The sequence below is a fragment of the Bubalus bubalis genome, chromosome 22 (genome assembly GCF_019923935.1).
Source record: "Bubalus bubalis isolate 160015118507 breed Murrah chromosome 22, NDDB_SH_1, whole genome shotgun sequence".
Lineage (NCBI taxonomy): Eukaryota > Metazoa > Chordata > Mammalia > Artiodactyla > Bovidae > Bubalus > Bubalus bubalis.
The window spans coordinates 60,673,845-60,745,155 of NC_059178.1; the positions used below are offsets into that span (position 1 = coordinate 60,673,845).

General features: G+C 51.4%; 2 long non-coding RNA genes across 2 annotated transcripts; both read right to left on the reverse strand.

Moving 5' to 3' along the window:
* Positions 1 to 27,952: 27,952 nt before the first annotated feature.
* LOC123331212 lies at positions 27,953 to 29,261 on the reverse strand. The gene is made up of 3 exons (XR_006547739.2): positions 29,078 to 29,261; positions 28,613 to 28,728; positions 27,953 to 28,506 (listed from the first exon to the last, which is right to left on the reverse strand). It is a non-coding gene; the product is annotated as an uncharacterized LOC123331212 (long non-coding RNA).
* A 9,626-nt stretch (positions 29,262 to 38,887) lies between these two features.
* On the reverse strand, positions 38,888 to 44,700 carry LOC123331241. The gene is made up of 3 exons (XR_006547787.2): positions 44,538 to 44,700; positions 39,389 to 39,481; positions 38,888 to 38,950 (listed from the first exon to the last, which is right to left on the reverse strand). It is a non-coding gene; the product is annotated as an uncharacterized LOC123331241 (long non-coding RNA).
* Positions 44,701 to 71,311: the final 26,611 nt, after the last annotated feature.

The window sequence follows — 71,311 nt, forward strand, 5'->3', positions numbered from 1 at the left end:
CAAAGAGTCAAACACAACTTAGTGGCTGAACAACAATGAGAAGGAGTCTGGTGAATCGTGTTGCTGGGGCAGAGATAGACATATTTACTATCATTTCCATTGAAATGCACCAGCTTCTACTTGTGGATTTTGCAGCAGCAAGAATGAAAAGGAAACTGGTCTTTATCTTCCATTTTCACCTTGGCCAAACTCTACACTGAGCAGAAAGTCAGCAAGACTGGAAAGGACCTACCCAGGACTGAGCCTGGTGCTCTGTGGGTCCTGTCCACTTTAAGAGGTGTTATTACTTGCCAAGTACAGAGCTGAGACTCCAAATGGTTAAATAGCAATGTTCTGGGCCATAATCAAAATGAAAACTAGATCTTTAATCAAAACATCTGAAACCACCTTGACCAGCTTGTCGCCGGTGCCTCCACCATCCCCAGGACAGACCCACTTCACCTGCCTTAGCAAACAGCCTGTCCAGTCTATGTTCCAGCTTTGGTTCTCAGGTCCTACAAGGCACTGCCCTTGATTGGCATGTTGGTTGACCCAGCAGCTCTGAGACAGTCAGGAGGGCAGGAGGTGTGGTTCTGCCGGATTGAGGTGGACGTGGAGACAGGACCTTCCAGAAGCAGTCCCTGAATTTTCTGCTCCCATCTCCTCTGGTCAAGGTGACCTCTACCAGCCCTGTCCTCTGACAGTGCCTCGTGCCGGCACTGGGCAGCCAGGGCTGCAGGCTCCAGAGGCCTGGTCCAGGCAGGTCCAGATGTGTCCTGTACAACAAAGAGATTTCTTTATAGCAAGAATGTCCCCTGTACAGGCCAAGAGCCTCCCAGGCCCACTTATGACCTGGCTTACCCCTCCGTTGTCATGGGCACCCAGAAAGGGTACAACAGAGCCAAGGCCCCCAGTGCCCGCACTTCTGGGGAATGTGTCAGTGAAGGTGGGGGTAGATGAGCTCAAGACAGGCCAGCGGAGGCTGAAAAGACCACCAGTGCAAAGCAAAGATGCCCATCTCCACAAAGCATGTTCCTTAGTGCATGATTTAGAGACACGGTTAGCAGTGGGAGGAGGCGGTGAGAGTCTGTCCTGAAGAAGCGTGGTCCTGGGCACACAGGTGCTGCTTCTGAGGCCAGTGTGGTCAGGCGAGCCCGCAGACCAGTCCTGCCCCAGGGCTCTGCACAACAGACCTCCCGGGGTCTGCAAGACCGTGGTCAGTGACCAGATTCTCCCCAGGGACGGCAGACTGCCTGGGATGGCCCAGGGGCAGCCTGGGGCTGCAGGACACACCCACGGGCTGGCACCCTGGCCTCCTTTTGGCACCCTAGCACTCGGCAGAAATGCCCCAGCCACTGGCGTCCCCCTGCAGAGATGCGCTGGTGAGTGCAAGAGCCACAGCCTCTTGTACACATGGACCATAATTAAGGGGAAGGGGAAATACCCCTCTGCAACTAGGCACTGGTCACATCTCACCCTTCACTGGTGCAGCAAGGGTGTTCCCTGTAGAGCAAGGATGTTCCCTGTAGAGCAAGGATACTCCCTGTACATCAAGGGTATTCCCTGTACAGCAAGGGTGTTCCCTGTAAGGCAAGGGTGTTCCCCGTAGAGCAAGGTTGCTCCCCATATAGCAAGGATGTTCCCTGTACAGCAAGGATGTTCCCTGTACAGCAAGGGTGTTCCCTATAGAGCAACGGTGTTCCCTGTGAAGCAAGGGTGTTCCCCGTACAGCAAGGGTGTTCCCCGTACAGCAGGGGTGTTTCCTGCAGAGCAAGGGTGTTCCCCATAGAGCATGGGTGTTCCCCGTACAGCAAGGGTGTTCCCCATGGAGCAAGGGTGTTCCCCATACAGCAAGGGTATTCCCCATAGAGCAAGGGTGTTTCCTGTGCAGCAAGGCTGTTTCCTGTGAAGCAAGGGTGTTCCCCGTAGATCAAGGGTGTTCCCCATAGAGCAAGGGTGTTCCCCATAGAGCAAGGGTGTTCTCTGTACAGCAGGGGTGTTCCCTATACATCAAGGATGTTCCCTGTGTAGCAAGGGTGCTCCCCATACAGCAAGGGTGTTCCCTGTAGAGCAAGGGTGTTTCCTGTACAGCAAGGGTGTTCCCTGTGCAGCAAGGATGCTCCCTGTACATCAAGGGTGTTCCCTGTACATCAAGGGTGTTCCCTGTAGAGCAAGGGTGTTCCCTGTGCAGCAAGGGTGTTCCCCATACAGCAAGGGTGCTCCCCGTAGAGCAAGGGTATTCCCCGTAGAGCAAGAGTGTTTTCTGTACAGCAAGGATGTTCCATGTAGAGCAGGGTGTTCCCTGTAGAACAAGAGTGTTCCTTATTCAGCAACGCTGTTCCCTGTACAGCAAGGGTGTTCCCTGTACATCAAGGGTGTTCCTTGTACATCAAGGGTGTTCCCTGTAGAGCAAGGATGTTCCCTGTAGAGCAAGGATACTCCCTGTACAACAAGGGTATTCCCTGTACAGCAAGGGTGTTCCCTGTAAGGCAAGGGTGTTCCCCGTAGAGCAAGGTTGCTCCCCATACAGCAAGGATGTTCCCTGTACAGCAAGGATGTTCCCTGTACAGCAAGGGTGTTCTCTGTACAGCAAGGGTATTCCCTGTAGATCAAGGGTATCCCTGTACAGCAAGGATGTTCCCTATACATCAAGGGTGTTCCCTATAGAGCAACGGTGTTCCCTGTGAAGCAAGGGTGTTCCCCGTACAGCAAGGGTGTTCCCCGTACAGCAGGGGTGTTTCCTGCAGAGCAAGGGTGCTCCCCGTAGAGCATGGGTGTTCCCCGTACAGCATGGGTGTTCCCTGTACAGCAAGGGTGTTCCCCATGGAGCAAGGGTGTTCCCCATAGAGCATGTGTGTTTCCCGTAGAGCAAGGGTGTTCCCCATACAGCAAGGGTATTCCCCATAGAGCAAGGGTGTTTCCTGTACAGCAAGGGTGTTCCCTGTACAGCAAGGGTGTTTCCTGTGCAGCAAGGCTGTTTCCTGTGAAGCAAGGGTGTTCCCCGTAGATCAAGGGTGTTCCCCATAGAGCAAGGGTGTTCCCCATAGAGCAAGGGTGTTCTCTGTACAGCAGGGGTGTTCCCTATACATCAAGGATGTTCCCTGTGTAGCAAGGGTGCTCCCCATACAGCAAGGGTGTTCCCTGTAGAGCAAGGGTGTTTCCTGTACAGCAAGGGTGTTCCCTGTGCAGCAAGGATGCTCCCTGTACATCAAGGGTGTTCCCTGTACATCAAGGGTGTTCCCTGTAGAGCAAGGGTGTTCCCTGTGCAGCAAGGGTGTTCCCCATTCAGCAAGGGTGTTCCCCATACAGCAAGGGTGCTCCCCATAGAGCAAGGGTGTTCCCCATAGTGCAAGAGTGTTTCCTGTACAGCAAGGATGTTCCATGTAGAGCAGGGTGTTCCCTGTAGAACAAGAGTGTTCCTTATTCAGCAAGGCTGTTCCCCGTACAGCAAGGGTGTTCCCCGTACAGCAAGGATGTTCCCTGTACAGCAAGAGTGTTCCCTGTACATAAAGGCTGTTCCCTGTACAAAAAGCCTATTCCCTGTGCAGCAAGGATGTTCCCTGTGCAGCAAGCACGCTCCACGTACCACAAGGAAGCTTCCAGGAGCAGAGCTCTGCTTTGCCAGTCCCTGGATGTTAGCTGCTGGGGGTCTTCTGCATGAGCTCCCTTTCTCTGGGGTTTCTGACACGGTTAATCTCTGCTTTAGTTGCTAGGGCTACAGTAGCAGACTATTACACGCGGTGACTTCTATTCTCTCCCAGTTCAGAGGCCAGAGTCTCGTCCGCGTGCTGGCGGGGTGGCCCCCTGTCCGTGCCCTCTGCCCTCCGCTGCTCCGATGCCTGCGGGATGCCCCGTGGTCCCAGCCCTCCGGGTCCACAGCATGGGTATGTGTACTGTCTCTTCCCGCATCTGCGTCTCTAGGTGCAAGCATCTCTTTTCGGTCAGGACACAGTCATGCCAGACTAGGGCCCGTCCTCTGCAAACACCCCATTTCCAAACAAGATCATGTTCACAAGTCCTGGGTTACAACTTCAACACGTGCGTTTAGGGGGACACCACCACAGCTGGCGGACGCAAGACCCTGATCTCAGAGAACAGAGTCACGTGCGAGGGATTTCCACTCCAGATACACTCGGAGGGGAGGTGTTAAAGGGTCACCAGGCCTGGGGGGCATCCTGTCTGCCTTTGAGGCGCCAGCACTTGGAGGGGCAGCAGACCCCCACCACAAGCCAGTCCACTGGCCCCACAGCAGCTTCGTGACCGCCGCCTGGAGGCGGCAAAGCACCCAGAGGAACACTGAGACACCCCGAGCCAGCCCCATGCTCTGAGAGAGGCGGTGGGTCGCAGACGCAGGAAGGCGGCGTTCCCTTCCCGACACTGCTCTGCTATTTATCGCATTCCAGTGTAAAAAGTCAGAAGAACCTGTGAATAAAGAAAGGGACCTTCCTTGGGGAGCTGCTCCTCTTTCACTCTTTTTCCCCTACCTGCTCCTCCAGATTTCACACCGTCCTGACCCTTTCATCACCAGCGTGGGTTCAGGGCAACTCTGCAGCCTTGAGCAGCACAGAGCAGGTGGGGAGGCGGCTCCTGAGGGCCCAGCACAGCGGCCGGCGGTCAGCCCTGCCCAGGGCCCATCACAGGTCCCCGAGTCCACCACAGGGTCCCATGGGCACCAGACGGGTACCACCGCTCCCCGCGGGAGACCCTGAACGACAGAGGGGATGGGACGCAGGGCCGCCACGTGCGCTCTGAACGGGCCCAGCACCTGCGAACTAGGAGGTGCCATTCGGAAGCAGCCTCAGAACCTCAGCGCAGCCCTGGAGAAAGCAATCTGGGGCCGCGGCGGGTCCAGCCCCTGAAAGGCGAGGCCTCCCTTCTTGCCCACTTGGCGCAGCCCCGGGCCAGCCAGGAAGACTCACCAGCCTCAGCTGGGGCCTGTGCCTGTATTAGCAATTCACTGTCAACCGGTAGAGAGTTTGCCAAAGAATAATAGATGCTTTACATTTTATGCATAACTAGTTCTGAGACCAGGGCTATAAAAGTTTTCTATTAACATGTAAGCACTAAGACAAGTTTTTTTTTTAACTTGATAAATATACATAACTCCTTTACAATGGGGCTCTTGTATTGCTAATGGGGACCCTTAATGGAGAGTTATATTTCCAGGATTATATCTTTATTCAGTTGCAAATGATTTTTGAGGGGGGGAGTTTTAATACTCTGCTCCCTCTATGAATAATAGTATCATTTGAATGCAGGGGACACCTGGTCCCGCGAGGAGGACAGTGGGGGCCCTACACGGACCTGGCAGGGCTGCCAACTCTGCGTTTTCCCAGCCTCCCCTATCCGCTCCATTCAGCATCTAATTTCATTCTCCCTCAGCAAAATGCTAGACACTTGTAACTTTATTCTCCCTCTGCAAAAACTTGCTCTCTTGTAAGGAAAAAATGCTGGAAAAAAAATTTTTTCTCTTATCAATCTCTTCTTATATGGAGTCTCGTAATTTGAAGGCTGGCTAAAGTTTCAGGAAAAACCTTCCAATTAAATACTGTAAAAAGATAAAATAACAGTGGCCTTGCCGCTGCCCACTGGCTTTATTGAAGCGCTCTTTTGTTGATTTATTGTACATTAGCCACTGAGCCGTGCAAAGAACATTACGTTTCAGAAAGAGCTATTCGTATGCGGCCTGCATCCACTCCAAAAACAATCAGGCCTGTATTGCGTTTTGCAAATTTATACCAGGATGTTGGTTTAGAGTGTTTCCCTGAAAAGTTTTTCAAGTAAGTGTCTGCTTTCATGGGGGAGAGTGATTGAGGCACACAAACAAACCTTTGTTTCAAAACTCACAGATGTATGGCCGGGGCTGGGCTTTGTTTTCTCTTTAAGAAGTATTCTCAGATTTTTGTTTTGAGCACAACACAGGATTGTACCAAAAAAAATCAGCTTGAGGATGAATGTCTTGTATAATCTTTGGCTTTCCCAGATTTTCCCAGGGTTAATTTTTCTACTCCAAACTTTGCCTGTTGGGTTGGTTTGGGTGAGTTTTGGGGTTTGTTTGTTTGTTTTTTAAATTCGGGCCCACAGTGAAAAGGAATCTGGCTGCTTCAACTCCTAATGGCTTCAGGAAACTTCATTTCAATGCTATCTGGGGGTCAGCAAGCTCCATCAGTACCCACCAGTTGGGGTCCCGGTCTGCCTCTCGCTCGCCTGCCTGAGGACCGCCATCCAGGACATCCATGAGCCCCAGGCCAGGATGTTCTGGGGGCAGCACTGGGGTGGAAGGGGGACGGGGGGCAAACTGTTTATACTCCAAGCCAGGCATCCTTGGGAGCGTGAAAACAATTCCTCCTCCCCAAGAGATGAGGTGTCTTTGCATTCCACGTGGTCACAGTTTCAACTAAAAAGCACTTGTGCACAGGCGTGTGAAGAGTGAGCAGTTAGGAGAAGAGCCTCGTGGGGGCGAAGCCAGGAGTGGGAGGCCCGCCCGTGAAGAGTGAGCAGTTAGGAGAAGAGCCTCATGGGGGCGAAGCCAGGAGTGGGAGGCCCGCCCGTGGCCCGCTGCCCAAGGTCATCCGCGGAGCAGGGAGCTGTCTGGTGGCCAGGCGCTGGCACCGGCGGCAGCCTCCCCGGGCGGCCAAGGCTCAAGTCTGCATCCAGAGACCGGTCGGGCGTCCATCCCCACACAGGTCGGGGCAGCAGGACAAGCCTGCGAAGGAGCAAGGTTCTTGTCCAACCACAGCGCCCCAGAGCCTGCAGCCCACATGGGAGCCTCACTTGGAGAGGTTGTGGAGCCCCCCAGCGCCCACCTGGAACACAGTGGCCTCCCGCAGTGTCAGTGTGGCTGGGGGGCCGCTGTGGGTGAAGGGCAGATGCCAGACACCCAGCAAGGGCGTGAGTGTAGGTGCGACTGGCTGAGCGGAGTCACAGCTGAGTTGAGGTTGGTCATTGTCCAGTTTCGTTACAAATTAGTGACCACTGATCATGCCCTTTTCATACTCATGTTTTATTTAATTATTTTTATTTTCTCCGACTCTCAGAGCAGCCATACAAGTCTCATTTTCAACATGAGGAAGTTGAGACTCAAGGGCACTTAAATAATTTGCCCAAGGTGTTCCAGCTGGTATTCAAATCCAGGTTCTTCCAGGTGCAAATTCAACTCCTGTCCACAGTGTGATCTCCTCTGAGCTTCCCAACTCAAAGTAGGTGCGGAGACATTCTCATTCCTCAGATGAAGGATATGTTGGCTCATTTGTGGACTCTCTTCCTTTACTTCACCCCATCCCCCCCAGAAAATGGTTTAATTGGCTCCTCACTCTCACTGGAGCTGGCTAATCCTGGTGTGCCATCAGCCCGAGCCTCTGCTCTCATCGTTTAAAGACCACGACTGAGTCAGGCTGTGCCAAATGGTGCTGTGGTGTGAACAGTCACCGCCGCTTCATGATCCCAAGACTTCATCTCCCTCAAGTAGCAAAAATGTCCTGTTCTCCTGGGATGTTAAATCACGCCTCGAAGTGGGGTGTTGGGTTAGTCTCTCAAGGGAAGAGACGCAGACGGGCGGATGAGACAGGGAGCCAACAGGTACAAGGTGGACCACCAGGTAAAACCCGCAGTCAGAGACCTGGAGGGGGTGAGCCTGGGGCCTGCAAGCTGACAGAGGCCGCGGCGTGCAGTTGCTCCAAAGGAGAACATTCCTGCATCTCAGGTGTGGGGCTGCCAACGCCCGCCTCCCCACCTCCAGCTGCACCAAAAAGCAATGCTCCGAGCTCACTGATGGCAGGGCAGCGAGACCCGTGAGTCTGAGAGGAAACACCTGGAATTATGAATGGAACCTCAGAATAGTCAAGGGCCCCAGGAAACCTTTGCAAAGTTAAAGGAAGTTCCCCTTCCCAGGTAAGGGGCTCATTCAGGGGTCTTCTGTGGCGCTTACATTCCAGAATCCCCTTCAGGACCGACAGACCCGCGTGCAGACGCCCTGTCACGTCACCTGCCCTTCAAGTCCCGCCAGGTTCACTGGGACACCCGCCTGCCTGATCATCAGTCACCGACAGTTTGGGACCTGGTGCACAAAGCATCCGTCAGCGCTTAAAGCACTTACTGTCTCAGATCTGAGACTCGTGGCTTACTATCTTTCTCTTCAGGAAACTCACATTCTTTGTGGCATGTTAAAAAAAAATAGATTTTGTACTGCTGCATTTTGTAGTATGGGGGTTGGGAGTTTTGTTTTCGAAACCCCAAATCTCACCACCACTTCCGAGTCTCAGAAACCCCAGGACACTCCTAACACCTTCTGAGGATAAGAAAGACACAAGGTGACCCAAGACGGTGGAGACGTGAGGGAACACAAGTCTGACTCCTCCCTCAAGTTCACACTCAAGAATTCTGGCATTGCCCTTGGGAGATACCATGCCAGACATAATTTTCTAAGCTAACTGGTACTATTTCCAACACGAAAGCAAGATGTTTCTTATCAACTGAAAGTCAGTTTTCCAGCCACAAGCCATGTAATGAAAACCTCTTTTGAGCCCAGGTAAAAGTTGGGGCAGATATCTGGGAGCACAGAAACCCATAATTGCTAGCTTATTTGTCCTTTTCAAGGAGGAAGCCAGGACCTGCTCTCAATCATCACTCAGCACCTTTGCTGACCGCTGCCCCAGAGCCAAGTGGCACACAGAACACGCTGGCTAGCAGCCCCGGTCACACAGGCCGGTCCCGGTGCCAGGGGGGCCCTCGAGACGGCCATGCTCGTCCGCCCCTCCCTCACGCCAGATCCCTCCCCCCGAAGGTCCGGTCCTGGTTCGCACCCCCTCCGCCTTCCCAAGCTAACACTTCGCCAGCCTTGCCAGCGAATCGCCAAACACGGAAAGGGCAGAGGACGCCACGAGCTGCAGGCGACCCCCGCGCCTTGTCCCTGGCCCCTGCAGACCTGGGTTTCAAGCCAGCAGGAGAGATGCGGCCCTCCGGTCAGCTCGGCCTGTCCTTCTCAGCCCCGCTCGGCTCTCACCACCCCATCCGGCACCACGGCAGCAACCACTGAGAAAGCAGCCGCCCCAGTCCCCGTGCGTGAACGTCCTGTGCGTGGTCCTGATGCCACGTCCAGCCGGTTCTGCCTGGGTCCACATGCCCAAGGGCCAGCTTTCTCTCCGGCAGCTGCTCTGGTCGGACAGTCAACGCAACGCAGCCATCTGCCCAGAGCCAGGACAAGGACAGCATCGCACAGGGACCCTGTGGCCTTGCGGGGTCCCCTGTGCTGGGTGATGGATGGCTGGTGGGCGCCCGGCCAAGTGGTGTGCTTCCAGACTGGAGAGTGTCGTGCGGGGCTGTCAGCGTCCTACCCCGAATTACTGGCTTCTGTCCTGATGCGTGTGCTTTAGCCAACTTGAATCTTGGAAAATTATTTTTATTCAGGTGACATCTGTGATAAAGAGCCCATCAATAAAAATTTTCTGCCTGAGAAATGTGCTCAGTCCACTCACCAGAACACGAAAACCAGGCTTGCTGATGCTGGCCTGGAAGGTTGAGGAGGGGGAATGTCGTGGAACACAGAAGCAGCCCGTTTCTCGCCCACAATCCACGCCCAGGGCCCCTGGCCCGGAGCCTGTGCGGCTCTGTAGGGGATGGCCAGCCATGGTTCCAGGTCCACCAAGGAAGTGATCCTTGGCCCCCACAGTGAACCCCATCGGGCTGTCACCCTTGACCACATGTCCCAGGAGTGAGGTCCCAGCAGCAGAAGGAGCAGCCGGGTCAGTCTGTGCCCCGGGGGAAGACCAGGGGACTCTTGAGGGCCCTTCAAGCCCAGTGACTGAGTTCTAGAAAGAAGCAGAGGGTGAGAGTGCTCCATCTCACTCCAAGGACCACCGTGCCTCAGCACCCCTCACCTCCCGGCCCACCTGCCCCCCTGCTGGCTCGGGGGCCCCCAAACAAGCTAACCTCCTGCCTGGAACCTCCCAGAGCCCTGTGGACCACCACCCCCGACCCCACACGCCACCGCCCCCCAGCCAGCCACTCGTGTCTCTCCTGCTCGTCACCACAGTCCTGTCGCGGGTACCCTGGTCTGGTCGCTCACAGACTCTCCTCCCTGCGGGAAAACAAGCTCAAGAAGGTCAGACACACTGTGTTTGCCGCTGAATCCTCCACATCCAGGACCGGGGCCCTCAGAGGAGCTCAGCAAGCCTCTGTCTGGAGGATAGTTTTAGTACCCCACAGCTGTCAAGATGAATGTACGCCAGGGCGATGGATGGAGGAGGGGGGAGTCGGAGGTCTCGCAGGTGTGGCCCCGCAGAAGCCAGCGTGGAGCTGGGTTACAGAGGAAAGCTTGTGAGAAGAGCACGCTACCTGCAGGCCCCATGGCAAAGGCCGTCCTCCTCTGCCACCTGTACAGTGATAGGAACTCATGGTAGGCGGCAGTGAGGTAAATATACATGCCACAAAGTCTAAAGTTAATATCAAAATAAACAAAAATAAAGTTATAGGTAATTAGCTAAAAGGGAGAGAAATTTATTAAAAATTATCTGTGTGATCCAAAGGAACTGAGAAAGAAAGAGGCCAAGAACCAACGAGAGCTGGGCATTGAATTACAGACTTCAAGTCCTGTGGCATGTGGATTACATCTCTGATGAAAGGGTTAGTCTCTCAGTTGTTTCTGACTCTCTGCAACCCCATGGACTGTAGCCCACTAGGCTCCTCTGTGCATTGAACTCAACAGGCAAGAATACTGGAGTGGGCAGCCATTCCCTTCTCCAGGGGATCTTCCCCACTCAGGGAGTGAACCTGGGTCTCCTGCATTGCAGACAGATTCTTTACCTTCTGAGCCACCAGGGAAGCCCACATCTCTGAGGCTGTTCTTAAAAGTAAAAAAAAAAAAAAAAAAAAGGAGTGGGATGAAAAGTGGTGACTGGTCTCAGGACACATGCTCTAGGTCAGAGGGAAAAATGTGTGCTCTGGTCTCTCCAACCAGAGGGAAGGAAAGGAAGCTTCAGGTCAGATGGGTGAAGCGCCTGTGACCGGCCTGTCCAGGCCATGCAGGGGTGAAGGTTGCTGAGGAGAGAGCCCTCAGGGTCCACCTTCCTGTAGTTGCTCTGTGGACAGAAGTCACACTCGAGCCTGAACAGCACAGGTCGGCTTACACATAGATTTTTTTCAATATTGTTGTTGTTCAGTGGCTAAGGCATGTCTGACTCTTTGCGACCCCATGGACCGCAGCATTCCAGGCTTCCCTGTCCTTCACCATCTCCCGGAATTTGCTCAAACTCATGTCCATTGAGTTGGTGATGCCATCCAACCATTTCATCCTCTGTCGCCTCCTGCCCTCAATCTTTCCCAGCATCAGGGTCTTCTCCAGTGCATCCAGCTCTTCGCATCAGGTGGCCTGATACTATATTTTCTCAAAATAGTAACTGTTTTACCCTTTATGGATCTTTAAACTAAGTGTGGGGAAACGCTTGTGTTTGATTAGAGACCATGACAGGAAGGATCAGAAAAGGAGGGTGGGCCCTGCATCCCCGGGGGCTGCTTCAGCTCCTGCCCCGGCGAGTCCTTCACTGTTTTGGAGGCAGAGAGAGCAGTAGGTGAATTTTCTACAATGTAGAGGCAGCACCCAAACCCCTGCATTATTCAAGGGCCAACTATCTTTTGCTCTACTTTTTATATATCAAAAAAGGGATTTTTCCCATTTTCTACAACCTCATAGTACCTGGCTTGTACTATTCCATGCTTCTAAAATGTGGTCTTTGCTAACGTTTAATGGGCACAGCTCCTGCGTCTCCCTGGCTGAGGATGCGGCCAAGGTAAGAACAGGAAAGCTCCCCACCTGTGAGTCTTCGCAGGTGATGTTTGATCTGATCTGTTCCAGCCTCACAGCAACGTCCCCATGCACTGTGCAGGCCCCAGCCCTGGATTATCACACTCTCTGCTGGTGCAGACACAAGAGCAGAACTTCAGCGTGTCCAGCACCCAGGCAGGTGATCCCCAGGAGGGGAAGCTGAGCGTGGGCACCGCCTCCTCTCACTGTGGGGACTACCCTCCCCACACCCTCTTTCTCCACCCAGCCTAATTCTTGCTTGGGCTGCCTTTGAGCTCCACTAGCCCACAGAATGATGTTTTTAACACAGAACCAGATTTGCCGTGAGCCCCAGGCCCCCAGGGCGGGACGTTCCCAGGAAGCCAGCCGCACCTTTCCTGTGGGCAATGTGCCCCATCCAGCCTCTCGGGTACCTGGTTCAGTGGCTGACCTGTCATCTTCGTGGTTATCAAGTTGCAGCCAGAGAAGTCAGCCCTGGAAGCGAATCTGTTCTCCATTGATGAGATCTCTGCACGGGGAGATGCTAGATAGGATACACATAATACCACCATGGTGCCCCAAAGAATCGCCAGGAAACTGAGCTTTTTCTCAGATGAAAATCCCTCCTGAGTCTACAGGACAGCCCACGGCCCCCTCAAAGGCTGCTGTCTCTCGTGCGTTCCCCTCCCCAGCCAGCGGCTCCTCATGCTACCACATCCACTGCAGTGCCCTCTCCACACCCCAAAAACCCAGACAGAGACTTTGACCTCTTTATACACTCAGTGCTTCCTGAAGTTGTCCATTCTAGCAAAGCACCTACAAGAGGGCTTCAAGTGCGGGTTTATTCTGACAAACGTGCAAAGGCCGGTCAGAGCTGGTCCAGGAAAACACTGGTCTCGTCATCCAGCCCACACATCCCAGGACAGACGTCAGGACAGGAACTGGGAGCACAGCGGTGTAGATCTCCACCCCACACCCTGTGTTACTGGTATCTGCTATTAGATGCTGTCACAATCCAGTTATTATAGGACGGCAGCCCAGGATATGGCTTCCAATTGCTGCTTTTTCCCTTTATTTTTAACCATAGAATAGTGTTAGTGGCTCAGTTGTGTCTGACTCTTTGCAACCCCACGGACTGTAGCCCGCCAGGCTCCTCTGTCTATAGGATTTCTCAGGCAAGAATACTGGGGTGGGTTGCCATTTCCTTCTCCAGGCGATCTTCCCAAGCCTGCACTGCAGGCAGATTGCTTACTGTCTGAGCCACCAGGGGAGCCCAATCATAGAATAATAAACATGAAATTTACCATTTTTAAGCCCTCAGTTCAACGTTGTTGTGCCTACATCACCACCACCCATTCCCAAAACTTTTGTCCTCCTTCCCATTAAACCCTAACTCAAAGATCTAAGTATAAGAACTAAAACTATAAAGTCTTGGGAGAAAACATAGGGAAAAAGCTTCTTGAGACTAGATTCTCACAGGTCCTTCCCTGAGCGTCTCCTTACGCCTCTGTGACATTTTCATCAGCAAATCAATACTTCATCTCACACCCTTCTCTAGCAGGTAACACAACCTGGATGCAGAGAAGGCAGGACCATGCCATGCATGGGGCCGGGTTGCCTGAACATAAGACGTTCAAGCCGTATCTGAGGACGAGGCATGGGAGGGCTTGGCATCAAGATGGACAGCATCTTAGAGCGGAAGCTCTTTGCTGGGGTGATGAGCGGGACTCTCGGGCTCATAGGGCTGCAGGAGAGGAACCACCCTCAGGGAGGCCTCCTGGGCAGCGAGGGAGGCTGTGTGTGTATGTGTGAAATTACATGTAACCGCAACATTACACCATATGTGCATGAACAACATCACACAACCACATACTATCCGTTTACAGATTTGTGGGCAGTCCGCCATCGCATGCACCGCACTCTTCAGTACCCCAGAGGGGCCTCTGGGCCCAGGGCACCCACCTTGCTCTCTGGGTCTCAGCCTGAAATTGTGCTAACACCCCAGCAAACCATGGCCACGGGGCAGCCTGTCTGGGGTCACGGCTCATCCTCTGTGGACCTGGCCATCAGCTCAGGTCTGCTGACTGCGTTCTGGGTCTGCCTCCAAGTTTCACCCCCTGCAGGAGGATGGTTGAAAATGTGGAATCTCAGCTCTGGTGGGAATATGGGCAATAACCTCCTCAAAAGTCACGTCACAAATGAGAAATCAAGTGCTTTGCCTGAAGTCACAGATCAGGCTCAGAACAGAGCTGGTGTGGCTGCCCTCTGTACCTGGACCATGAGAAAGTCCAGGTGCTCATTGCCACAGGCCTTGGATGTGATACCAAACTACACAAGAGAATCATTTGGAAGGACTCAGACCGCATAGTTGCAACAGCAACAGCAGTGATAATAATAATAAAAGTGGTTTGTGATTTGGGGAAGATCAGATCAAGACTCACAAAGCCCTCACCTCCCTAACTCCCCATCCACCCGTCAGGCCAGGATCAGAGAGCCTGGCAAAGGTCTCCAAGTGGTCGATTTGGGGTTCGACCTCAAGGTTTTCCAAGTTTGTCACCAGGCACTTCGGAGGTTCACCTGAGAAGGGACAGGGCAGGGGAGCCTCCCAGTCTCCCTGCGGTCGCCCCAGAAGAGACTGGTCCTCTCACCGCCCCCAAGCAACCGTCGCATAGAGAAGAGAAGGGCAGATCAGATAAACCAGGACAGAAGGTGATTTGTGGGCTTTGTGGGCTCATACTGGAGACCCTGGAGCCTCCCCAGAAAATGGCCAGCTCTGGACTCGGCGGGATCCTGCCCGGGAAGCCATCCAGATGTCTCCCATTACCAGCCCGAGAAAGGCAGATGCAATACGTGGACCCACGCCGGGGTCTCTGGGGATGGCATGATAAAGGCCCTCTCCTCACAGACGGGAAGGAAAACCACCGTTTCCCAGCTGGGACCAGAGTGAGGGAACATTCACACGACTGAAAAGCTAAATTGTCTGTCATAAAGGAGCTTGACTAAAAATCACATAAATGACGTGACACCATGCTGGCTCTAATGCACCACGGCATGAACACGCCCAAAGCCAAGGCCGCGGCGCCACCATCCTCCGGGCATGGCGGTCAGAAGGCAGGAAGGTCGAATAAGCGGAGTCTGCCGGGGTCTCCCCCAGAGAAGCGGCAGCAGACCGCATGCTGTTCACACCACAGTCAACCCCACGTGCACAGGAGGCGTCCAGCGGCTCTCTCACTTAACTCTTCCACCAGCTGAAGATGAACTTCCCACAGCTCTGCTTCTGAAACCTTTTCTACAAGAAAGGAGGTGCCTGTGGGTCACCTGACACCTTCATAGCCTAAGTTAACAGATTAGCGTGCATGCTCATACGTCAGCCTCTGGAGACTTTAATCACCTTCAACTGTGTTCCTTAAACCATCGCCTGGAGAGAACCAGCTCTGGCGAAAGCGGAAGTGCTGAGTTTCCGGAGAAGGATGTGGGTCCGCAGGGCAGTTCTTGCCCAAACTCTGGAGCCTGAAGACTGTCTGCTCCAGAGTCTCACGCAAGCCAGCCCCGAGCAGATGGCCCCTTCCTTCGTCTGAGTCCACAGAGCAGCCCCCGGGAACCGCGGGGCCTCCAGCCGGGTGGGCTTCTGCCAGGGGGGCAGAAAGAATGAAAGAAAAGCATGATACAGCACTGCAAGGGCTGCGAGGGTCCGAGTATCAACCCACAAAATGCAGGTTCGGTTCTGTAGATGGGATTCCGTAGGAAGACCTTAACAAGGAAGGAAGTCCGAACGCAGCTTCGAGAAGCATCTCTCCTCCTTTGTGGGAACGGATGAAACACCCTGTGCCCCGAGGAGTTCTTTCTGTCCATGCTGAAGAACGCGGAGCCCATTGGCTTCAGGCTTGGGCGTCCTGCTGAGATTCCCATGTGTCACACGCATTCTTCTCTGTGAGGCACACACACTTATGAGCCAGGAGCCTGGACCACCCCCCGACAAGGCCACTGACCACTCGAGTCACCCACGCATCACCGACGGCCGGCTGATCCTCAGGCATCTCACAGACAGACTGAACGGTGGTCTGAGGACCCTCCCCTCCATACAGACTGCGATGCTGAAATCAAAGGACTCCGCACACGGGTCCCAGGTGAGGGCTGGGGAGACAGAGGGGCTGGAGGGTGAGGCCCCAGTGCAGACGTGAGCAGGACGCTGGAAGGACCTCTCTGTCTGGAAGGCCACTCGCCACCATAGCCAGCAGAGGACGCAGAGTCACAGGCCGTATCACATTCTGAGGACTCAGCCTGGACACGGATGCCCCGGAGCCTGTCTCCTTCCTCGGACACGCCCGGCATCAATAATCAGCAGAGACAGCCTCACAGCGCTTTCAGCACCTCTTCGCCAAAGTTGCTGAGCATCACAGAATGGACGGAAGCAGGCGGCACAGGCCTGCCCTCCCTCCCCAACACCTGAGAGCAACCGCCTGCACCAGAACCAAGGGTCGGTTCAGCCCTGAGGAGCTGGTTCCCTTTCCACCCCTGCTGCAAGAAACTGCTCCCGGTGAAAGGCTGAAACTCACACACGTGTCCTCTTACCACTCTGGAGGCCAAAGTGCAAAGAGCCCCAACATGCCAAATCCAAGCAGTCCACAGGGCAGCTCCCTCCAGAGGCTCTGGGGAGATGCTCTGCTCCCCGGCCTGCTCAGCATCCATGGCTCCCAGGCCCGTGTCATAGGGACCCTGCCTCACCCCCCGGGGCCCCTCACACCATCGCCCCTGCCTCCCTTCCCATCGTGATGACCCTTGCCATGAATTTGCTTCTCTATTAGGTGAAAAAGTCTCAGTATAGTTTTAATGCATTTCTCCAGTTATGAGTGAGATTCAGTCTAAGATCCACTTGTACTTCTTTATATATGAACTTTTTGTATACATTTTTTTCCTATTGGATGTTAACTTTTTTAAAATAAATTGTAAGGTGATCTTCACCTACTAGGAAAATGAGCCTTGTGTCTCTGACATGAATTACAAATATTTTCCCTAATTTTTCATTTGTCTTGTGATTTTTTTGCCTGTTTTGTCATTAAAAATATTTGATTTTATTGTGGTTCAATTACTTAATCTATTATCTACATCTTCTAGATTTGGTTTCACACTTAGAAAGTCCTTCCATATCCCAAGATTCAGGGGATAAAACACTAGTTTTATGTTAAATAATTTTTCAGTCTTTTTATAATTTAAACCTTTGGTTCATTTGGTATTTATTTGGGTGGGAGGTGAAGCAAGAGTCCCATTTTATTAATTTATTTTTAAAAGAGTACTACCCAGAGTCCCAATATTGTGCTAAGCAATAATAAGCCGGATAACCACAATGGTGTGACCACTCACCTAGAACCAGACATTCTGGAATGCAAAGTGAAGTGGGCCTTGGGAAGCATCACTACGAACAAAGCTAATGGAGATGATGGAATTCCAGCTGAGCTGTTTCAAATCCTAAAAGATGATGCTGTGAAAGTGTTGCACTCAATATGCCAGCAAATTTGGAAAACTCAGTGGTGGCCACAGGACTGGAAAAGGTCAGTTTTCATTCCAATCCCAAAGAAAGGCAGTGCCAAAGGATGCTCACATGCAACTACCACGCAGTTATGCTCATTTCACATGCTAGCAAGGTAGTGCTAAAAATCCTTCAAGCTAGGTTTCAGCAGCACATGAACCAAGAACTTCCAGATGTTCAAGCTGGATTTAGGAAAGGCAGAGGAATCAAAGATGAAAGACTTCTGCTTCATTGATTACATTAAAGCCTTTGACTATGTGAATCACCACAAACTGTGGAAAATTCTTAAAGAGACAGGAATACCAGACCACCTTACCTGTCTTCTGAAAAACCTGTATGCAGATCAAGATGCAACAGTTAGAACCAGACATGGAACAATGGATTGATTCAAACTTGGGGAAGGAGTATGACAAGGCTATATATTGTCATCCTGCTTATTTAACTTATATGCAGAGTACATCATGCAAAATGCTGGACTGAATGAATCACAAGCTGGAATCAAGATTGCCGACAGAAATATCAACAACTTCAGATATGCAGATGATACCACTCTAATGGCAGAAAGCAAAGAGGAAGTAAAGAGCCTCTTGATGAGGGTGAAAGAGGAAAGTGAAAAAGCTGATCTAAAATTCAACATTCAAAAACCTAAGATCATGGCATCTGATCCCATTACTTCATAGCAAATAGATGGAGAAAAAGTGGAAACAGTGACAGATTTTATTTTCTTGGGCTGAAAAATCACTGTGGACAGTGACTACAGCCAAGAAACTAAAAGATGTTTGCTCCTTGGAAGGACAGCTATGACAAACCTAGACAGCATATTAAAAAGCAGAGACATCACTTGCTGACAAAGGTCCATCTAGTCAAAGCTATGGTTTTGACAGAAGTCATGTACGGATGTGAGAGTTGGACCATTAAGAAGGCTGAGCACCAAAGAATTGATACTTTCAAACTGTGTTCTGGAGAAGACTTTTGAGAGTCCCTTGAACAGCAAGGACATCGAACCAATCAATCCTAAAATAAATCAACTGTGAATATTCATTGGAAGGACTGATGTTGAAGCTGAAGCTCCAATACTCTGGCCACCTGACTCAAAGAACAGACTCATTGGAAAAGACCTTGATGCTGGGAAAGATTCAGGGCAGGAGGAGAAAGGGTCGATAGAGGATGAGATGGTTGGATGATATTACAAACTCAATGAACATGAGTTTGAGCGTAGGGAGATGCTGAAGGACAGGGAAGCCTGGCAGGCTGCAGTCCCTGGGGTCACAAAGAGTCAGACACGACTTAGAGACTGAGCAGCAACAATCTGCCTTTATCATGTAATAAATTGCAGTGTGGACTATTTCTGGGTGCTCTCTTCCATGCCAGTGATAACTCCTATCTAGAAACAAGCACCACCTAACAGTACAATTTAAAACCTAGTAGTGCCAGATTGCACTAATTTTTTCATCTAATTATTATTTCTGCTAATTTTTCAATATAACTTTCTACTCACCCAATGTGTTCTGTTTGGGATCGTTGCTGTTAGTCGCTCGGTCGTGTCCAATCCCTTGCAACCGCATGGACTGTGGCCCACCAGGCTCCTCTGTCCATGGGATCCTCCAGGCAAGAATACTGGAGTGGGTTGCCTTTTCCTTCTTCAGGGATTGTTGCTAACATTGTCCTAAACCTACAGGACAGTTAAGGAAGAAGTGATCCCTGACAAGTCTCTCAAATAGATACTCTTTTTCATTTTTTCTCTTTTCCCACACTGTTTCAATTTTTTAATCAGATAGACTTTGAGATTTTTTTTAATTTATTTTTAAAGTTTGTCTTTTGATATTTGCATGTGAATGGTTGCAACTGCAAATCAGCTCTTCAACAATTCTAACTGGATATTTTTAGTATATGTGAACAGCATCAATTTCTATATTAGTTACTAATAATAAAATTCTATTTTATTATTAGTAACCACTTCACAAAATTCTCTTATCTGCAATAAATTTTCAATCTATTTTCTTGGATTTATCAAGTAAACAATTGTGTTTCTGCAAATGGCAATAATTTTAACTCTTTCCAATTTTCAGAACTTGTTTTCTTGTCTCATTTAATTGTATTAGCTAGTGCCTCCAGCAGAATATTAAATAATAGTGATGATAATTGTTTTCCAAACTTGTTTTGTTCCTGCCTTAATGCGAAAGCTTCTTGTTTCCTTATTATACACAAAGCCACAAGCTTGAAACCTATGTTCTAACACTAACAAAATACATATCCAATCCTACAATAAAGGAGAAACAGAATCACAAAAGTGTTTAAAATCATGTATGGAAGTTATTATACACTATATAGATGTTATACATATTATAACGATTTTTTAACAGGTGCCTATGGAAATTTGAAGTCATTTTTCCCTTCTTTGTTTTTTTCTCCAAAAGAGCAAACTTTGATAATATTTACTGATTTTCTGCTTTAAAATTCATTTATTACTATTGTTATCTTTAATTGATTCCTTTTGCTTTCCTAAAATTTATGTACTTACTAATTTTCCCAAATTTTACATTGAGTACTTAATTTATTTTAATTTTTATTATTTATTTTATGGTATAATTATTTGAGATTATAAAGTTTCCTCTGAGCACTGCTGTAGTTCTAATCCATCAGTTTCAGCATATTTTCTGATCGTTATTTCCAAGAGATTTTGAGATTTCCATTTGTAGTCTCTTTTTTAATCTGAAAAAAGCGAAAGTTGCTTGGCTGTGTCCGACTCTTTGCAACCCTATGAACTATACAGGGAATGGAATTCTCCAGGCTAGAGTACTAGAGTGGGTAGCCATTCCCTTCTCCAGGGAATCTTGCTAACCCAGGGACCGAACCCAGGTCTCCCATATTGCAGGCGGATTCTTTACCAGCTGAGCCACCAGGGAAGCCCCTTCTTTATCTGAGTTCCTTTTAATTATTTTCAATTTTTTTTTTCATTTTAATTTTTCAGTTAGTGAGATATTTATTTGTCTATCTTATCTTATGACTTTTGTGGATAATATGTGTTATGATTTTGTGGTTAATTTCTATTTTTAATGCATTATGACCAGAGTATGTAATCTGAACTGTCTCTTTATGTACATTCTATATTCTGTAGATTCTAACAGGTGTGCGGTGGTATTTCATTGTGGGTTTGATTTACATTTCCCCAATGACCAGAGATGTTAAGTCCCTGTTCATTTGTCTGTTGGCCATGTGTATATCATCTTTGAAGAAAATTTGCTAAGATCTTTTGCCTATTTTTCATTGGCTTATTTGGGTTTGTTGGGGGGCGGGGAGTTGTTGCTATTGAGTTGTAGGAGTTCCTTATACATTTCAGGGAATCAGCCCCTTATGAGATGCATAGGTTGTAAATGTAATATTTTCTCCTGTTTCAATGATTGCTTTTTCATTTCATCAACTGCTTCCTTTGCTGTGAGGAGCCTTCTAGTTTGATGTAATCCCTCGTTTATTGTTGCCTTTGTTGTCTGTGCTTTTGGTGTTATACCCAAAAAACCATTGCCAAAACCAATTATGACACTATTTTCTGATGAATATTCTTTGTTGGCCATTGTTAAACTTCCTTCCTTTTGTAATCTTTTTAAAATATAACCAGTGCTGTGTGTGTGTGTCTGTGCTCAGTCGTGTCCGACTCTCTGTGACCCCATGGACTGTAGCTGCCAGGCTCCTCTGTCCATGGGACTCTCCCAGCAATAATACTGGAGTGGGTTGCCATTTCCTCCTCCAAGGGATCTTCCCAACCCAGGGATCAAAGCTGCATCTCCTGCATTGGCTGGCAGATTCCTTATCACTGAGCCATCTGGGAAGCCCTGATGGCTTCCCAGAAAATTTGCAGAAAATTCATGCAGATAAAGGACCAAGGCTGCATTGCCAAGTAACAGCAATTCTGGTATGAGGCTGTGGGTGTGAGTGTGTTCCTGTAGCTCTCATGGCTCACAGGCTGCCAGTTAATGGGCTACTGAGGCTATAGAGCAGCCTCCTGATTCTAACTCATCAGCAGGCAGCTTCCTGCCAGAGTGGTGTATATGAGTCCTATCCAACCCCACCTTTCAGGCCTCGTCCAGACCATCTTAGTCCAGAGAAAGTCAGCAGCAGCCCATACACCTGTCTCTTATGGTTCCAAACTGATTACCTTGCCAGGTGAGCTCCACTCTACTGGGCTTGCCGCCATACAGAAGCAACAAAATGATGATAAGTACATGCCTGCCAATAATTACTTTTCACTATCCATGCTGATCTAAGGTTGTGATGTTGACCTAATATTTCCCCCACTGAATACCTGAGCTCCACTCCGTCTCTAGTCACCAGGACATCGAGGGGGGCAACCCCATCTAGTTCAGTTCAGTCTCAGTCATGTCCAACTCTTTGTGACCACATGGACTGCAGCACACCAGGCTTCCCTGTCCATCACCAACTCCCAGAGCTTACCAAACTCGTGTCCACTGAGTCCATGAAGCCATCCAACCATCTAATCCTCTGTCGTCCCCTTCTCCTGCCTTCAATCTTTCCCAGCATCAGGGTCTTTTCCAATGAGTCAGTTCTTCGCATCAGGTGGCCCAAGTATTGGAGTTTCAGCTTCAGCATCAGTCCTTCCAATGAACATTCAGGACTGACTTCCTTTACTATCTACTGCTGCTGCTAAGTCACTTCAGTCGTGACCAACTCTGTGTGACCCCATAGACGGCAGCCCACCAGGCTCTCCCATCCCTGGGATTCTCAAGGCAAGAACACTGGAGTGGGTTGCCACTTCCTTCTCCAGTGCATGAAAGTGAAAAATGAAAGTGAAGTCGCTCAGTCATGTCCAACTCTCAGCGATCCCATGGACTGCAGCCTACCAGGCTCCTCCGTCCATGGGATTTGCCAGGCAATAGTACTGGAGTGGATTGCCATTTCCTTCTCCAAGTTACCCTTTAAACCAGGGAATGGCAGGACCACCTCACAAGGCTGGGCTCACTGGGCTTTTCTCACCCGTGTTCTCGTCCTGCAAGGCCCTCTCCCATCGTGGGCCAGCCCAGGCCTCCTCTGCAGCTCTGCTCCTGAAACACTGGCATCATTTCCCCATCAGCCCTCTCCTCGCACGAGGGCACCTAAGTCTGACCTAAACCTGGCCACCTGCACCTGTGAGTCCCAGTTCCCGGACTGTTTGCACCCGGAGTGCAGAAACCGCCCGCACAGCTGAAAGGTGCAGATCTCTGGTGGACAGTGGGGGCCGGCCCGGCTGAGACCCTGCTGCGTGCTCTGTGGGGCTAGGCGACAGGGCAGCTGCTTTTCCCACTACCTGACCCCAAGGTTCACAAGAGATGACTCCTAATTGGCTTGTGTAAAGCCCTGGTCAGGAGGGTGTGCTGGTCCGCTCGGCACCCAGGCCCAAGATGCAGGCTCGGCTAACTGCTCCAGACAAGAGACCAAGATCCAGGCTCAGGGGGCCAGGCCTTCATCAAGTCACATATAGTCTGGCTTGAGATCAGCTTGAAAAATCAATTTAAACAGAACAAAAAAGCATGTCTATAAGGCTGGGGAAAAAACAGGGGAACGAATTATGGCTTCTCTTTGTGAGCCATCTCTGCCTGGAGAGCCCACCTCCTCCTGTGGGGTCCCCCCCGCCCCGCAACTTGGCATCCTGGCTGTGACGTTTGGCAGTCACAGGCTTTCTTTTTCTTTTTTGCTGTTACTAATCTTTCATCGTGTAGCATTAGCACACAACATGTCTGACACCCTCACTGTGTTCTACAATTAGTTTCCGAGTGACCATGTTAATAACACTGACATTAGCCGTGTTCATCTGAGGATTATGCTTAGTAACCTCTTGACTCGATCTGGTGTTTGTGATTAGATGGTCTGGATCTTAGTGATGCAGGACCTGGTACCCCAAGGTAAGAACGCAAAGATGCATTTCTTATCCCCAAGACCCCCACAGCCTTTGAAACTCAGTTAAACAGAATTTTACTGTTTCGAATACTATCAAATAGAATATTTTTCTCCTCTGTGAGAAATTTGCAAGACCTAGTTGAGTCGTTGATATACAGGATATGAGTCTAATAAATATTACCTGAAATTGATTATACTATGAATCCGCTGGGAGGAACAAGAGAATAATTGTTAATGCATTATTAGCTACTGGCAAAATACTATATTTTACATTTTATTACACAGATTATATATCCCAGCACACGTGATTCTATTGCATTGTTTATTCACCAGCTTGGTAGTTATTTTTGAGGGTTTTCGTTTGGTATTACCCCGGATTGCAAAGCTCAGTTAATATTATTTATAAAATAAGGATTATGGAATGATGATCTCTGGACAGGCAAAGATGGTCATTGTGAAATATACTCTGCCCAGTGTCACTGATCACTGCTTCAAAGCGTATTCTGTCTCCAAATAATTTTTCTCCTCAAAAGATAGTGATTTTAAATATCACTTCTGACATTTTCTCACCTTTCACAGATATTCTGATGCAAGGCATCTCATTTTCTAAGTACAGTCCACAAAGATTAGAGGCAAGTATGCAACTCCTGCTCTGCTGCTGCTGCTAACTCGCTTCAGTCGTGTCCAACTCTGTGTGATCCCAGAGATGGCAGCCCACCAGGCTCCCCTGTCCCTGGGATTCTCCAGGCAAGCTCTAGGTAGCTCCAATAACAACGGGTGCAGAGGGTTCCCGTCTCAGATTCATGGAGCTGGTGGCGTACGGGCAGACGGAGCACAGCACACAGCCTGGGGTGTCAGGGACCACGTGGGTCCCCACCACTGCACCCTCTGAGCTCCTTGCTGAAGCCCTGGACCCCCAGCTGCAGACCCCATGAGCACAAGCCAGAGGCACCACAGTTTGCGGCCTTTTCCTCAGAGCTGTCCCTCTCTGGTGCCAACCTGCAGTCATGACCCGGGGCCTATGAGTCATCATCTGATAGCCTAGTCATCAGTGGAACCCTCTGATCATCACCTGGGGACTATGAGTCATCACCCGATACCCACTGGCCATCACTGGTACCCACTGGTCACCATCTGGTGCCTACTAGTTGTCACCTGGGGACCATGGGTCATCACCTGATACTGAAGTCATCACCGGTGCCCACCTGCCATCACCTGGCGCCCAGTGGTCATCACTGTCCCAGGAACCAAAGGCTCCTCAGCTCTGAAAGCTTTCTCCCAGGAATGTTCTTCAGGATGAAATTTTGTCAGCATAAAACTGAAAATTTTTAAAACAAAAACCCAGCTTGCTGTGAGCACCTTTTGTGAACATTCGAGCTTGAGCAGGGTCCAAATATACTCTAAAACCCCAAATACCATACGTTTTACAAATTACTTTTTGTTGTTGTTGATGTGTGTGCTTTTTTAAAAAATTATTTTTGGTAAAAATGCTTAAGCATGTGGTTCCCTCTGTAGGGTTTTTCTAAATCTTGGTCCCTTCAGCTGCCAGAAATTAAAACAAAAAGACTGTATGACGCTCTTGTTCTGACTCCTGAGGTTTCAAAAAGGAAACTATTGTTAACTGCAAATTACACTGAATAACTCACTTGGTGTGGGTTTTTCACTCAATTCTAATTATTAATAATTACCCTAAAGTTTTGGAGCTGGGTGTAAAAGGCACAGCCTTGTTCTTGCTCACCAAAAGAGCAGGGCCCCCTTCCTCTCCAAACCCCGGTGGACCTTCCTGAGAAAGAGAAAGGGACAGAGTGTTTATGGGCCTTGTTTTATGAAATGAACACATTCATGGGTCATTGCGTCAATTCCATCTTCCTGTTAATGAACCAAAAGAATGAGCAGGACCCAAGCAGTAAATCCTTTGATACAGCAAACTCTCTTCATATTAATACACAGCTATCCTTTAACTTATCTGGAAGGTTTTAATCATGTTTTTGTGTATTGGATTTTAGTTAAGTAGGACAGGTCCTACTTAACTAAATTAAATGAGAATATTAGGCAGGAAGAGCCAAGGAATGTGACTCGCAGGCCAGGGGCCCCCTCAGCCTTGCACTGTGGTACCTGGAGCTCCTGGACACAGCTGGCCATCCCGAGGCCCGCCTGCACTGTCCAGAACTTCCGGCTGGCCTGGAGACCAGCCCAGCTCAGCCCAGCATCCCACTGTGGCCAAACTGAGGGCCAAACCTGCGCTGATACCCAGACCTTTCCCAGCTTTCAGCAGCCGCGTTTGCTACGAACAAGGACTCATCTTGGTTCAGACTTGGATTCTACAAGAATACAAAACAAGGGGGAAGTTACACTGGAATGTTGCAGAGCGTTCAGTTTCTTAAGTTATTTTTCCAAAGGGGAGAGGAGATAGGCTTCTACTGACAGAGCACTGACGTTTCACGGATCTGGGGCTTTTGCTTCACTCTGGTTTCTTTCTTCATCTTCCTGATTCATTTCTCTGAGTCCATGGACTGAACCAGATAATGGACGTGAGAGCCCAAGCAGTGGCCGCAGAGCTCAGCAAGTCGTGGCCAGGAAAGCAGTGGGCCCGAGCCGTGGTGTGTGTCAGGGTGGCAGCAGCACCACGCCAGCGACCTGCTCGGAGAGCCGGGGGCCGGGCGAGAAAGCAGCTCTGAAGGCCCGCGCCGGCTGCAGGCAGCTCTTCGGGGAGAGGCGGTGAGAATCCATCACTGCTCCAATCGGCAGAACCGGAATTTATGAAATTCCTGGTGGGCAAGGTCGGCGGAATATTCTGCTCCCAGCCCCGTCAGGATGAAACGGGGCTGCCTGCTCCTCACTTGCCCTCCACGGCTGCCGCACTGTCTGTAATTGACTTAGAATTTTTCCCCTAATATAATTCTTTATGAAACCTGCCTTGAGCAATGGATCCGTGATTGCTCACCGAGGGTCGGGCCTCATTTGTTCCTGTAGATTGTGCCTAATTAACGCTAACTTGTCTGTACATAAAAAGTACAATGGGCTGTCCTTCCCAATTTAATTCCGACAGTTTAATCGAATCTGTATTCTTTCAAAAATAATTAGATCATTTACACTTCATTAACATGTAATGTAATGTTGAGACATTCATCATAATGATTTCTTATTTTTCTTGTGCAATATTATCTCCTCTAATGAAACTGTTAACACCATGCATGCCTTAATTAGCTGTATCATATCACTGATGATTTCTGAAGAAAGCCACGTTTTAACACATGAAATTGAAATTATCTCAGTAGGTATATTTTCAGAAGAATCTGTCTGCTCTTGAGAAACACCTTCCAGCCGCCCAGCCGCAGCTCCACAGGCGCCTTCAGGTGGCTCCACCCAGGCCTGGGCGGCAGGGAGGGCGGGCACTTCCTCACGGGGACCCTGGGAGCAGAGCCCACGCCCAGGGGTGTCACACACTGGCAGCCACGTCCACCAAGGCCTGGTGGGCACAGGCAGCAGGCCTCTCCCAGCTCAGAGGAGGCAGAGGTCAGCCCCGTGGAGATGGGCATGGCTCAAGCAAAAAGTGAAGCCACAGGTTCACCTGGCTCAGGTAGGCAGGGAGGGAAGCTGGGGGTCACCTGGCTCAGGTAGGCAGGGAGGGAAGCTGGGGGTCACCTGGCTCAGGTAGGCAGGGAGGGAAGCTGGGGGTCACCTGGCTCAGGTAGGCACAGAGGGAAGCTTCTGCAGCCCCACCTGGCTCAGGTGTAAGGCCACCTAGCAGGTCGTGACCCCCCCCCCCCACCATGCACTTCCTTACCCAGGGTTCAGCAGAGTCTTCAGACCCCGGGATAAGTCATGTGGGAAAGGCCCCATCAGATTCCGAGTGGCAGTCTCACCTGGGGCTGGTCCCACAGGACAGGTGAGTGGGCAGGAAGGGCCCCTAACCCTAAGCCCTAGTCCCACCAGGAGCTAGCTGCTGCACTCCTCCTTTAACCTCTCTGAGTCTCAATTTGTTCTTGTGTGAACAGGTGTTACAGTGTGCACACAGCCTGCGGTAGAGATGCCCATGTCCCCCACATCAGGAGATCCTGCGGCCCCATGACCTGAGTGGGCAGAGCCACACCCGAGTCACATCCCATCACACCTGCGTCACACCTGCCTCACCCCCCGTCACACCTGAGTCACACCCTGTCACACCCCATCACACCCCGTCACACCTGCATCACACCCACATCACACCCTGTCACACCTGAGTCACACCCTGTCACACCCCGTCACACCTGCATCACACCCCGTCACAGAGCAGGAACCCCGGGGCCTCCTGATGTGCCGCCCCTCCGCTGTCAGAGTCCAGAGCCAGCCCACCAGGTGGGAACAAAAACAACACAGCCAGGAAAACGCTGATCTTTGACCAGAAGATGAGTTAGTACACGCCATCTGCACTGTTCTGAAACTGGCCTGGAAAGAGCGAGACGTGGCTGTGCGACCTGGGTGGGGGCCACCCTGGGGTCTGTGGATGGAGCCCACCCTGGGGTCTGCAGTGGGGGTCCACCCCGGGGTCTGAGGTGGGGGCCGCCCCAGGGTCTGTGGTGGGGGCCTCCCCAAGGTCTGTGGATGGAGCCGCCCCGGAGTCTGCAGTGGGGGCCGCCCCGGGGTCTGTGGATGGAGCCCACCCCAGGGTCTGTGGTGGGGGCCTCCCCGGGGTCTGCGGTGGGGTCCACCCCGGGGTCTGAGGTAGGGGCCGCCCCAGGGTCTGTGGATGGAGCCCACCCCAGGGTCTGCAGTGGGGGCTGCCCCAGGGTCTGCGGTGGGGGCCTCCCCAAGGTCTGTGGATGGAGCCGCCCCAGGGTCTGTGGATGGAGCCCACCCCAGGGTCTGTGGTGGGGGCCTCCCCGGGGTCTGCGGTGGGGTCCACCCCAGGGTCTGAGGTAGGGGCTGCGCCGGGGTCTGTGGATGGAGCTCGCCCCGGGGTCTGCAGTGGGTGCCGCCCCAGGGTCTGCGGTGGGGGCCTCCCTGGGATCTGCAGACGGGCTCTTCTCCTAAGCCAGGACTCCCAGCCCCCATCTGGCTGCTCACCTGCATGGGATCTAAAAGCATGAAAGCTCGGAAACCAAAGCCCAGATGGAATAAAACAGGAACCCCTGAAACAACGTGGAAACCCTAAGCCATCTTCTCTGTCCAGAGAGACCTGCTCTCCCTGCGGGGCAACCGTCTAACTACACTGTCTCTCACCGGCCCCTGGAATTTGCCACTGGAGTCTTGGGCTCAGGGGTGGACCCGCTAGACGCACCGATGGGTGAAGAACGCCTTTGTCGTGGGGTCCACTGCTTCTGGACCTCGTTCAAGTTTCTCTATCTTCTGCCCACTGTCAAATAAACAAAAAGCACACATAGAGGTTTATTTGGGCAAAGGAAGCAGAGAACAATGTGGAGTTCAACATCTGCAGCATCATTTAGGCGCCTTTGGTTTACCTTCTCTGCCTGGGCTGGGTGTGAGGAGGAAGCGGGGAGACCACAGGATGGTTCTCGGAGGTAGAAACATCTCCCTGGAACTCCGCGCCCTTTGAAAGCAGCTCAGCGTAATTGTCCTGCAGAACATTTGGAGAATTCAGGCTACTAATTAAGCACTCGTGCGTCAATTAGTTATAATAGCGGTAATAATACACAAACAATGGTACGAAGTTATGCGCTGCTGAGCCTCGCTCCCGTTTGGTGAGCTTTTCTTCTTCGCAGCTTTGGCTTTGAAGATTTAAGTTAATAATTTGTCCCTAATGAATTTAGCCTTTCTATTTCTCCAGGACGCAGGGTATTTAAATGACTGAAAGAAACGATGCTATTAACACAATTTCTCTTCAAAGAAAACTTTCACCACCAAGAACAATATTTTCATATGGTTGTTTCCACACTCAGCCCCCAGAGGTGTGTAGATGAGGTTACCTGGTCGGTCAGACGTCGGACAGAGGTCGGGGACTGGTGAGAATACACAAACTTCACTTTTCTCAGGTCGCTGATTTGACTGCATTTCATAAAGAAGGCTGAGCTCCAAAGAATTGATGCTTTAGAGCTGTGGTGCTTAAGAAGACTCTTGAGAGTCCCTTGGACTGCAAGAGATCCAACCAGTCCATCCTAAAGGAAATCAGTCCTGACTGTTCATTGGAAGGACTGATGCTGAAGCTGAAGCTCCAATGCTTTGGCCTCCTGATGTGAAGAGCCAGCTCTTTGGAAAAGACCCTGATGCTGGGAAAGATGGAGGGCATGAGGAGAAGGGGGCAACAGAGGATGAGATGGTTGGATGGCATCACCGACTCAATGGACGTGAGTTTGAGCAAACCCCAGGAGATGGTGAAGGACAGGGAAGCCTGGTGTGCTGCAGTCCATGGAGTTGCAAAGAGTCAGACACAACTGAGCAACTAAACAAAAACAACATGAAAATTTAGTTCATCTCCTTTAAGATCTATAAGCTTATGCAACACACACAATCTGTGAATAAAAGAAACTCACAATAAAGCAAAATTGTTCATAAAGGTAGCTTTTTTTTTTGGATGAGAGAAAATGATAAAGTCTATTTACTGAATGATAAAATGATAAAGTAAGTCTGTTTACTGAAATAAATTCCAAATAATAATTTAAAAAACCTTTTCAAGATGCATGTCCAGCCACCCACGCCCCAGAGGTCCTCGTAAACAAGAGCCTGGAACAGCTCCCCTCCCTGGATCGTCCTCCTGTGCCCCAGACCCCTTCCTTTCTGTGAAGGCTGGACCCTTCGACTCAAATGCAGCCCACAAACCTGCATTCTCCACAAACAGAGACGCACAAATTCCTGAGACCAGACTGGGACTCATCGGACAGGCAGGATGGCCACCTTCAGAGAAAAACCGACTCTGTAGCTTTCAGATACTCACATCACTAGGTCCTTTCCTTCGAGAAGCATGGTTAGAACAGTAGTATCCCCTTTGCATAAACACATCAACATCGATCAGAGGCTCTAGCTCTGAATCAAGTCTTGCAGGCAGCACAGATAGCTATCTTGTTTTGATCCATTCAGCCACTGTGTGTCTTTTGATTGGAGCACTTGGCCCATTAACATTTAAAGGAAGTATTTTTTTTTTTTTAATTTTATTTTATTTTTAAACTTTACATAACTGTATTAGATTTGCCAAATATCAAAATGAATCCGCCACAGGTTTACATGTGTTCCCCATCCTGAACCCTCCTCCCTCCTCCCTCCCCATTCCATCCCTCTGGGTCGTCCCAGTGCACCAGCCCCAAGCATCCAGTATTGTGCATCGAACCTGGACTGGCAACTCGTTTCATACATGATATTTTACATGTTTCAATGCCATTCTCCCAAATCTTCCCACCCTCTCCCTCTCCCACAGAGTCCATAAGATTGTTCTATACATCAGTGTCTCTTTTGCTGTCTCGTACACAGGGTTATTGTTGCCATCTTTCTAAATTCCATATATATGCATTAGTATACTGTATTGGTGTTTTTCTTTCTGGCTTACCTCACTCTGTATAATAGGCTCCAGTTTCATCCACCTCATTAGAACTGCTTCAAATGTATTCTTTTTAATGGCTGAATAATACTCCATTGTGTATATGTACCACAGCTTTCTTATCCATTCATCTGCTGATGGGCATCTAGGTTGCTTCCATGTCCTGGCTATTATAAACAGTGCTGCGATGAACATTGGGGTACTCGTGTCTCTTTCCCTTCTGGTTTTCTCAGTGTGTATGCCCAGCAGTGGGATTGCTGGATCATAAGGCATGTCTATTTCCAGTTTTTTAAGGAATCTCCACACTGTTCTCCATAGTGGCTGTACTAGTTTGCATTCCCACCAACAGTGTAAGAGGGTTCCCTTTTCTCCACACCCTCTCCAGCATTTATTACTTGTAGACTTTTGGATCACAGCCATTCTGACTGGCGTGAAATGGTACCTCATAGTGGTTTTGATTTGCATTTCTCTGATAATGAGTGATGCTGAGCATCTTTTCATGTGTTTGTTAGCCATCTGTATGTCTTCTTTGGAGAAATGTCTATTTAGTTCTTTGGCCCATTTTTTGATTGGGTCATTTATTTTTCTGGAGTTGAGCTGTAGGAGTTGCTTGTATATTCTCGAGATTAGTTGTTTGTCAGTTGCTTCATTTGCTATTATCTTCTCCCATTCTGAAGGTTGTCTTTTCACCTTGCTAATAGTTTCCTTTGATGTGCAGAAGCTTTTAAGGTTAATTAGGTCCCATTTGTTTATTTTTGCTTTTATTTCCAATATTCTGGGAGGTGGGTCATAGAGGATCCTGCTGTGATGTATGTCAGAGAGTGTTTTGCCTATGTTCTCCTCTAGGAGTTTTATAGTTTCTGGTCTTACGTTTAGATCTTTAATCCATTTTGAGTTTATTTTTGTGTATGGTGTTAGAAAGTGTTCTAGTTTCATTCTTTTACAAGTGGTTGACCAGAGTTCCCAGCACCACTTGTTAAAGAGATTGTCTTTAATCCATTGTATATTCTTGCCTCCTTTGTCGAAGATAAGGTGTCCATATGTGCGTGGATTTATCTCTGGGCTTTCTATTTTGTTCCATTGATCTATATTTCTGTCTTTGTGCCAGTACCATACTGTCTTGATAACTGTGGCTTTGTAGTAGAGCCTGAAGTCAGGTAGGTTGATTCCTCCAGTTCCATTCTTCTTTCTCAAGATCGCTTTGGCTATTCGAGGTTTTTTGTTTTTCCATACAAATTGTGAAATTATTTGTTCTAGCTCTGTGAAGAATGCTGTTGGTAGCTTGATAGGGATTGCATTGAATCTATAGATTGCTTTGGGTAGTATACTCATTTTCACTACATTGATTCTTCCAATCCATGAACATGGTATATTTCTCCATCTGTTAGTGTCCTCTTTGATTTCTTTCACCAGTGTTTCATAGTTTTCTATATATAGGTCTTTAGTTTCTTTAGGTAGATATATTCCTAAGTATTTTATTCTTTCCGTTGCAATGGTGAATGGAATTGTTTCCTTAATTTCTCTTTCTGTTTTCTCATTATTAGTGTATAGGAATGCAAGGGATTTCTGTGTGTTGATTTTATATCCTGCAACTTTACTATAGTCATTGATTAGTTCTAGTAATTTTCTGGTGGAGTCTTTAGGGTTTTCTATGTAGAGGATCATGTCATCTGCAAACAGTGAGAGCTTTACTTCTTCTTTTCCAATTTGGATTCCTTTTATTTCTTTTCTGCTCTGATTGCTGTGGCCAAAACTTCCAAAACTATGTTGAATAGTAATGGTGAAAGTGGGCACCCTTGTCTTGTTCCTGACTTTAGAGGAAATGCTTTCAATTTTTCACCATTGAGGATAATGTTTGCTGTGGGTTTGTCATATATAGCTTTGATTATGTTGAGGTATGTTCCTTCTATTCCTGCTTTCTGGAGAGTTTTGATCATAAATGGATGTTGAATTTTGTCAAAGGCTTTCTCTGCATCTATTGAGATAATCATATGGTTTTTATTTTTCAATTTGTTAATGTGGTGTATTACATTGATTGATTTGCGGATATTGAAGAATCCTTGCATCCCTGGGATAAAGCCCACTTGGTCATGGTGTATGATCTTTTTAATGTGTTGTTGGATTCTGTTTGCTAGAATTTGTTAAGGATTTTTGCATCTATGTTCATCAGTGATATTGGCCTGTAGTTTTCTTTTTTTGTGGGATCTTTGTCAGGTTTTGGTATTAGGGTGATGGTGGCCTCATAGAATGAGTTTGGAAGTTTACCATCCTCTGCAATTTTCTGGAAGAGTTTGAGCAGGATAGGTGTTAGCTCTTCTCTAAATTTTTGGTAGAATTCAGCTGTGAAGCCGTCTGGACCTGGGCTTTTGTTTGCTGGAAGATTTTTTATTACAGTTTCAATTTCCGTGCTTGTGATGGGTCTGTTAAGATTTTCTATTTCTTCCTGATCGAGTTTTGGAAAGTTGTACTTTTCTAAGAATTTGTCCATTTCTTCCTCGTTGTCCATTTTATTGGCATATAATTGTTGATAGTAGTCTCTTATGATCCTTTGTATTTCTGTGTTGTCTGTTGTGATCTCTCCTTTTTCATTTCTAATTTTATTGATTTGATTTTTCTCCCTTTGTTTCTTGATGAGTCTGGCTAATGGTTTGTCAATTTTATTTATCCTTTCAAAGAACCAGCTTTTGGTTTGTTGATTTTTGCTATGGTCTCTTTTGTTTCTTTTGCATTTATTTCTGCTCTAATTTTTAAGATTTCTTTCCTTCTACTAACCCTGGGGTTCTTCATTTCTTCCTTTTCTAGTTGCTTTAGGTGTAGAGTTAGGTTATTTATTTGACTTTTTTCTTGTTTCTTGAGGTGTGCCTGTATTGCTATGAACTTTCCCCTTAGGACTGCTTTTACCGTGTCCCACAGGTTTTGGGTTGTTGTGTTTTCATTTTCATTCGTTTCTATGCAAATTTTGATTTCTTTTTTGATTTCTTCTGTGATTTGTTGGTTATTCAGCAGCGTGTTGTTCAGCCTCCATATGTTGGATTTTTTAATAGTTTTTCTCCTGTAATTGAGATCTAATCTTACTGCATTGTGGTCAGAAAAGATGCTTGGAATGATTTCTATTTTTTTGAATTTACCAAGGCTAGCTTTATGGCCCAGGATGTGATCTATCCTGGAGAAGGTTCCATGTGTGCTTGAGAAGAAGGTGAAATTCATTGTTTTGGGATGAAATGTCCTATAGATATCAATTAGGTCTAACTGGTCTATTGTATCGTTTAAAGTTTGTGTTTCCTTGTTAATTTTCTGTTTAGTTGATCTATCCATAGGTGTGAGTGGGGTATTAAAGTCTCCCACTATTATTGTGTTATTGTTAATTTCTCCTTTCATACTTGTTAGCATTTGTCTTACATACTGCGGTGCTCCCGTGTTGGGTGCATATATATTTATAATTGTTATATCTTCTTCTTGGATTGATCCTTTGATCATTATGTAGTGACCATCTTTGTCTCTTTTCACAGTCTTTGTTTTAAAGTCTATTTTATCTGATATGAGTATTGCTACTCCTGCTTTCTTTTGGTCCCTATTCGCATGGAAAATCTTTTTCCAGCCCTTCACTTTCAGTCTGTATGTGTCCCCTGTTTTGAGGTGGGTCTCTTGTAGACAACATATGCAGGGGTCTTGTTTTTGTATCCATTCAGCCAGTCTTTGTCTTTTGGTTGGGGCATTCAACCCATTTACGTTTAAGGTAATTACTGATAAGTATGACCCCGTTGCCATTTACTTTATTGTTTTGGGTTCGAATTTATTGATAGGCATGTACTTACTGTTATTTTGTTGTTTTCTAGTGTGTTTTTCTTTTTGTTTTTTGGTTTTTTTATTGTTCTGTGTTCCTGTCTTCCTCTCTTGTTCTCTTCCTTTATGATTTGATGACTTTCTCTATTGTTATATTTTATTCCTTTCTCTTTACTTTCTGTGTATCTATTAGAGGTTTGTGGTTACATTGAAGTTCACATGTAACAACCTATGTACGCATAGTAACCTACATACATATACATTTACACGCACATGTATATAGCAGTCTATAAGTACTGAGGTTCAAGCACACTCTAAAAGCACTACATTTCTACTTTTCCCCCCATTTTATGTTTTGACGTCATATTGTGTGAATTGCTTAACTTATTTTAGATGGCAGTGATTTTACTACATTTGTCTTTTAACCTTTGTACTAGTTTTTTAGGCGGTTGATGCCCTTTCTTTAAGTTTTAACCTTATTTTTTGCGTTTACTAGTGAGATCTTCTTCTTCCATATTTTTTTGTTTCTACTTCTGACTTTTCTGTTTAAAGACTCCTCTTTAAAACTTCTGGTAAAGGAAGTTTAGACAAGATGAACTCCTTTAGCTGCTTCTTATCCAGGAAACCCTTTGTCTCTCCTTCAATCCTAAGCACTGACCTCGCTGGGTGGAGTTTTCTCTGTTGGAGGTTTTTTTCCCTTCTATCACTTTGTGCTCATTTCTGCCAACCTGCAAAGATTCTGCTGAAATATCAGCTGATAATCTAACGGGGCTTCCCATCTTAAAAGCAGCAATAGAAAAATCACTCCCTTGTACATAGCCAGTGATTTTTCTATTGCTGCTTTTAAGATTCTCTTTTTATCTTTAACTTTTTCCATTTTAATCATAACGTGTCTTGGTGTGGAGCTCTTTAGTTAATTTTGTTTGGGACTCTCTGTGCTTCCTGGACTTGGGCATCTTGTTTTCTCCCCCAGCTTAGGGGCTTTTTTAAGTCATTTTTTCTTAAAGTAGATTTTCTGTTCTTTTCTTTCCCTCCTCTCCTTCCGGGACCCCTTTAACATCAATGTTGTGTTGTCCTAGAGGCCCCTTACACCATCCACAGTTTTAGAAATCTGTTTTACTTTTTGCTGTTTCAAGTCAGGTGATTTCTCTTGCCTCGTGGTGGGGGAGGCCAGCGGTGGACGGGGATCCTTGGAGGGGGCGGGAGGGAGGGTGCAGCCTCGGGCAGAGGCGGCCTTCCAGCCACTGCTCAGAGTTCCTGAAGCATTACATCCTGGCCTTGGGTGAGGCTGGACATTTCATCTCCAAGCATATCTCTTGCTTTCTGTGTTTCTCAAAGAGCGAGGAGTCCCTGGTCAGCCGAGGCTTTGCCAGGCCTGCTCTGCCAAGCAGCTTGGCCCCAGCAGGAGACGTGGAACAAGAGCACATGCCTCCTGAAGTCAGGCCCAGGCTCAGGGGGCTCAGTCTGACCGTTTGCACAGGACGCAGGCGGTCAACCTCTGCTCCGTCTGAGGCTCTGAGGGGGGCCAAAGGGCTTTTCTTCCTCTTTGCCTTTTAACCCCCACCCCGAGGCCTCTGTGCAGAGCTCCCCAGGCAGGGGTCCCCAGGACGGCCGGTGGAGGACAGGAGCCGCTATGCACAGCCACGTGGGTGTGGCTTTCCCTGTGGGCCGGGGGCAAAGGCTACAGTGTCGCTTGGGTCAGCCTGATGGTGCCGGGTTCTGAGCTGGTCAGAACCCATCCTAAACAAATGGGCCGAGCATAACCATCCACAAGAGTCACCGGCTTCGCCTCCACGCAGAACCAGGCTTCCAGGAGAACATGCTTGATTTTATTTCCAGTCCTCACTGTCCTCTCAGGAAGGATGCTTGAGGTCAAGACAGGAAGGGAGTCATGTGGCCACTGCGGGCACCCGTGCCTGGAGGCCCAAATGGAGACAGCACCCTGACCAGGGCCCGCCCTGACCTGGGAGGTGCCCAGTCTCTCTCCGAGGCTACCACCCAGCCCTGCAGGTGCCAGGCTCTAAAGAATCATTCCAGAATATAAACAAATAATTTACACTGGTGGTAAAGGAAAGGAAAATCTTGGAATGAGATGAGCATGATAAGAGGAAAGACCTGTGACCTGGGGATGTGAGCCAGGGCCCGCAGGCCTCCCCGCCTGCTCTGCAGGGGACACTCAGCCCCTCCCATCAAGCTCCCTGCCCAGCTCTGTGTCCTGGCACCCAGCTCGCTCTGGTGAAGACTGGCCGTACACTAGCCAGGGTCCCAGCCCCTCACGGGCGCCTCATACACTGAAAAGCAGGGTGGGCCCTTCGCCCCGTCCCCATGTCTGTCCCAGGCAGGGGTCCAGCCCCACAGCCCCGCCGGCTCCAGACTCTGCCCACACGGCTGTGCCATCTAGGATGGCCCTGGGGGCATGTCCAGCCGTGCCTGTGTCGGGAACGCCCCATGGGCAGAAGTGATACGCTGCCACCCTTGCTTCACAAACCTCGCTCAAACTCAGGGACCCTCCAAGGCCCCACGGAGCCACCAGAGCCTGGGAGCCAGCCCACACCAGGCAGGTGCCCCGCAGTGACCCCAGCCGCCCTGCAGTGACCCCATCCACCCCGCAGTAACCAGACTGCGTGGGGGGTCCCAGGCTGGGGATGGGGCAGAAGGAGGGGCCCACGCAAGGTCACCAGTCCCCACGGAGTCCTCGGGGCCCTGCCGGCCACCCCTGAGCAGGTGGCCCACCCTGGCCTCCCCCCACACTCGGTCCCAGAGAGCAGACGCTGCGCCTGGTGTGGACAGAACCCGAGGCCCGGGTCTCGCTGGATACAGTGACCGCGTCCCCTCTGATGACACCCCGCGGCCTCGCAGGCGGTCCTTGCACACAATCGATTTCCCGCAGAGTTTTGTCTGAAAGATGCTTCTAGATTATGGCAAGAAAGCACCGGGTAATCCTCCTGCCAATGTCGTTATGCTAACAGACAGGCCCGCGAGGCTGATTGATAGCACTTCACTGCGAGCGCGTTTCAGCCCCAGGCGTGCCCGCCAGCCCCCAGCGAGGCTGACCCCACGCTCTGCTTGTTTGCCAGGCGCGGGTCGTGTTTGCAGGGGAATCTGTGAGGCGGGGGTGCAGGCAGGCTGCTATGGATTTGCCATCTTAGCCTGAAGTGAGGGCTGCTGACAGTGTGATTAAAGCAATAATCGTTTCTGTGGGACCCCGTGCTTCCCCGCCGTCTCCCGGCCACGACCAGAGTGGAGCCGTGAGCTCCAGCCCTGGCCTGAGTGCCTCGTTGCAGAGAAAACACCAAAGCCATGGCAGGTGGCTTCCAGATCTCTTTAGAAAGCAAAATATGATCACTGGTCTCTGGGTAAATAAGAAAGCAGCCTTCGTTGTCATGAGGGAACGTGACAGCTTGGGGAGCGGGGCTGTCAGATCGATGTGGCTGTTGATTCTGGCTTTACCGGGGACCATGCTGAGCCTTGGGTCTATACTAAGGAGGTGGACACCCTCTGTCTCCAGGGAAGGGGTTTAGATCACAGGACATGGGGCTCACTCCTGCACTAGCAGGCTTGTCACCCGGGCAGCTCATGGCCTGGGATGGCCCTCCCCCACTTCTCCTTGGGTCTCAGACCCCAGGGGAGGGCACACCACGCACTCCAACACCCACACCCAGGAGGGCTGTGTGAGCCCCAGCCCCAGGGACACAGACATTCCGGCTTCTGAGCTTTCAGCTCCGGACCGTCACTAGGAAGCTCCTATGTTTCATAGCAAATGGCATCAGAAACACCGTCCACCGTTTTCATGCCTCAGCCTGCGCACGGCCCCGTTCTGGGGGCTTTCCTCCCACCCACCCCTCCCGTCTCCCAGGTAGCTGAACGGCTCCACTTTGCAGCAAGTTCGTCCCACTCGGCTCCCAGCAGGATAATCTGGGACAATTCAGTCTCCCAGCGGAAATCGCTGGGGCACCAACAGATCTTTAAAAATCAGAACATCTGGTCAGTCACCTTCTCCCATCTGGGTAAACAGAGCTGAGCTAATAAGGCCGCAACGGGAAGCCGTGGTGGCAGGTAGTTTTAACAGTTACGGGATGGAGCTGCACGAACGTGTCAGCCCCAGGAAGGCGGTGGGGCGATGGGCGACTGTGCTAATCAGTCCTTTCAAACCGCAGGTCGCTCATGGGCATGTTAAACATCAACCTAAAAAAATGAGATCCGGGGGATGGTGCTCCCCATGTGTAAAAGGCAAGGTTCCTACATTGAAAGACAATTCAGCATTTATTAGGCTTATGCAGTCGTGATTGTAATTATTGTTTATCTATAGGGAATTGAGCTTTAAAAATACTATTGAAAGTGTTAGTCACTCAGTCGCGTCTGACTTTTGTGACCCTATAGACTGTAGCCTGCCAGCCTCCTCTGTCCATGGGATTCTCCAGGCAAGGACACTGGAGAGGGCTGCCATGCTCTTCTCCAGGGGATCTTCCTGACCCAGGGATCGAGCCCAGGTCTCCCACACTGCAGGCGGATTCCCTACTAGCTGAGCCTGCAAAAGGGGAGAAGAGGAGGAAACACGTCCGTGTTCTCAGGCTGAGGCCAGCCCTAGGCTCCCGAGATGGCACCAGGCACTGTCTGGCGCTCCTGGCAGGAGGCGGGGTGCTGGGGGCAAACAAGGCCTCCTTCCAGCGCCCTTGAGATGTGGGCCCCGGCTCACTGGGGTCTTTACCGTTTCCACATGAGCCACATCCCCAAGCCAGGGTTCATGGGGAGCGGCCGAAGGGTCCCCCGGCCGGGGCGGCACAGAAGAGGATGCCCGCCCCCAGAGGTGGAGCCAGGTGGTCCCTCTGCCTCTCCAAACAAAGCGGAAGACCGCCCAACTCAGCCTGCAAGAATGTCTCCGCATCTTCCTTTCCTCCCTTTCTCTCCGATGCATGCCGACCCCACACAGCTTGGAGGGCAGCTTTAAATCATGAGTGACGCTTACCTGGAGCCGCTGGACCTCTGCACCGTCCACGCACAGAGATAACACGGACATGGCTTCCTGACGACACTCACAGGGCCACGCCTACCTGACACCCTGCAGGAATTTGAAAACAAAAGACAAAATTAGAAACGATGAGTGCTGGCAAAGACAACAGGATCCTGAAGACCAGACAACGCTGGCCTTGACCAGCCTCAGACCCATCCTGCACCAGGCATTGAGCGTCTGTACACACCCCCCGGAGGGCAGCCCCGGCCCCCACCTCCTGGGCCCCCAGCTCATCTGAGTCCGGGACCCCCACAGGCCACAGCACTCCCTGCCACGCAAACCTTTAAGGAGCGGCCTTGCCGCCTGTCGACTGCGTCTGTGGCAAACCAATGATAAGCCTCGCATTTGAAAAAATAAATAAAGACACGGCAACAAAAACAACTGCCCCTTATTCTGGGAGAACCATTTGGTCCATGTCATACTCACTACTGTGTTTAGATTTTCTCCAGCACATAGGTTCTAGTATAATTTATTTTAGAAGCCAGAAAGCACACTATTTGGCAATTTCATCTCTCCAGGTGTAATTTTTTTTAAAAAGTCTTCCATTGTTGTCTGTCATTTGGTTAAGTCTCTGCCAGCCAGCTCCACAATAAGTAACTACAACCAGAATTAGTGATCACGTTTTTTTTTTCCCCTCAGAGTTAATTGAAACTGATGTGTTTTGAAATCATAGTGGGGGTTTCTTGAGAGGAGTGCTGTGTGTTATTCAATCGGGGTGCACAAAGCTGGCCGGGGCCAGCACGACTCGCTCCCCAGGACTGGCTCCTTTGGCACCGGTGGGCCCCTCACAGCAGCCTCTCCCAGTGGATAAATATTTAAATTACATGTGTGCCGATGAACAGAGAGGCCTGAAAGGAACCTGCTTTTTCCCCTCCTGCCATCCGCTGTGAGTTCTGAATACAGCTCCAGGTCAGCGGAGACGCCCTCTCCCAAATCGCAGAGCCGCTGACCGCTCGGAGCAGACCTGCCCTTCTTCTTCTCCCTGGGACTGATGTTGACAGGCTTCGAGGGGCATTTCCAATTAACAGCACCGTCGTCTTGGAGAACAGCTTTGCTCAGGTTCACTGCTAAGAAGTAAACACTGGACTGCTCGGTGGCAGTGATTCACGACAGAGGAGGAAAGTGCACACTCGTGGTGGAGGCTGGTTCCAACCAGGTCCACTCTAGAATTCCACAGCTGCACCCATACATTCTTAGCAATGATCATAAAATTCTTATTTTTTTCTGATTCCTCCACCCCTTTCATTGCTTCTGGAGTTTCTTTGTTACGCATGAAGTATATCCACGCTGCAAAATCCTAGCGAACGCCTCCAGACCCATCACGGCTCTGCGATTTGAATTGAACGGAGTGGTGCCCCAGCGGGTTAACGTGAGGATGTTCGAGTGTGTTAATCACGGCAATGGCCAGGTTGTGTTTGCAGGCCTGCACAGGTAAGCAGCTTACCTGGTGAGCAGGTGGTCCTCATGGTGCTGAGCTCCGCAGAGTGCACGTCTAGGAGAAGAGACTCTGTTCTTAACATGATCACAAGTGTCCAGAGAGCTGGGGAGACTCAGAGGAATGCGGGGTGCCCTATTTGGGGCACATCTCAGCAGTTTCTGGGTATTCGATGGAGAAGGACTTACCGTTGGCCTGAAGTTCCCAATGGGCCAGATTTAGCTGACATGACCTGCAGTGTGCTTAGGAGGTGGTTCTGGGACCCAGGGTCAGAATGAAGAACCCTCAAGCCTTCGCTGCATCCACAGAACAAGTACAATTCTCAAAAGCTCGTCACCACCTTATAAAAACCTTGTTCAGGTGGCAGAGGTCGTCCTCCCATCTTTGTGGAGGAGGCTGATGTTAGAACGAGTATAAAGCTGGGGGACCTGGCCCAGGCAGAGCAAGGACCTTGGTCCAGAAGGGCTGCTCGAGATGGGGGCCTCCACTCACCTTCTCGTATCCCCACCCTCAGGGCAGGCGCTGTGAGGAGCTCACACTGCAGTATGTTGCTCAGCAGGATGTGACTGGCACTCGCTCACCTGATGAGTGACAGGCAGGAGACCTGGGGTGGGGTGGTCCCCGGAGTTGCCTGTGGGATCTCGGGGATTGATGTGCTTCCCAGCAACTCCTCGAAGCCTGGTTACTATGTTTAGCAGACAAAGGACACCTTCCAGCACTAATTACCTCTGGCCAGAACCAAAGTTTCATGTATTCTCACATGTAGATAAACCTCATAATTTAATCTTTGATTTAATGCAGCCCTCAGTCCTCATTTTCCAACAAGTCAACCAAAAAATGTAGTGATTTCTCTTCGGTTAGTCGGAGTCTTTGGGACAAGATGCACATTCAGCCAGAAGTTGTTTCTGGGGTGCTCTGCCTCCCCGCCCCACTCAGTTCCCCAGCCTCATGGAGAAGGTTGGTGAGATGGGAAGTCCACTGTGGACGTGGAAGCCAGCAGCATGGTCACAACGTCTCCACCGGAGGCACCCTGTGTCCCAGGGAGCTCTAGACTGTCCTGTCCCTACTCAGACAGCATGGCTGTCGGATGGGGGGCCCACGGGTTTCCCAAACGCCCCTGCAGCCGGCATCAGGCCAGTGCATGGTAACAAGAAACAGGCCACTGTCTTTGGCTCTGGAGTCACTGACTGTAACAACACTTAGTCTCTCAGACTAAGTGTTGGATCAGAAAGTTGTCAGGAACTTTTTTCTCACGAAGACATTTTTAAATAAACAGGCGCGCACGTGCATACACATGTGCACCCACACATGCACACACACACACCACCACCAAGCAGAAATGAGATGTGTGAGTGTGAAGGTTTACTGGGCAGAGGCGCAGAGAACTGTCCGGAGAGTGATGGGGGGGCAAAGGCCGCAGAGCCGGAGGATGTGCGCCACCTCTCTTCCGCCTCCTGGCCGGGAAGAACCAACCGTCTCATCCACGGCCTGGGGGCACCAGGAGAGACTTGGGGGTGTGGAGATGGATCTGTCCATCAAGACGGGGTTGGGGAGCCTTCAGTATCCTGACTGGCCCAAGACCTGAACATGCAACGAGCATCCGTCTTACAAACCCCCCGAGCACTGAGAACAGCAAGTCAAGATCCCCAAGCTTCCATCCTGCTTGTCACTGGTCACAAAATAACCACACATTCAAGACGGTTCTCCTGAGGGTGAGGATGGAGACATTTGCATTCAGCAACTTGAACAAAGCAGTGAAGTGTAATGAACGACCCCTCGGTTCAGGTTTAAGGGTGTTCCGACAAGTGCTTCTAAGGATTTATATTTATGACAAAAACCATTTAATATAATGGGTACCTTATATGTACCATGGCCTATTACTCAACCATTAAAAAGAATGAAATAATGTCCCTTACAGCAACATAAATGGACTCTAGAGATTTTCATACTGATTGAAGCAAGTTAGAGAAGGGGAAATATAGTGTGGCATCCCTTATATGTGGAATCTAAAAAGAAATCTTACCAATAAACTTATTTACAAAACAGAAACAGACTCACAGACTTGGAGAACAAACTTACGGTTACCAGGGGGATGGGATAGTTAAGAGGCTTGGATCAACATGTACACACTGCTATATTTAAAATGGATAACAGCAAGGACCGACAGGGAACTCTGCTGAACGTTATGTGGCAGCCTGGATGGAGGGGAGCTTGGGGGAGAATGCTAATGCTACTGCTAAGTCGCTTCAGTCGTGTCCGACTCTGTGCGACCCCATAGACCGCAGCCCATCAGGCTCCGCCGTCCCTGGGATTCTCCAGGCAAGAACACTGGAGTGGGTTGCCATTTTCTTCTCCAATACATGAAAGAGAAAAGTGAAAGTGAAGTCGCTCAATCGTGTCCGACTCTTAGTGACCCCATGGACTGCAGCCCACCAGGCTCCTCTGTCCATGGATTTTCCAGGCAAGAGGACTGGAGTGGGTGCCATCGCCTTCTCCGTGGGGGAGAATGGATACCTGTACATGTGTGGCGAGTCCCTGTGTTGTCCACCTGAGGCTATCACAGCATTGTTAGCAGGCTACACTCCAGTACCCGATAAAAAGTTTAATAAATAAAAGTCATTGCTTTGAGTTAATGTGAAAACACTTGTATATATACAACGCATACTTTATTGAAACCCCCAATGTTATCATTTCTTCTCAGGATACTTAACAAACTAGTGAGCTTTTCTGTGATCCATGTCATCTCCTGCTCACAAAGGTCTCATTCACCTGGCAAATCTTATCTGTAAATTATAAGCTCAGCCTCTCAATCTCCAATTTATTCTTTGGTTTGGTTTGGGTTTGGGTTTTAATTATAACATTAGACTAGTTTGCATGAAAGAATTTGGCCTGTTTTCACTGTTTTAATAGAACGGTTGATAATGAAATTGTACATAATTGGCCCTATTCCAATTTTTATCACCTCAGAGTTTACAAAAATCCTATCCCGGAACATTCAAGAGTCACATATCTCCACCAAAAAGTCCTCAGAGGCTCTCGACCCAGAGTCAGTCCTGCAGCAAAGCGGGTGGTGGATGCGCCTGCAACTCCTGGGGCGGGGGTGGGGGGGAGGTGGCGCAGGCACCCCTCCCTGGCTCCCACCTGGGGACTGAACCCTGACTTCAACACCCAAGCCACCATGTCCAGCTCCAGTTCCAGGCGCTCAGGGATATGAAGCCCAGTCAGGGCCCATGTGTCCTCCTGGGGGCCTGTGAGCTCCGGGCAGGCTGTGGCCAGTCCCCCCCCCCACCCTGGGGACCCTCCTGGACCCATCCACCTCCTGGCCACTCCTGAAGTTGTGAGGGGGCAGGGGCCCCACTTGTGTGGATCGGGGTGCAACAGGGACCCTAAGGCTCGGACTCTGCAAGACCTTTCAGTCTGGATGTCCTGTGCCTCCAGAGGGTCTGGGCCTTGGGCCTTCCTGGTCCCAGGAAGCAGCACAGGGGTCTTACCTCCACAGCCCCTGCCCCACTCTGCTCTTGCTTTTCTGGGTCCCTCCCCACCCTCCCCCCAGCCACCACCTTGAGACGTCCTGAAACCCAAGCAGGACAGCCCTCCACTGCTGTAGGGCAGAGCAACTCATCTTGTTCAACAGAAGCCTCCGTAACTGAAAATATCCTTCTGTCTTACCTCTTACCCATTAAGATCCAGAAGCAAGTTCTTCCAGTCCTGCAAGCCCCTTGATGTATCACGTGGGCTCTTCTCCTGTGTCTACCTGGAACCCACCGACCGGGGCCCGAGCTCGCCTCCTGCTTTAATGCCTCCCTGCCGGGCCTGCATGTGTGTTAGTCACTCAGCCGTGTCCGATTCTGCCACCCTGTGGACTGCAGCCCGCCAGGCTCCTGTCCACAGGATTCTCCAGGCAAGAGTACTGGAGTGGGCTGCCATTGCCGCCTCCAGGGATCTTCCCGACCCAGGGATGGGACCCTTGTTCCTGAACTGCAGGCGGATTCTTTACCCCTGAGCCACCGGGGAAGTCCCGGTAATGGCGAGGCAGCCAGCAAACACAAATGTCTTGGCTCTTCTGGAAGGCCCCACACAGCCAGGGGCTCCGCAGCAAGGAGGCCAGCCTTCCCAAGTCATTGCAGGTGACAGTTCTGCCAAACATTCTGCCAGGGTTTAATGGGCCTCCCAGCCTTGCGGCCTGCAGTGCCAACCTTGCCATCCATCCGCAGACCGCTAGAACTGAGCCAGAGTTTGGGGTTTTATCACACCTGCACCCACGTCCAGAGCAAGTTAAAAATAAGCCCCCAAGCTTCAGCGGTTTAGCCCATTGTTTCCCGTTCTCTTAGCAATCCAGTGTGGCTATTTCTGCCGTTGGCTGCCCTCCACATGGCCCTTCTGGGAGCCAGGCTCCCTCCGTCCACGGCATCTCCTTCTTGGGCTTCGCACATCACTGCACGAGCCATGGTGGGCAAAGACCACCGGCAGATCAACGCACTGGCCTGGAAGGGACGGATGCAACTTCCACTCCACTCTATTGCTGAGAACTAGTCACTGGCTCCACCAGGATGCAGGGGAGGGCAGGGGCTACAAATAACCCCCCATGTGGACGGTACCTCCTACACCACAGAAGAAACCCAAATCATTGAAGCCGTCTCTGCAAAAAGCAGTATGAAAACGTTCAAAAGACTTGCTGTTTGCTGTTCCCAAATTTTCTGTGTGCAGGAATCCACATACGGTCTAAATAATAAAAACGCAAAACCCTTACCCCATCCCCAGGGCTGTGCACCCAACAGGTTTGGGCATGGGGCCTGATATTCTGCACTTTTAACTAGTACCCCCAGGAGATTCTGCTGAGGGCACTTTGAAAATACAACTACAGAGCATCTGTGTGTATGTGCTAAGTCGCTTCAGTTGTGTCTGACAGTTTGTGACTCTGGACCGTAGCCTACCAGGCTCCTCTGTCCATGGGATTCTCCAGACAAGAATACTGGAGTGGGTTGCCGTGCCCTCCTCCAGGGGATCTTCCTGACCCAGGAATCGAATCCACATCTCTTATGTTCCCCGCATTGTCAGGCAGGTTCTTCACCACTAGCATCACCTGGGAAGCCCCTAAGACAGTTAATAAAATATTGATAAATAGCGTTGATCAGGAGAGAGAGGAGAACACTCTGCAGCTTCGAGGACATTAGTTTCTGGAGGACCCAGCTGGGTGTCCAGGGACTCTCCTGCTCTGTGTTCTGTGTTGTGTGACCTTGGGAAAGAAGGGTCATTCACAGTCACTTTGGTGAACACAGTCACTTCTTCGCTGGAAAAATCATAACACTCATATATTTAACTGAGTGATCAGACATCCTGCTCAAACTTTGCTCAATGCTTTCTAAATAAATGCATCTTCATGCTCAGTTTGGAACATTGAACCTATAGATTTCAATGTACGGTCTTTTCACGGCACATAATGAATACCTACAAAATGCCCAGCCTTGTGCTAAACACAGGATCAGAAAAAGGAAAACAAATTTGCCCCAGGAAACCAGGTCTTCTAGACAGGGCAGTGCATAGAAACCGAATGACAACGTGACAGGGGTCAGGAGAGAAGCACAGGTTATGTGTGGGCAGACCAACGAGGAAAGCAGCCTGTGAAGTGGCTTTGGAGCTCCTGGCATGCTGGTTAACCCTCACTGACCATGTGGGAAGGGCATGTTTTCTTGTTTAATGACAGTAGGCACCCAAGAGCTACAGAAGGTATCAGACAACATAAAATGACAAGTGCACAGTGTCGACTAGGAACAGAAGCAGGCCATTTTGAGAAACAGACGTGCGTTTTTTCACTGTTCCTAGACAGGGTGGTATAGCCATGCTAGCATGACACCTAAAAACAAGACAACAGAGAAGAAACCTGTTCCAGCACCCTCATCAGAAACTCGCCATCTTTGGACAGCTCACAGCTTTGGAAGGCTCATTGCATTGTTCCCATTGGTTGAATAGAGATGCTAAGTACTTTCCCTTGTGAAGATGCTCATGGGGTAGCAGCAGCTGTTGCCAGGGTAACAGCGGGATCCAGGTGCTCTCCCCATCCCAGTTCCAGGGTTGGCCTTGCCTTCCAGGCCTGCAGACTCTTTCTGGCCACGGAGCTGTCCGTGGTCCTCACATTCTCTGGTCACATCCTCTGAAGTATCAACTTAACTCTTCAGCTGAACTTTCCTTTGCATAAAGTGTAATTGCCTGCTAACAAAGAGGAACCCCTAACAAAGAATGGAAAACATTAGTAGTAGTTCCATGAGGTCGAATAGGCAGAGATAACTGCTGGTGAGCCTGAGGGACTGTGCCTCTAGAAACTTTGTTTGCTATTCATCAAGCTAGCTGCAGAAAAATAGGATGGGAAGTTTTAATTATCCTGACAGCCAGAGTTTCAAAGGCATGGAGACATTTGAGGCTGTCTGACAAGAACATCAGATGAGCTAAAATCACGGAGGAGAACGAGTGTATGTTAAGGCAGAATTCTCTCTTTTTCAAAAACGATGGACCTTGATGTTTCTCCCCCATGATTTCAGGCAAAATGTATCATTACAGCCTGTGTGCAATACACTCGGAATATAAGAGAGTGGAGGCTGACCCTTTACAGGGCATCCTGGGATACTCAAAAATTAAATCCTTTCTACTTCTGTCAGGTGGAAACACGGCTCTGAGAGGTGGGAGCAGGTTTGTGGGCTGGAGCTCCTGAGAGCTCACCTGTGGGGAAACAGCAGAAGACCCTCGGGTGGGAGGATCCGCAGAGAATACGGCCCTGCAGCGCCGGCCCGTAGAAGCCAGTGGGCGCCTCTAAGCTAGGCTGGGCGGCCATCCCCGTCTGCATATGGGGAGCCCCAGCAGCGGGCCACCAACCTGTGGCTGTGCTCCAACCTCTCACCGCTGTCAGCTCTCCTCCATGTCCCCCACAGTTAAAGCAACCTTTCTGTGCACTTGCCGAAGCCCCCACCCCCAAAGACACCGGCTCTGGGCCCTGGAGACCCCCCTCCATCCTCCCACCTGAGCTTCAAATCCTCTTGGCTGCACAACAAGGACTCTGATTGGTTAGATTCCCTTGCAATTGTTTTCAGTCAAATAAATGGAAAATGAAAGTACAAAACTTTATCTTCTTCTTCTAATGTGATATTTTATGTACGGAATTATGTTATAATAAAAAATTCTCTGTGCTCTATAAAACAGCGGATTTAAAGCTTAGCGGGAAATATCTCTCTTTCTTGGCTAAGACCAGCTGCTAAAGGGCAGTAAAACACTTATGTGCATAAGAGCACATCCAACTCACCCGATCTTGCAAAAATATTCTTTAATATCCACGTGCCATTTCTTTGGAAAGACTGAGGGGTAAGGATATATGGTGCCTGTAAAGATGTTTTCCTCAAGAGTGTTTACTTTCCCCACCGTTTCTAAATTAGACGATTCCATTGATGACTTTTTAGCTTCCTATGTCCTATGTGTTTCTGTTGTTGTTGTTCAGTCACTAAGTGGTGTCTGATTCTCTGCCACCCTACGACTACAGCACCCCAGGCTTCCCTGTCCTTCACCATCTCCAGAGCTTTGCTCCACCTCATGTCCATCGCATCAGTGATGCCATCCAGTCATTTTACCATGTCCCCATTTAAATATATGAACTTATAATGACAGTAGGCAATGGCACCCCACTCCAGTACTCTTGCCTGGAAACTCCCATGGACGGAGGAGCCTGGTAGGCTGCAGTCCATGGGGTCACAAAGAGTCGGACATGACTGAGCGACTTCACTTTCACTTTTCACTTTCATGCATTGGAGAAGGAAATGGCAACCCACTTCAGTGTTATTGCCTGGAGAATCTCAGGGACGGGGAAGCCTGGTGGGCTGCCGTCTATGGGGTTGCACAGAGTCGGACACGACTGAAACAACTTAGCAGCAGCATACGATTATCTCAAAGAATTTACATCAGTTCAGCTCAGTCGGTCAGTCGTATCCAGCTCTTTGTGACCCCATGGACTGCAGCACGCCAGGCCTCCCCGTTCATCACAAACTTCCAGAGCTTGCTCAGACTCATGTCCATCGAGTCAGTGATGCCGTCCAACCATCTCATCCTCTGTATTCCCCTCAACTCATGTCATTTACATCAATACTTGGCTTTTGAATCATAAGATAGTGTTCTAAGTGGACAAAAATCTTAAAATAATCATATTTTTAAGTGGACACTCGTTATTCATTATTCAGTATTGAACGTACAAAGAAGTGCCTGAGAAAAATGTTATGAACTTAAATAGAAAATAAAATTACACCAGACATATGAATACTTCCCTGGATGAATTCCAGTAACAAGATTTAATTCCAACAGACATTTCCAGCACACTTTATACAAGAACCATGTTGATACGTACTAGGACCAGCCTGAAGCATCCTAACCCCACCATGGGACCCAATAAGTTAGAACACATTAACAGGAGTGGCACTTCCTTAAGGGAAAAATATCTAAGAAATAAACACAGAAAAAAACGAGAAAAACGGAAAGTCACCACCACCACACCTCTCTGATGACTGTCGCGGGCAAGGTCCGTCAGTCTGTGCTTCCCCCACACTCACTCCACAGACGGCAAATGCCAGCTGGAGTCTCGGTTTAACAAGGGGAGGCAGGGAAGCACGGCCCAAAAGCACACAGTGGCCCATTCGGAAGCCCTGGAGAGAAGAGATGCCTTTTTAAACCATCAAGAAGGGGCAAAATGTCCCTTCCAAAACAGGGCCAGAGGGCAAAAAGTGTGGCGCTGATGACATGAAGAAGGTTGGACAGACAGCCGGCAGGAGGGAACAGAGACCGTCCCTGAGGCCCCCACACCCCTGGGCCCCCACAAGCATGTTTCCAGCAAGCCTGATCACTTGCAACCTCCCACAACGCTGACCTCAAGGGGGGCAGCCAGGGGAGTCCTGACCGTGGCTCCACGCTGTGACACCCGTCTGAGTGGGGTCAGTGACCCTCGGATTCACACTCAGGAACATCGTTTCCAGATGACTCAGACTCCACCCAGAAGAAACCTGATGGCAACCCTAGCCCCCACAAAGCCCCGGCCACCAGCTGGACCCGAAGGCCAGGGGCCCTGAGGATGGGCATCACAGCTGCGACTCCACGGGCACCGTGAGAAGAGAACAAGCAACAGAAGGAAACAGACTTTTTCGGATTAAAACGCCTACACGTCTGTCCACTAAAGGAAAACTGCCTCCACAGAGCCCGTGCCCCACCGTCCCCTGCGGACATTAGAATGAGGCTGCCGGCCTTCCAGCCTCTAACACCATACGTGGCAGAAGGGAGAAGCCTGAAACATTTATATGAGTATAAGATGCGATGTAACCAGTGGTCCCTCCTTCGATTACAGGTGTTTTCACATTACAGCTGAGCTCAAGTCCTCTCTCGGTATTTTACTTTATTTTGTTTTTTTATTTTTTTTACTTTACAATATTGTATTGATTCTGCCACACATCAACATGAATCCACCACGGGCATACATGTGTTCCCTATCCTGAACCACCCCCCACCTCCCTCCCCGTACCATCCCTCCGAGTCATCCCAGTGCACCAGCCCCAAGCATCCTGTATCGAACCTGGACTGGCGATCCATTTCATATATGATATTATAGATGTTTCAGTGCCATTCCCCCAAATCACCCCACCCTCTCCCTCTCCTATAGAACCCAAAAGACTGTTCTATACATCTGTGTCTCTTTTGCTGTCTCGCATACAGGGTTATCGTTACCATCTTTCTAAATTCCATATATATGCATTAGTATACTGTATTGGTGTTTTTCTTTCTGGCTTACTTCGCTCTGTATAATCGGCTCCAGTTTCATCCACCTCATTAGAACTGATTTAAACATATTCTTTTTAATGGCTGTGTAATATTCCATTGTGTATATGTACCACAGCTTTCTTATCTATTCATCTGCTGATGGGCATCTAGGTTGCTTCCACGTCCTGGCTATTATAAAGTGCTGCGATGAACATTGGGGTACACATGTCTCTTTCCATTCTGGTTTCCTCGGTGTGTATGCCCAGCAGTGGGATTGCTGGATCATAAGGCAGTTCTATTTCCAGTTTTTTAAGGAATCTCCACACTGTTCTCCATAGTGTCTGTACTAGTTTGCATTCCCACCAACAGTGTAAGAGGGTTCCCTTTGCTCCTCTCTCGGTATTTTATAGGCTGCGGTTCCGGCCTGGGCAGGTTCCGGCCCCGGCTTCTCCCTCCAACGCTGCCTGATGTTTGCAGTCTGATGGTGCACAACTGGAAGGTCTACGGAAAAGTGAAAAGAAGGAAGCACTTTCACACTTTACACTGGGCTGTTTTTGCAGTACATCAGTTATGTGAAGGTAATCCCACCACAACCACTTGCCCTGAAAAGTCAGAGGACCTGTTCACTCAGCCGACAGGTTCTGGGCACCTGGAAACTGCACAGGCACAACATCGCGAACGTTCTCACAGACGGACCAGAGCAGCAGGCAAGTCATCCCGGCAGCAAGAAAGTAACAAGGGCCGAAGGAGGCAGAGCGGGAGGTCCGCAGCCGGCCCCAGGCGCACTGCAGGTCAGCGGGAAGGCTGCAGGGAGGGCACGTCCGAGGCCCCCAGGAAGCCCGGGCCGGGCAGGGACGAGGGGCAGGAAACCCAGGAGCCCTCGGCCTTCTCATGGACACAGGACAGCCCTAGCTGAACAGACCCGTCTCCCTGCCCCGGGGGACGCCCCGGGCCTGTGGGCACGGGTGCATCAGGGGCCCAGTGAATCCACATCGTGAAGCCCTTAGGCCCAATGAGCTTTTCCACATGCGCGCACGCCCAAGGTCAGGAGGCAGGTCTGTCCTGATATCTGAGCCAGAAATGGCCGCTGGGGGCTGTGCTCACGGGGAGCCGGGGTTCCTGACGGGCGTCGGGGTGCTGACCCTGGCCTCTGTCCTCATCACCCCACGTCTCCCTAGTGACCGTCCAGGACACCTGCCTCTAGGCACCCTGGACACATCCACACTGTGGCCTTCCGGCAGCGGTGGGGCCGCCAGCTTCGCCCAGGCCTCTGGTGTGAGGAGGGTCCCCTGTTTCTCTTTCCAGCTGCCCCCTGCCACCGGTGTCAGCAGCCCAACCGAGCAGACAGGGCTGCGCTAAGCAGAGCCGCGGCACCAGCGGGCAGGACCCTCGCCCAGCATCCAGTGCAGAACAAGTTGGAGACAAGAGCCGGACCTGGAAGGTCGGTGTCTGAAGGTAGGCCCAGCGCGCAGCCTGGGGGAGGTGGGAGCGGACAGAGGGCCCCAGGCCCCATGGAGAGATGGCTCAGCAAAGCTGACGCCAAGCACCCCATCCTAACACAGGCTCCACCCCGACCCCACGATTTCTGGCCACTGTCACCTGTTCGCTGCATGCGTCCAGAGTCCCAGGAGGTGTGTGCCTCCCCAAACCGGGGATCCTGCCACGTACCTCGGCAGCAGGGGGATGGTCGTGCAGATCAACAGACACACGGGCAGTGATGCCAAGATGGAGTGCAGTCCACGCTTGAGAGGGGTGAGGTGGGGGAGAAACCAGCCCAGTGTGTTCTCCCACGTCTCCAGAAAGGTCCTTGGGTGGAAAAGACGCAGCAGGGTGCCCACCGTCTCCCCCGACCTCCCCTTCTCTCTGACTCCCCTCTCTGAAGCCTCTTTTGCAACCTGGTAGGGGAGTCTGGGTGCCCCCATCCTGGGCCCTTGGGGGTTGCAGCTGGCTCTCAGGCGGCCCCCATGCATCCCTTCTCGGAGGAAGTGGACAGGGGGAGCTGAGAGGAGACAGAGCTGCCCACACGGCCCGGGACGGCGGGGGAGGTCACCGCCATCAGCGTCGCTGCTCTGAGCAGACAGAACACAAACATCGCCAAGACAAGATGCTCTTGCTTGCCAGGAAGGGCCGTCTGGTGGACGTGCTTTTTCTAACACTATTGATTCCATCCCCAAAGGTCATGAATTACAGGGGGAATTAGTCCTGCAATGTTTGCGGAGCCTGACCTTGTCTAACGACTTTCCCACCGCTGGCTGGCAAGGCCAGGAGCGTTCTCACTCCTTGACTGCTGTTAGAGCCCTGACCCTTGTCATCACCCAGCCTCTCAGGGGAGCTGCGGGCCAGGCCTCGGGGTGAGGAGGGGGTCCACTGGGTAATCCAGGTTCTGTCCACAGCCTGGGCTCTGAGGCACCCCTCCCAAAGCACAGAAGGCCCCTTCAGGGTCATGGGTCTCCTGCCTGGGGACCCTCTGCACAGAACCGCCCAAGCTTTTGAGACCCTTCAGGGCCCTGGCACTGTGGCTTCACCACAAAGACAAGCACAAAGGCCTCAAGTATCCCCAAGGGGGCCGTGTTTACAGCAAGCCCAGAGTCCCTCGGACTGCAGGGAGAGCAAACCAGTCCGTCCTAAAGGAAATCAACCGTGAATAGTCATCGGAAGGACTGATGCTGAAGCTGAAGCTTCAACACATTGGCCATCTGATGAGAAGAGTCGACTCTTCGGAACAGACCCTGATGCTGGGAAAGACTGAAGGCAGGAGGAGAAGGGGACGACAGACGATGAGATGGTTGGATGGCATCTCTGACTCAGTGGACATGAGTTTGGGCAAGCTCTGGGAGATGGTGAAGGACAAGAAGCCTGGTGTGCTGCAGTCCCTGGGTCACAAAGAGCTGGACACGACTAAGTGACTGAACAGCAACAACAGTCTTCAAGTCCCTTGCGACAAGTGAGGCCGGTTTCGGGCAGGTCACCCAGCAGAGAGCAGACAGAAGCTCAGAAGTAGCCCAGGGGGCTCTGTTCCAGTGGCTTGTCTAAAAACATCCAGCAGAGCCAGGAGGAAGCTATTGAGGGAAGCGCTGCCCAGACAGATGCTGTCCTAACTTGCCCCTGAGCGAATTGAGGAATTTGTTACCTTTATTGTCAGAGTCTTACTGTGTTTCTTTCTGTGAGCACTTGAAGCTTGATAGATGATACAGTACAATTTATTATTTATACAGTGTCCTTCACAGAGAGGACCGGGAACCATCCGCAAAGGACTAAGACAGAGACGCAGAAGACGCCCCTAGCGCCCAGACCTCCAGGGGCGGGGGTGGAGGCCGGGGCGGCTGCCAGTGCCACCCTCTGTCCAGGGCCCCTCCACCTGGGCCCAGGAGGCATACCTGCGGAGCCCCTGGGGACACCCGCGGTGTGTCCATCACCTTTGGAACTCAGCCAAGGATGGTGTCCCTGAAATTCACCCATAGAACAAACGCCGAGGTAGAACTCAAAGCTGTGAGCACTCTGCCGACTCTGGGGGTTCTTTGGTTTTGTTGTCATGGTGGTGTTTATTCTCAGAGGCGGATCAGATTAATTTTACTGCAGTTGAAAATCATGCAAATATAGTTGAGAAAGAGGCATTTAATTCTTTATTGCTCTTGCGCACGACACAAATAGCACCTCCAGTACGAGCACTGGCAGGCGTTTTTAGTGTTGCTCCACGATACAGTACATCACAATGTTAATTTTCCACATTACTTTATTCCTTCTCCAGACCATATTTTACAACAGAGAAAACAAACTGCTTGTAATTACACTGCATGCCAGGACAAATTAAGTAAACACGCATTTTTAATGCTTCGGGCTGTTAGGGTAGAAAACAAAGGACTTCGGTTAAGGTCAATATTAGAGTTATGCCACGGCCCAGGGACACGGGAGACAAGCCCTGATTGAATGCCGGCCGAGAGGAAACGCTGCCATTAAAGCCGCGGACGCAGACCCTGCGGAAGAAGGTCCCGTCAGGGAGGCCAGGATGCTTTTCCTATTTCATATCCATTTTCTGGGAGATTAATGTTAATGCCAATAATAAAAAATAATAACAAACTAACAGGAAAATCCACTGTGTCATTAACAGGGACATAAGTCAGCTAAAAGCGAGCCCACTGTGGTCCACACCTGCCTCTGGAACTCACGTCTAAACAAATACATGCCATCAGTAGCAGCCACAGACCTGCAAGCTACGTCTTTTCTTTCCTGTTCCCACCACAGACCTGCAAGCTACATCTTTTCTTTCCTGTTCCCATCTGCAAAATAACAGCTGACAATCGTACTGCACTTGAGGAAATGCAGAATTGAGGAAGGGTCGTGTTAAACAGCTGGCAAGGTCAGGGAAGGTCCAAAACAAACGAGTGTTTCTGCTTCTGTGCCTCCACCCCGCCCTGCTCCCCCAGCCCATGGCAGATGACACAGAGCAAGTGGCTACATCACGAAGGTGCAGGGGCTGGAAACCCTCGCTATTACGAAACTGCTGGCGTGAGTACCCTCAGGCGAACGCCCTCGGTGGCCTTGTGTTCATCCGTGCTCTGAAGCTGTCGAGACTCCTGCTTCAGTTTCCCCTAGAATATGGGAATATTTGACTTCTCCTCCTTGTCAGGAGCTTCCTGAACAGAATCAGATGCCATCCATCCTCGTGATTCGTGGATTCTGGTCTTGCAGATTTGCCCACCCCTGAAGCATGTTGTCTCCTCAAGTCAACGCCCAGGGCCGCGTGGGACCTCACAGATGCACCAGACGTGCCAAGTGCCTGTCCCACCAACGGCGAGCAGCCTCTAGCTCTCAGCCTGGAAACACATGTCCTGTCAGGGTCCATCCAGGGCCATGTTCCTCCGATGTTCATGCTTTTTCTTGGTGGTTTCCCTGTTTACACCAGCCCCGTGTGGGATAGTGGAAGGCTGGCCGGTGCCCTGAGCTCAGGAAGGTGGCAACTCCCCTTGCAGAGGGGACACACGTGGTAGGTGAGGCTCCGTCAAGTCGAGTCGCGGTGTCGCTGGCCCTGAGTTCCACACGGGCGAACCCACTGCACGAGCTAATGAAGGAGTCGGGGAGGGCAAGCCACCCGTCAGAGTCCTCAGACCATAGGGCGCTTAGAGCCACCTCATTTTGCTCGCTGACAAGCTTAGACCCTCACGTGCACAGAAATGCTTTACCCAGAGAATCATTTCAGAATTCTGTGTACAGAAGGATTTGCCAAAGATTCGCGTGCGTGGAAATGCCCCAGCTGCACACCTGAGACAGTGCCAGGGCTATTGCCTTACACACGAGAACAAGAACCGCCATCATGCCATCAAATACCCCCACGGGATCTTCTTCTTTCCTGGAGAGTCTGCTGGGAAATATGTAAATTCAGCCACGAGATAAAATCAGGGTTTCCCGGGCCCAGAACACAGCAACCTCAGAAGAGCAGGCAGACAGGATGGAATATGAGACTGAGCTCCACCCCCTCCCTGCTGTCCAAAGAGACGCGCTGGCGAGGATGGGTGAGCCCATCCCCGGCGCTACCCCCTAGGTGAACACCACTGAGGGATTGTCCCAGGGACAGCCAGCGCAGACACACCCTGCCTCAGTGCCTGGGGAGAGGCTGAGATTTTAGGACCAGAAAGGGATTTGGAGCCTCAGAGACTCAGGAGGATGCGGACGGGCTGGGACACAGGCCCGCATCCCAAACCTGACCTGCCTTTTGCACGGCCCCTCCCCCCTGCTCTCCCTCCACCCTGACCCATGTCGGGGCCTGGGCACCTCACCCGCATCTCTGCAAAGCTGCCTCCACCTCCCCAGCCACTTCTCATCCTGAGAAACCAGCCAGCTGGTAGCCACACAAGACCCAGGGCAGGTCTCTGCCCCCGGGGCCCCGGACAGCCCAGCCCGGGACTCAGCCACGCTCTGCACACATCAGCCACCTTAGTGCGGAGCGGGTCATTCTCTGCCAGCATCCACCCCTCCCTCTCCTTTAGACCATCCACTCCTTGAGACCAGGGCGGTGTCTTATGTTTTCTCCTGTTTCCAAGGCCAAGAGCACCGCCGGACACACGGGAGGTTCAGCAAACGTGCACGAAAGGGTGCAGGCTGTGGGGAGCCAGGCCCTCCGCCCGCGTCGGGGGCACCAGCGAATGCCGGAAACCAGAGGCCGGCTGGGGGCTCGAGTCAGGCGTTGACTCAACCGTATTAGCTTCAGTTCTCTGCAGAACGCCTCCAGGCTGGACGTTTAGCGGATTCAGGTCAAGATAAGATTAAAAAAGCAAAGAGTGAAGAAGGAAGGAAGAGGAGGGCAGGAGGGAGGCTGATCACTTGTCCGAAGATGCCACACCTCTCAAGGAAAATGTTTACGACGTGCACGTAGAGAGCGGGAACGTGAGCTAATTACTGCTAACCTTCTGGCTCAGGCACCAGTGTTAAAACAGAGCAAGAAAGCACTACACGGAAAACCTGAGTGAGAAAACATAAACACAAGAATAACAATTCACACGGCAAGAAGGTTCTAGTCTTTAAAACAGTATTATCTCTAATTTCTTTCAAGGGAGAAAAACGTAAGTTCCCTGAGAAAACATGAAATGCAAAGTATGATTTGTTTAAATTCAATTTACACGCAGCTCTTCTGGGGGTGGTCAGTGAGGAGCGGACTGAGCCTCCCACGCCACACTCCCGTCAGGGTGCTGGCCAAGCGAGGGAGGCTCAGGCCCTGCACAGGACTTGCTGGACTCCGAGCCCAGGGAGTGGACGGAGCTGCTGGACGGCTGCCTGGGACTCCCGGCTGCCTGAACGTAGGGCCCCTCAGCTGTGCCCCTCATCTTCCAAGGGGCTGGGGGCTCAGCCAGGCCCAGGCAACCTGGACATCTCAGACCTGTTAGCAGTCCAGGGGGCAGGCGGGCACGGGCCCGTCCGGCCAAGGGCACAGCGAGGTCGGTGCTCCCTCCCGGCTCATGTCCACTTGACCTACGTCTTGCTCCTCATCGTCACACTAGCTGAGGGTCTCCTCTGGGACAAGAGGGTCACACATGGCCAGCAAGGACCTCAGAGTCCCCACAGAAGGGGACCAGGCTAAGCAGGGGCACACGGAGACACCCTGTGACTAAGTGCCGGGGGACACTTAATGGCCGGGTCCAGGAATTGCCGAGGTCCGGCCTGGTCCCTGCAGGTAACACTCACTGTGCAGAACAAATGCAGAAGCAGTGCTCTGACACCTTCTCTTCACCCTCCCCATTGCCTTTTGTTTCTGTCTACATGCTGCTGGCATCCACGGCTGGCATCCACTGAGTCATGAACCCCGTGGTCTGGAAAACACGTGCTGGGGGTGCCTGGGCGTCCCCACGGGCGCCATGCTCTGGGGGCTGCATGGCTGGTGCTGGGGTGGGGGCCATGTGAGGAGCGCCCAAGGGAGCCGGCCCCCCTGCTCTGAGCACCCTGAGGACAATCTGGCCATGCTGGCTCAGGAGGGGGCTCTCCCCGAGGAGGGGGGTCTCACACAGCCTGGATCTGCTGGCCTCCAAATGCTCACCCTGACCTCAGCCGTGCTGGGAGGCAACAGGCTGAGGTCCTCACATGAGCTCGTGCCTCACAGGCTGGGGGACAGAGGAGGCAGACCAGGGCCTGCAGCCAGGCCAGGACCCCCTGCGGGCCTGGGGGAGGGGACTGAAGGACAGTGTCGTGGGGATCTGCCCACGTTTCCAGGACCCGAGCACAGGCACTGCTCTTTGGGTGCCTGGGCAGCATGTTTCTGCCCCCTCGGCTCTGCGTCCCTATAACCAGCGTCTGCTGGACGTCTCCGCTCACACAGCAGCACCACCCGCCAGCTCCACGCTTCCAGCTTCCAGGGGAGCCCAGGGACGCCACCAGCAGGTCCAGGGGTGCGCTCAGGACCCAGGCTCTGTTCAGCCAGTGACAGCCTCCAACAGCCAGCAAGTCGTCAAAGTCAAAGACAGTCAAGCCAAATACACGTCCAGAAAAAAAATAGACTAACTGACTTTTGGAAGACCTCACTTCCTCCTGGTTTGCACAGCCAGCTCTCAATTTTGTCACAGATCATGTTGAATAACAGGCAACACCACGTGACCCATCGTGGAAAAGTATTGTAACATAATCAGTCAACCTCCTTGAGGCTAAAAGCGCTGCACTGAAAAATCCAGAACTATTGGGTTTTAAGATGGTGTGGAGGGTGTGAGTTTTTAAAATGAGACCTCTAGAGCACTGCTGTGTTGGAAAAGACTTTTGAGAGTCCCTTGGATGGCAAGGAGATCCAACCAGTCAATCCTAAAACAAATAAACCCTGAATATTCATTAGAAGGACTGATGCTGAAGCTGAAACTCCAATACTTTGTGCACCTGATGCAAAGAGCTGACTCATTGGAAAAGCCCCTGATGCTGAGAAAGATTGAAGGCAGGAGAAGGGGACGACAGAGAATGAGATGGTTGGATGGCATCACCGACGCATTGGACTTGAGTCTAAGCAAGCTCTGGGAGTTGGTGATGAACAGGGAAGCCTGGCATGCTGCAGTCCATTGGGTGGCAAAGAGTGGGAAACAACTGAGCCGCCACACGAGAACAACAGAGCACTGCTGATTTTCAGAGTGGACGTGTCCCGTTTAGGAGAAACTGTCGAGATGCACAAGGCTTGTGAAGGCAGAAGAGGCCCACGCTGGCTCCGTGGGCCAGCTCCTGGACAGGGCGGTGCCCCCAGTCACTCGTGTCTTGTCCAGAAGTTCATCCAACTCACCCTGCGGGGGCCCCCACGACCCTCCCGGAGGCTTCTGTGCTCCAGGACCTCAAAAAGCAAGAATTTCATTTTTTAAAAATCTAGTTAACATATCAAAGAGCAGAAAATGTGCAAATTGCTGCCCCAAGGATCCTTTATTGCCTTTCCTTTTCAGATGTGCGCCCGCCCCTGGGCCCACCCCTCCGACAAGGTTACTCATCGTCAGGGAGCAAGCTATTTATGTCCCTCAGATGTTTACCTTCAGTAAAGACACTTCAAAGAGCGCTCACGGGGCTCTCCCTGGCCCGGCAAACACTTAAAACCTATTGCTGTGATGGATGGAGCCTCTCCCCAGATTTAATAAATAGAAGCAGCGGCCTGCTCCTCTTTTAGGGCAGCTGTTCTCCTAATGGGCTCGCAGCTCACGGGTGGCCTGGCTGGCACAGCCTGAGAGCGAGGCAGGGCTGCAACGACAACCCAGGGTCTTCTTTTCATTTCTTCCCCCAAGTCTCCCGTCAAAGAGCCGGACGGTTTGTTAATGTGTCCCGCCCAAGCATTCCACAATCTTGACTTAATCTTTCTATGGAGGATGATTCCCCATAAAGATTACTCGCTCTTCTTTTAATATCGAGTTGCCCAAATGGGCTTGATGAGCATCCTTAATTAAGTAGAGAATGTAAATACATCTAAATGTTACCTCACCAAACACATTAAGTTGCTCAGAAGGCTTGATGACATCAGTGGCTCCCAGGGGCACAGCCCCGTCCGAACAGCACGGATTTAAATGCACACAAACGCCAGCCAGGCTTCCCCTCTGTGCCCTCACGGGCCTTGGAAAGGTACACGCCCTCAGGGGGACAGAGAGGGGGAGCTTTCAGGCATCATTTCTCAATACCCAACACGACCGTAGGGCCCAAGTCATGCGATAGCCAGGACTCTTAGGGACACTCACTCAGCTTCATAATACGTCGCATGCGTGAATGCTCAGTCGTGTCCGACTCTTTGTGGCCCCATGGACCATAGCCCACCGGGCTACTCTGTCCGTAGAATTCTGCAGGCAAGAATACTTGGACTGGGTTGCCATTTTCTACTCCAGGGGATTTTCCCAACCCAGGGATCACACTTGTGTCTCCCACTTTAGCAGGCAGACTTTTTACCACTAACACCATCTGGGAACCCCAGTCTTTACATCTTTTGGTTTTTAGTCGCTAAGTCATGTCCAACTCTTTCAATCCCATGGACTGTAGCCCACCAGGCTTCTCTGTCCATGGGATTCTCCAGGCAAGAACACTGGAGTGAGTTGCCATTGTCTTCTCCAGGGGATCTTCCTGACCCAGGTATTGAACCTGGGTCTCCTGCTTTGCAGGCAGATTCTTTACCAACTGAGCTAGGAGGGAAACCCCATTATATTATTTGCCCCTTTTTAAAAAGAAAGAAACTGAAGCTGGGAGAGGTCAAGCGTCTTGGCCAGGGTCACTCAGCCAGCCTCGTATTCCAACCAGTCTCAGAACTTGGACCCACGCCCTCCAATCAGTAGACACCACATCCTCATCAAGAGGATGACTGAGCAGAGGAGGTGCACTTCCAACCACACGCAGCTCAGAGACTAGTTTCAGTGCCATCCGAGCCCCACCATATGGGGGTGCCTCCCCCAACAAGGACGGGGGCCCCCAGAGGCTTCGGAACAGCCAGAGCTGCCTGTGGCCACAACAGAAAGGGATTCTGAATGGGGCCTGTCATTTCCAAAGTTGGTCAGTTTCCTGGCCTGAGGACTAGCACATAGCTGTGACCAGGGGAGTCGGGTTTCCTGGAGGAAGAGGGTTTTCTGCTTAACAACAGCTGCCTGGTGTTTCAGAGCGTGTTTCTGTTCCAGCCGCAGATCCAGGATTCTGGGGAGAAGCCTCAAGACACACTGCTCAGGATGGTTCTGCCAAGAGGACCCATCAGTTTGAGGCCTCAGCATGTACCTGGGGAGGGACTGGTCAGTTAGAGCCTCCAATGCCTGTATGTTGACAGCAATAGAAAATATTAATTCAGCAAATAAATGATGCCTTTCATTCAATAAATAGTATTTTTCATTTCTATGTACTACTTACTTCTAAGTTACTTAGAGATATAACATGTGAGAAAAACTAAAACTTGGTCTTCCAGTAGAAAAAACAATGTTTGGCCAATGGCACTGGGTCAGACCCTGCAACCTTGGTAAGGAGACCGGGCAGATTTCTCCATCAGTGCTGGGCAGACCCCATCATCTCCAGGGTCCAGTCATGCCCAAGACGAGCTCCAAGCTTACCCAGAGGGTTCCCGTGACTTTCCGTCTTGGAGCTGCACCTGCATGAGAATCTGGAAGAGGGTGGGGAAATGGGACTGCATATTCTCGAGGCCTTGTCCCTCCTCAGAGCAACAGGGGAGGAGGCCCCAGGTCCTCCTCACCCCGCAACCCCGGATGTTGCAGCAGACACGCCTCCCAGAGCAGAGCCAGCAGCCAAGGCCACGGCTCTTGGTGCGACTGGCAGGGCCCTGGGTTCCAGGGGTAGGAACCCAGCAGACCACACGGGGGACCCCATGCAGCAGGCCCTCTGCTGTGCCTGTTACATGTGAGGAAACTGAGGCACAGAGCTTACGCCATCTGCCCGGGGCCATGTGTCTCGTGGCAAAACTGGGCTTTGAACCCAGAAGCCTGACTCCAAAGTCGGTTCACTTCCCTGCTCAGAAGTGATCAACTGGCCTAAGTGTCTGTGTCCAAAACCTCTGTTCCCTGGGATTTCACGTGGGGCCTGACCCCAGAGCGTTCGGCCTGCAAGGTGAGCGGCCGTCCCCGGCCACTGTCTCCTAGGGGGCCTTTCCGAGCTTTGTTTGCTGACCTTGGGGCGCTGGGGCACACTGAGGGGCTGCGATCCTGCCGTCAGTGACCCCCACCCCAGGCTGCCCCTCAAGGTCAGGCTCCAGCCCCGCCGTCCCCATGTGGCCGCGACCCTCGCAGTGCCCCACAGGGGCAGGTGTGCATGCCCTCCACCCTGTCGATGGCGGGGTGACACTGGGGCCAAGGCTCTGCCCAAATGCAGCTCATTAACTCAGCACTTAAAATCAGTTCTGCCAACTAGCAGGCCTCCGCATTTGACGGCTATCACCCTAAAAGGAAGAGCTGGTGAAGACACTGGAGTCAAGTCCCAACACTGCAACAGCGGCCCTGAGACTCACTGCGATGATTGCGCACTTCATCCCATCATCATTAAACAAATGGTCTTTGTTCTTCTTTAAGAAGAAAGCTTCAGGGAAAAAGGATATGATAAATTCAGACTTAGGACAGTGCTCTTTAAATAGACATCAAAATGGTAGAATAAGCGAAATCCCAAAGAGTAAACTGAGGTAACAGCATCGCTCAGGGTAGAATAACAGCTGCTAAGCGCAGCAGAGGTTCGTGCACACTGAGGTGTGCGCAGAGGGGTGTGTGTCTGTCTGTGCTCTACAGGCGACTCAGTGTGCAACCCTGAGACATCAGCCCGCGGGCCGCGAAGGAGCCTGACGCACTGTGACCTGCTGTCGCTGGAGAGGGCGGCCTCTGAGGCCCCAGGTCGCTCAGCGGCCGGAAGTGCGGCCGAGGTGGTTCAGCTGCTCACGCGGGCCTCAGGATTCTGCTTCCGGTGTCTGATCAAAGCGCAAGTTGTAGTATTGCAGCTAAACAACAAGAAAAAAAATTGTGAGAAAGATCGGTTTGTAACTGAAGCCCAAATTTCCCTGAAAAGAGAGAAAATTACTCCTCACGTTCCTAAGGAAAGGAGGGATGTTCTGTGCACTTGGACAAGAGCCAGCCTCGCAGCGTCCCCAGGAGGACGCAAGCCCCGCTCCCCAAAGGCCTGCTCCATCTGGTTTTACAGGAAAAGGAGGGACCCTGGACGGCTGCATCTGTAGGCCAAGCTGGACGAGGAGGCCCAGGCACCCAGGCCCACCGCAGCAGCGTCTCCACGGCCTGCCCACGCTGTGCTCCCCGCCACGCGGACCCAACACCAGCTCTGCTGCCAAACTACTGCCTTGGTCACTGCCCACAGGCCACACTGCAGCCAGGCCACGGCCACGCGCAGCAACCTCTGTCCACGAAGCCCGTCCTGCGACAGTCAGCGCCCCCACCTCCTTCCTGTGCTGTCGTCCGCGCTTTGCTGTGCTCCCCTCCTTCTGGGAGCCGAGGGCCTGGGGGGTGGGGGGTGGTGGAGAAGCTTAGGGCTCTGCTCAAGAGCCACCTCACGAGACCCCAGCAGGAACTCTTCTGGGACACTGGCGACTCCCAGTGCTCCTGGCTCCTGGCGCCTGTGAAGACCCAAAGGCAGAAGCTCCTTTCACGAGGACCAAGGACACGGACCCCAGTGCCCGGAGGTGTTCGCTGCAGGGCAGGGCTGGCGGGGGGGCGAGGCGATGGGCGGGCAGGCAAGGAAGGCTCCAGCAGGGCACCAGGTCACCCCTGGGGCTTAAGGGGGCAGGAAAGCTGGCCTCCCCAGAGGAGCCAACATGGGCCTGACCCCCAGACCTAACGGCCCACGGCCCTCCACAGGGCAGGGGGCCGGGGGAGGGGGAGGGGGGCCGGGGGAGGGGGCAGGCAGCTAGTCCTGAACTGGTAGGACAACCTCAGCACAAAGTCAAAGCAGCCCTCTTGTTAGAGGTGGCCATGCAGCCTGGGCAAGAGGCGGCCAGAGGGCCCGGCCCCGACGTGGTCAGTGTGGGGGTCTGCACCCAAGAAGCGTAGGGTCAAGTCCTCTGCCCTACAGCCTCTCCAAGCTACACCAGTGACCCCCGGGCCAGGAGCTAAGGCCAAGGGCTGGCCTCTCAGGATCTCGGGGTGAGGGCTGTGCTCTCCAGATCTCGGAGTACAGGACTGTGCTCTCAGGATCTCGGGGTACAAAGCTATGCTCTTAGGATCTCGGGGTAAGGGCTGTGTTCTCAGGATCTCGGAGTAAGGGCTGTGTTCTCAGGATCTCGGGGTAAGAGCTGTGTTCTCAGGATCTCGGGGTAAGAGCTGTGTTCTCAGGATCTCAGGGTGCAGGGCTGTGCTGTCAGGATCTCAGGGTGAGGGCTTGCTGTCAGGATCTCGGGGTACAGGGCTGTGCTCTCAGGATCTCAGGGTGAGGGCTTGCTGTCAGGATCTCAGGGTGAGGGCTTGCTGTCAGGATCTCAGGGTGAGGGCTTGCTGTCAGGATCTCGGGGTGCAGGACTGTGCTCTCAGGATCTCAGGGTGCAGGGCTGTTATCGCAGGAACTCAGGATGCAGGGCTGTGCTGTCAGGATCTCAGGGTGAGGGCTTCCTGTCAGGATCTCAGGGTGCAAGGCTGGTCGGTCTGGGGCCGTCTGGGACTCCTGTGTTTGTCAGCAGTCAGGCCCCACGTTTTCCGTGTGTGTGGGCTGACAGGTCCTCCTATTCCTCACGGTAGGCAGCCTCTCGGAGACAGCTCCGGTCTGAACCACCTGTTCAGTCAGGAGCCTCTCCCAGCAGGGACCTCCTGGCTGCCCGCAAGGCTGACAACAAACCCATCGTAAGTTCAGGACACACAGAGAAGCCAGTGGCATGAACAGCAGAGCTCTGAGTGCCAGCCTGAACCCGCACAGCCCTGGTGACCAGGGTGCCTGTGTCTGAGCTGTGTGCCGGGCTCTGCTGCCTCTTCATCCACCAAGGGACCACCGTCCTCGAGCGGGAAACAGCACTTCCGTCCAGTCACTCGGCGAAAATCAGCGAGGAGCCGGCTGATCCCACAGTGCAGAGAACACAGGTCTCCTTGAGTCAAAATGGGTCCCGTCCTGCTTCCCGAAGGCTGCTTCTCATTAATGAAACCGTTGTAATTAAGAATAAAAAAATGCAAGAAATGTAAAATTCAAAAGTCCAATTGTGGCTGCAAGATAATTATTAGCTTTCTGATTATAACTGTTTCTTACCTATAATCCCCGCTGCCTTGTCATTAGTGAAGCCTATTTCCATCATCACTAGAGTCTGATATTAAGGAACAACGAATTTCCCGCAAGTGAAAGAGCGATTAGCTGAGCTGTGTCCACTCAACCACAAGTGAGCCCTGGAGTGACCCCTGCTCTGCTGAATTCCAGTCACCGATAAAGGGGCTGGCTGCGGGAGGGTCGCAGCCTGTGCCCACTCACCTGGAAGGCAGAGCACCTGGGCATGAACGCAGAGGCGGGGCACTCAGACGCTGCACCTGTGGGGAGAGTCAGTCTTCTTCCCGACTTCACTGTTGCCCACTCCCTCTAAAGACAAAACGTGGTTCCCACGTCATGCCAAATGTTGGGTGGACAAGGGTCTGTGACCTGGCAGCCCCCTGCCTGCAGGAGCACCGCCAGGCATCAGGGCCCCTCTGTCCTGCTCCAGGGGCCGTGGGGAGGTCATCAGGGGGTACTTGGAGCCCCTGCCCCACCCCACCCAGCCGCTGTGCCCACCCCTGCAGCTGCCGGCAATTAAATCTACGGGAGGAGGGAACTCACCTCGCACCACTCCGCGGTAATTATAACTTGCTGCCGACGTCCAGCTCTGACAGGCTCCGTCTCGTCTGCCCCTTGGCGCTGCGGCATTTATTTACAACCTCAAGAGATCTCAAACCCAGCGGCTCACATGGACGCCGGGGTTGGTGATGGATAGGCTGTGGGAAGTGCCTGGGCAAACAGCGGATCTGCGGTCAGTCATGTACATCTCTCAGAGACTTCAGAGGCGGCTTCTGTGGCCGGAGCCACCGCGATGAGGTGCTGGTTCACCACCTCGTCCCACATCGACGTGTCTCTGGACCATCCGCCTGTGACCTGGAAGTGCGGAGCAGACACCCATCGAGGACGCGCTGCCCGGCTCTGCGTCACCGGCTCTTCCTCATGGCTCTGTCCTTTTCCTTCAGGCTCCTCTGCTCATGATCTGCAGGACCGACCTGTGATGTTTCATAGCCCCTCCACCCGCCAAGGTGATGCACCACAGACCAGCCACGTGCAAACACGCTGAAAGACAGCACAGCCTCATGCAGAAAAGAGCCTGGCGCGTGGCGGAACTCAGACCCCAGCCATGAGCATCAAAGTAGGTGATTCCTGCCACATCCACCATGAAGATGGACACAGAAGACTGTGTCTGGTCCCGTTCTCCTTAAATAAAGCCTGAGCCACGTGACGCTTCTGAAAAATTTACGAGGCAGGAGTGAGGCTGGATGTGAGATATCTGAATGATACCAAATTACAGGAAAATTTGCGTTTTACGGATTTTGAAATACCCTATTTTCAATAATACATCATCTAAGCTTTGCAAATGACACATTCTCATAAAATTTAACGCATAAATTGCTACTGCGCTCACTGTGGTTACACATATATTTGGAGGGTGCAAGAGGGAGGGGGACCTTTGGGGGAAATGGTCTGTGTCCTGCCAATTTGCAGGTCAGTGTGGTTGTCGGAGAAATGGGTTCAGGCCCCAGTCCTGGCAGCACAGGCCAAGGCCTGCTGCTCTGAGAAGGGCGTCCGTCCTTTCTGAGCCCCTGCGTGATGGTGCTCACTTGCTCACAGTCTGGACTCTAAGGGGCAGTCACTCAGCCGCTTCTCTGTGCACCGAGTCCCTGCACAAGTCACGCTGCAGGAGGGCACGTGACGGGGGGAGGTTGGAGTGGAGCCACAGTCCCGACGTTACCCAAGCTTGGAAGGTGCAGACACAGGAACGTGAGAAGCTGGACGGGGACCAGGAGCATCCTAGGTCGGTGCCTCTGCCCAGTCTGCCCGCTGGCCCTCTCCTGCAGTCGTGGCCCTCCAGCCACATGCTGCACATTCAACTGGAGAGAAACAGTGACTGTTGGGTTTGTTCCTCAAAGGGCGCGTCTCCCTTCAAAGGTCAGGCCTCCTCCTCGGCTCGTCCTCTGGCTTGAGTAAACTCCTATGGATTTCTGGTTCACTCAGAAAAACTTATTAGGACTGAATATGATTCTTCTCTCTACTGTCAGAGACAGCGGAGTCCACTCCTAGCAGAGCCAGAGGTCCGGGCACTTTGTCCGCAGGGGGCGGGCGCCAGTCCACAGGGAGGAGGGGTCAGAGGTGGAGAAACAGACCAGGGAGGCGGTTTGAGGTGAGACCAGCGGAGAATGTCAGGCCGAAACATTCCCACGCCTCCCGGGGCCTGGCCTGCAGCCCCCACCACACCCGACCATTGTCACTGCCAAAGCCGGCGCAGGCATAAGAGGAACCAGCGCCGGGGATCACCAGGCATAAGAAAGCTGCCTGGTCTTCTCAGCCTTGGTTCCAGCTCCAGCACGAAGGGGCCCCACACGGACAGCCCAGCACCCGTCCAGCCGGTATCCCTGACGGCCCTCCCCGTGCGCCGGATGGAGAGGAAGTCGGGCAGGTGGACAGATGGCCCTGGGCATGCAGGGGCTCTTGTCCAGTGACCACACTTTGGGCCCATCCTTGAGAAACCGATTCAGGACGAAACACACCTCGAGCGGTTCCCTGGAAAGTGGCCGTGCCTGTGACTATCACAGTCTTGGGGGAGATGGACGCTAATTGCTGTCTAGACGTTTTATTACACAGCAAGGCCTTGGTCACTGAGCGCCTCCCTCTCTGCAGGAGAAACTAGGGTCAGCTGGACTGTTTGTCCCGAGGAGGGCTCAGCACAGGCCAGGGTGTGGGGGCCAAGGATCCTGAGCCCCACTCACCGGATCCCAGGGCGGCTTCTGGGGAAAGCGGGCACTGGGATGCCTTAGGGCCAAGTCCATTCATGGGTGGGGGCCCCGATTGTGAAACCAGGAGAATCCGTGACTTCCTACAGATTCTCCTGTGCGACTTCCGTTTGGCTTACGTGTGTCTTTTTTTTCTCATCGTTCTTGCAATGGTGGATTTTCTTTTTTTTTTTTCAATTACTTTTCAACCACCACACAGCCTGGTCTGCAATTTGAGGTGTAACAGCATCCTGAGGTGAAAACGCTGCAAGAGTCCAGTCTTCCTGCGCAGACCGGGCGGGTGGGGCCTGGCGCCAGTGCCTGAGCCCCGCCTGCGGGGACCGAAGTCGCAGGAGGGGCCCCTGTGATCTGCGGCCACGTCCCAGGCCCTGAGCCACCCGGGGCAGCGTCTCGGCCATGCGGCATGGAGCACAGCCTCCGACCCAGCCGGAGCTCCGAGGAGTGTCTGTGCCACCGAGCCCCCTGCACCCAAGCCCCCCACACCTGAGCCCCACCCGAAGCAGCCCCAGGCCCGGCATGCAGAGGGTCCCCTGGGGCCCCAGCGGTCTCTGTCACTGCTTGTGCAGACCACACAACCGGTCATGTTGCTTTGCACCTGCAGACTTGGGGACCCTTTGGCTCATACGAAACCAGCCTCACAGCAATTAGCTAACTCCAGCTGGCAGGCAGTGTTGGCAACGATGTTGTGGAGTTATTCTGGGGGGTTCTCTGAGCACCAAGGCCAAGTCACTGAGGTCTGCGTATGTGTCATCCTGCAAAACCATCTCGAGACTGAGCATTTGTAAACCCAGGGTGCTCCCAAAAGGAAAGGGACCCGGGGCCTCGGCTGTACTATCTGACACCAAGGATTTCTCCCCGACTTTGTGGCTGGTACCCCCTTGCCCCCACCCCCGGTCCACAGGCTCCTGTGACCTCAGCCAAATCCACCCTAAGTCACTTCCCCAAAAAACAGTTCAGATTCTCTGGCCCAAGCATCAGAGTTATGAGTCTAGAGCTTCATCTTGCTAATTAGGGGACGGTGCCTCTCGGACCTGCCTCGATGGGTATCCAGCTGCCCAGGCCTCACTGTGACCTCGCAAAGCCCATTTGAGGGTCCTGCCCGTTGCAGAGACTCTCCTGCCACACCTCTGCCACCAGGTCCTACCCAGAGCCCCACTTTTGGGAACCCACCTTAGCAGTGTGTTTACTGCCTGAAAAGAACACGAAGGAAGCAGAGAATTTTTTTACTCAAAGAAAAGTTTTCTTGATTTATTTTGATTTCTTTTCTTGTTTTTAACAAATTTATAACTTACTTTAATAGCAAGTTTATAACGATACAGTTTACAGTGGGCCCTCTGTATCCACGGGTTCAACCAACCATGGATGGAAGCTATTCAGAAAAAGGATTCCAGAAAGCTCCAGAAACCAAACTGGAATTTTCCATGTGGCAGCAATTATTTACACAGCATCCACATCATGTTAGGTGTTGTGAGTAACCTGTGAGTATTCAGCCACCTCAGTCATATCTGACTCTTTGCAACCCCATGGACTGTAGCCCGCCAGGCTCCTCCATCCATGGAATTCTCCAGGCAAGAATACTGGAGTGGGTTACCATTCGCTTCTCCAGGGGATCTTCCTGACGCAGGTGTTGAACCTGCATCTCCTGCATTCCAGGCAGAGTCTTTACCTCTGAGCCACAGGGGAAGCCCTCGTAAGTAACCTAGAAATGAGCTAAGGTATACATAAGCATGTGTGCGCATGCCTTGAGCATCCTCAGATTCAGCTGCCCGAGGCGATCCTGGAATCGATGCCCCACAGACACCAGGGGTGACAGCACATCCCATAAAGTTTAGCTTCATGTACACACTCCTCAGATACACAGACGACACCAGCCTATGGCAGAAAGTGAAGAGCAACTAAAGAGCCTCTTGATGAGAGTGAAAGAGGAGAGTGAAAAGTCGGCTTAAAGCTCAACATTCAGAAAACTAAGACCATGGCATCCAGTCCCATCACTTCATGGCAAATAAATGGGGAAACAGTGGAAACAGTGGCAGACTTGATTTTTTTGGGCTCCAAAATCACTGCAGATGGTAACTGCAGCCATGAAATTAAAAGACGCTTGCTCCTTGGAAAAAAAGTTATGACTAACATAGACAGCATATTAAAAAGTAGAGACATTACTTTGCCAACAAAGGTCCATCTAGTCAAAGCTATGGTTTTTCCGGTAGTCATGTATGTGTGTGAGAGTTGGACTATAAAGAAAGCTGAGACCTGAAGAATTGATGCTTTTGAACTGTGGTGTTGGAGAAGACTCTTGAGAGTCCCTTGGACTGCAAGGGGATCCAACCAGTCCATCCTAAAGGAAATCAGTCCTGCATATTCATTGGAAGGACTGATCCTGAAACTGAAACTCCAGCAGTTTGGCCACCTGATGCAAAGAACTGACTCACTGGAAAAGACCTTGATGCTATCATACAATAGTCTTTTCTTGCTGGCCTCTTTCGGGAGCACATTTTCGAGGTTCATCTTTTCTGTGGACAAACAACACCTGCCTGTGTGGACGGAGCCCGACACTAACCCTTCCCCAGCTGACGGACGCCACGTCCGCGGCCTCACTCTGGGTTCTGGGGAGGGACGCCGCTGTGAGCTCTCTTTGGCGAGATTCATGTGGACGCGTGCTCACTTCTCTAGACTTTCTCTCCCTGGGAGACTGTGCGCTAACATTCTGGGAACTTCTGCTGTTACAGCTCTTGAACTCCAGGACCACTGACGGCGCCTTTCCCTTGGTGAGCTCTCTGCACCTCCCGGTCTCTCTCTCTGTCTCTCTATCTCCCTTTCTCTCTTTCTGTCTTTCTCTCTCTCTTCCTCTCTCTCTGTCTCCCTGTCTCTCACCCTCTGGACACTCAGCCCCTGCAGCCTGAATCCTTGTCTGCACATCAGAAAGCTGGAGCAAGACCCTCCAGTTCGGCTGCACAGAGTCTGCAGGCACACAGGAGCACAAGTGTCAATTAACCCGAGTTAGCCCAAGTGTGTCCACAATGACCGAGGACAATGGGTGTTGTTTTATTTCCTAATCCTCCAAGGGTCCCAAGAACGGGCCCCAGTTTCAACGACCTGAGAGGCACTTGCCCCAGACCCAACTCGAAGCCTCTCAGTGACGCACGGGCTTTCATCCCCGACCTCTGTACATTCCTTCTGTGCGTAATCTGCTCCTAACAAGGTACCTGCTCTTGCTAATTCTTTTCTTCTGAAAAAAGCAGTGTAAAAGGAGTTGATGTTATA